The sequence below is a fragment of the Lepisma saccharinum genome, chromosome 22 (assembly GCF_977018435.1).
Source record: "Lepisma saccharinum chromosome 22, izLepSacc3.1, whole genome shotgun sequence".
Taxonomy (NCBI): domain Eukaryota; kingdom Metazoa; phylum Arthropoda; class Insecta; order Zygentoma; family Lepismatidae; genus Lepisma; species Lepisma saccharinum.
This window is the reverse complement of record NC_139250.1, coordinates 43,488,769-43,560,857: the sequence shown is the minus strand read 5'-3', so window position 1 is coordinate 43,560,857 and position 72,089 is coordinate 43,488,769. Positions and strand designations below refer to the sequence as shown.

The window sequence follows — 72,089 nt, the reverse complement described above, 5'->3', positions numbered from 1 at the left end:
TATCCCCTCTCCATTCTCTTGAACAGATGTTTTTCGGAAGGCATCTTTCCTCACGCTTGGAAACAAGCTAACATCACACCGATTCACAAAAGTGGTAACAAAAATTTTGTTTCATCTTACAGACCAATCTCCTTACTCTCTCCTCTGTCCATCATCTGTGAAAAAGTAATCAAAGACAGACTGTACAAATTTGTTTCTCCGTACTTAAGCTCTAAGCAACATGGTTTTCTTCCTGGTAGCTCCTGTCTTACAAACCTGTCTGTTTTACTCTCACATGCTATGGAATGCATTTCAAATAATTCACAATTAGATGTAATATACTTTGATCTGGCCAAAGCCTTTGATACTGTTAGTCATCGTCTTCTGATTCACAAATTATGCAATAGATTCAACATTCATGGCAAATTTCTCACCCTTCTCACAGACTACCTTAGCGATCGCCAACAACGTGTTGGTCTTCCTGGAACTGTTTCTAACTTTCTTCCTGTCCTCTCTGGAGTTCCACAGGGTAGTGTTCTAGGACCTCTCTTGTTCATATTATTCGTCGATGACCTTGCCGACCATCTCACAGCTCCCTCTAGCAATTACCTTCTTTTCGCAGATGACTGTAAAATTTTCAGGGAAATCTCCACTTCCGACGATACTCATCTTCTTCAGAATGACATAGCAACATTTACTTCCTGGTGCCTGACATGGGGCCTTACATTACATCCTGACAAGTGTACTACTCTCACTATCTCTCTCGAGAAGAATCTGTTAAAGTCATCTTACTCCATCTCTGGCAATAACATCAAAGCAGTATCCTCTCACAAGGACCTAGGCATTGTTTTCGACCAAAAGCTCACATTTGAGGAACATATTTTATGCACCACAAAAAAGGCCATGCGTCTTTTAGGTTTACTCTACCGTTTCACTGAAATTAGTGACATCTCAGCCCTCACTTTGTACTTCAAATCATTCATCTCCCTAATAATAGAATACTGCTCTCCCGTCTGGTCCATGGCATGTCCCACTTACCTCTCCAGATTCGATTCAGTCTTTAACTTCTTCCTAGCTATAGTACGTCACAGGGTTCCCTCATTACGCAATTTTTCATATCCGCATCTCTTGTCTTTTCTAAACTTACAAACTGCTTATCAGCGACGTTTGCAGAATGATTTCAGTTACTTATACAAAATTGTGAATGGCAAAATCCGCTGCAACACACTCCTTGAGGAATTCCACTTTAGAGTACATATGCGCACAACTCGCAATACAAGGTTATTTTATACTAAAAAACCTAGACTAAAAATTCAAAAAAGATCTCTCTTTTATAGACTTGCAGCACAATACAATGATCTCCCCTCAAGTATTGATACATTTTCCTCCGAGTTTGCCTTTCGGTCTTCTATCAGAAGAAATACTTGTAATTAATATCACATAGTGTCATCTCTTACTTATTTTTTTGTTCATTTGCTATTCACTTTTATGTTGTTTTGTTACTTTTAATTATTTCTTATTTATTTTTATTTTTTTAATTTTTTTTATTTTTATGCTTATTATAATTATTGCTTTCTCATTGTTGACAATTTCAGTGTAAAATGGCCACCTGTGCTGTATCTGAAATTTTCTCAAATAAATAAATAAATAAATAAAATATCCTGAGTATCAATGTTTACAGATTTCTCTATGTTGTCAATCGATTTATTTCTTCCATCTGTACCCAAGGCCAAATCCAGATCATTGAGCATACCCTGGGTGGATATACAGCTACTCTGACTAAATTCTCCGATTTCATTTCTGATTGTATTCAAAACCTCTTGGGTGCTTATTTCAATACCCCTTTCAAAATTAGCAGTGCCTGCATTTTCCATTGAGGTGGAGAGCGTAGATTGGATGTAGTCACTATAACTACCATAACTATAAACAGTGTGAGAAAAATTTTCTTTGTGCTTATTATGCTTATGTGAAAAATTAACCCCAGTTGATTTATTAGCAATGTCTTCCCCCAATTCATTGGCAACAGCAACAAAAATATCCTGAGTATCAATGTTTACGGATTTGTCTATGTTCTCAATCGATTTATTTCTTCAATCTGTACCCAAGGCCAAATCCAGATCATTGAGCATACCCTGGGTGGATATACAGCTACTCTGACTAAATTCTCCGATTTCATTTCTGATTGTATTCAAAACCTCTTGGGTGCTTATTTCAATACCCCTTTCAAAATTAGCAGTGCCTGCATTTTCCATTGAGGTGGAGGGCGTAGATTGGATGTAGTCACTATAACTACCATAACTATGAACAGTGTGAGAAAAATTTTCTTTGTGCTTATTATGCTTATGTGAAAAATTAACCCCAGTTGATTTATTAGCAATGTCTTCCCCCAATTCATTGGCAACAGCAACAAAAATATCCTGAGTATCAATGTTTACGGATTTGTCTATGTTGTCAATCGATTTATTTCTTCCATCTGTACCCAAGGCCAAATCCAGATCAATGAGCATACCCTGGGTGGATATACAGCTACTCTGACTAAATTCTCCGATTTCATTTCTGATTGTATTCAAAACCTCTTGGGTGCTTATTTCAATACCCCTTCCAAAATTAGCAGTGCCTGCATTTTCCATTGAGGTGGAGGGCGTAGATTGGATGTAGTCACTATAACTACCATAACTATAAACAGTGTGAGAAAAATTTTCTTTGTGCTTATTATGCTTATGTGAAAAATTAACCCCAGTTGATTTATTAGCAATGTCTTCCCCCAATTCATTGGCAACAGCAACAAAAATATCCTGAGTATCAATGTTTACGGATTTGTCTATGTTGTCAATCGATTTATTTCTTCCATCTGTACCCAAGGCCAAATCCAGATCATTGAGCATACCCTGGGTGGATATACAGCTACTCTGACTAAATTCTCCGATTTCATTTCTGATTTTATTCAACACCTTTTGGGTGCTTATTTCAATAACCCTCTCAAAATTAGTAGTACTTTCACTTTCCATTTTTTCGAACATATCTGAAAGTTATAAAGTTCAAAATTACCTAACAACATATGTTTTTATTTTCTATAAATACACAATAACTGCAGAGTCACCCCTTTATAGCTTATCTGTGAATAATATGTATTTATATAAAAAATAAACCTCAAACTATATGGTTTACAGCTCAACAAGAATGCGTTGAAAACACATTTTAAACACACGTTAAACTGTAGAACCAACCCCAGTTTGCCTATCTGTGTATAATATGGCTTTTTTAAACAATCATTTATTTATTTATTATTTTTTTTGCACACAGGCAGATTGGGGCTGGAGACAATTTTACAAACGCGGTTTTATATAGATAAATAGATAATATCGACTCCGCTTCAAACTGTAGTTCCAGTCCCAATTAGCCTATCTGTGTATATTATGGCTTTTTAAACAAATACAGAAATCCAGTTCTGATTACCCCATCTGTGCAGAAAGCAGCCTTCTAAACAATTTCTCTCTCTGCATACAGCGGCTGATTGGAACTGGTGACAATTTAAAAAAAATTATATAGATACATATGGCTCTGCTTCAAACTGTGGGTCCAGTCCCGATTACTTTTTTGTGCATAAGACGGTCTACTAAACAATTCGTCTTTTTGCGCGCAGTAGCTGATTGGGGCTGGCCTTCTAAACAATTTCTCTGTTTACGCACAGCGGCTGATTGGGACTGGTGACACAGTTTTAAAAACAAATGTAAATAGATACATATAACTCCGCTTCAAACTATATGTAGAGTCCCGATTACCCCATCTATGCATAAAGCGGGCTTCCAAACAATTTCTATTTTTGCGCACAACGGCTGATTGGGATTGGTAACAGTTTTACAAGAGTGATTTTATATAGATACATATGGTACCGCTTCAAACTGTAGGTCCAGTCCCGATTACCCTCATCAATGCATAAAGCGGCATTCTAAACAATTTCTCTGTTTACGCACAGCGGCTGATTGGGACTGGTGACACAGTTTTAAAAACAAATGTAAATAGATACATATAACTCCGCTTCAAACTATATGTAGAGTCCCGATTACCCCATCTATGCATAAAGCGGGCTTCCAAACAATTTCTATTTTTGCGCACAACGACTGATTGGGATTGGTAGCAGTTTTACAAGAGTGATTTTATATAGATACATATGGTACCGCTTCAAACTGTAGGTCCAGTCCCGATTACCCTCATCTATGCATAAAGCGGCATTCTAAACAATTTCTCTGTTTGCGCACTGCCGCTGATTGGGACTGGTGACACAGTTTCTAAAAACTAATTTAAATACATACATATAGCTCCGCTTCAAACTGTAGATCTAGTCCCAATTACCCCATCTATGCATAAAGCGGCCTTCTAAACAATTTCTCTGTTTGCGCTCTGCGGCTGATTGGAACTAGTGACACAGTTTCTAAAAACTAATATAAATAGATACATATGATACCGCTTCAAACTGTAGCTCCAGTCCCAATTATCCGATCTATGCATAAAGCGGCCTTCTAAACAATTTCTCTGTTTGCGCACTGCGGCTGATTGGGACTGGTGACACAGTTTTAAAAACTAATTTAAATACATACATATGGCTCCGCTTCAAACTGTAGATCCAGTCTCGATTACCCCATTTGTGCATAAAGCGGCCTTCTAAGCAATTTTTTTTTTGCGCACAGCGGCTGATTGGGACTGGTGACACAGTTTTTAAAAACAAATTTATATAGATACATATAACCCCGCTTTGACTTGAACCCTAGAATTTTTTATTGCAGTGTTAATTTTATTCCATTTCAATTTGTTTTACATTTTATTGTTGGTGATTTCTACTGTTGGTTGAGCTACATTGGTCAAACTACACACCAGACACACACGCGCTAGAGATTAAAATTAGTAAGCATTAGAGAAGTAGAGTAAGCAGTTTGAAATAACAGTTAACTAGAAAAACACTCATATCTGCACTTACCTCCAGTTGCATTGTTGGATTGCAGCAGAAATAAAAAGGTATAGCAGCGAAACAATCGGCTTAACTTTTTCTCACTACAGCGCACAGCAAACTGAGTTTTTGAAACTATTTTTGAACTTAAAAATACTGAATAATAATTTTCTGCTGGATGCGGGCAAAAGTTGGACTTTACTACCTGTGACTCGCGGGGATTCTTAAATGCGCCTTTTCTAACAAATGAACTAGAACTCTATGGGAAAAATGCTTATATCAGAGCATTTTCATCCAGTGGGCCGAAAAGTTATGCATTTGAGGTAGTAAATCCAGACAATACTAATGTTACTACTGTTTGCAAGGTGAAAGGCATATGTCTAAACCATAAAAACAGCAGCACAATCAATTTCGAATCACTCACCAATGCTATTCTCAACAACACCTCCTCTTTAACTTTACTCAACTCGAACAAAATCGTACTCACAAAAAGACATTCCGTTGTTAGTAAGCCGGAAATAAGGGTTTTTCGGGTGGTATATACCAAAGAAAAAGATGTGCATCAAGTTTCGAGACTTTACCATATGGATTCAAACAACAGAAAACAGAATGAGTTAATTTTGTAATGCACTGGAATATATTTTTATTAGATTAACTTAATGCTATCCTTAGTAATAGTATATCTGTGATTTGGTCAACATACAAACTGGATACCAAAAGAAATCTCATATTATATGCAAATGTTACAGCTTTTCATTACCAAATCTGTTACTTAGTAAAAAATAAAGTGAAAACCATTCATTTGAAACCATTTGCTGTCATTGAAATATAATTATGCAGCCGCTATAATTCTTTGCTTATTATCAGTGCAAATCTGATATTATGTTGTGCACTTTAATGATGGAGTGAGTGACTAGTTGACAAGTTGGTTCTTCGGTGCAAGGTTGTATGGTACAAGCGGCCTTGTGCCCCTCTCCAACTTAAAAAAAAGAGGCTCCCACAGATGGTAGCCACGTTGATGCCGTTGTGGGGCTTTCTACAAAAAGCTACCTGTACCAAGCCCAAAAACTTATTTTGAGATGGCGAGTAAAAACTTTCCATGCCTGTTGACCTTTAGTTTCCTCAACACACATACCCAGTTGGAATCGACCCCTCGACCCCTTGGTTTCAAAACACATCTCTTTGTGCATAATGGCTAATCGAGACTGGTAATGCATCTTTTAAAAAATTCGATACTATTATTTATTTTTGGTTTTAAAACATAGCATACATTAGTGGTAAAGTCTTTGCATTGTACTCAAGAGGTTCCAGATTCGATATTCGTTGAAACAGCTTTATGCATTACGGTTAATCGGGACTGCGTTAAAAACGCCAACATTAGCCCCTAGTAAGAATCGAACCCTCGACCCCCTTGGTTGCAAAACTCCAAAATCACCCATTTTCTATTTGTGTATCAAAAATAATCGGGAATAGTAACTCACTTTTTAAACAAATCAATGTTATTCTGCAATTTGCCAGCATTGGAACCCAAAACCTTTTTAATACTAAACAACAATATCAGCTATTTTGTTTTGTTTTTGAATATCTGTTCGTGCTAATCGGGACTGATAACACACTTCTTTTTTATTTAAACAGAAAATCATTATTAGGCACTTTGACAACAATTTCTATGTATATCTCCATCATGTCCAAATGCCACAAAGGGGAGGAGATGTTCGCCAAAATGCAATAAATGGGAAAGAATTCTGTAAACTAAAAAAAATATATAACTATTAAATTAAAAATTTGCCAACATTTGGACTCGAACCTGGAACCTTTCGAATACTAAACACCAGTCACAGCCATTTTGTTTTGATTTTTAATATCTGTTCCTGCATAAATACTAATGGGGACTCAACACACTTCTTTTTTTTTATTTTAAAAACAACATCATTATCAGCCAATTTGACATTGTGAATCGAACCCGGGGACCTTTTCATTACAGCATAAACATCCTATTTCCAATTAGTTCATTTTCTCTTTGTGCACAAAAAGCTAATCGGAACTTTTAAACAAATACAATTGAATATCCAATTTTCACCAACATTGGGAATCGAACCCTCAACCACTTGGTTAAAACATCTTGCGGAATAAAAAACACCCCCGCGCCGCGCCGCTCCGCTCCGCCCGGCGCCGCCCCGCGCCGCGCCCCGTCGCCGCCGCTAAACACAAAACGCGGCCGCCATATCGATATTATTCAATTACTATTTATGCACAGATGGACTAATCGGGACCTATAATGGCGGGACAAAACAATTGGCCTCATTTAACTACCTAGAAAATCGAACCCGCGACCTCTTCATTACCAGGCGACAACATTAACCACTAACCCAAGGCCGCCATATTGATTTTATTCAAACACTATTTATGCACAGATGGACTAATCGGGGACCTATAATGGCAGGACTAAACAATTGGCCTCATTTAACTACCTAGAGAATCGAACCCGCGTCCTCTTCATTGCCAGGTGACAACATTAACCACTAACCCAACTCGATTTTCGAACTCAACCATTTTGTTGCTTTTATTTACACACGAGACCATTCAATATTGACATCGTCGCCTTGTAATCAAAGGGTCCCAGGTTCGATACTCGGTGGAGGCACATAGTGGTCCGAATCACCACTTTTCAACTGTAGCTCCAATCCTGATTAGTTTTGCCGTCCATAAAACGGACTTAAAAAAACTAACTCAATCTATCAATCAATCAATATTGACTCTACCAGGAATCGAACCCTCGACGCCTCTTGTTTTACAGAGCAATAACCTTAGCCGCTAAGCTTTCGGGGTACAGCACCTTCGGCGCCATCTTTAAAACATTTCTTCATGTCTTTGCATCATACGCAATGGTTGCGCGCGCATTTCCTCCACAGAAACACACACACACACACACACACACACACACACACAAACATACGCACGTGTTAGATTAGCATACATCAAGAAACAACGTGACAAATCCATTGACCCCCTCCCCCACCGCTTCCGATGTCTTCAACGTGATCAGAGACGTTCTGCTGACTCAACAATAAAACCGCTCGTACCCCGCTACAACAGGATGTAACATAACACCAGTCGCATCGAATTTTTGCTGACGCGTAGGAACGAAGTGCTGTCATTCTACTTATATTATATATATATATATATATATATATACCTAGGTATTAACATATTATTTAAATACATTACGTAATCTATTCATCCGCCCCTTAACAAACCAACAGCAAAAATTATATAGATTGTCTGTGAAATGTGAGCGCTCGTTTTCCTCCAAACCAAACTGCTATAGCAGCAACTGTCTGAATTACTTATTCGTTCTTACTTTCTTTCTGGTAATTTACAATGTATTGGAGAAAAGAAACTGCGAGCGAAGCGAGCAAGAAAATTTTTCGATCCAAATTTTTGAAAGTTGAAAACAGTATTGATTTAATAGGGCCATGGGATGGCATGGCATTCTCTTTTACAATTTTTCTCAATCAGATTGTTCGGCGCCCAGGGCCAACTCCCGCTACTTCCTAGCTACGGCTCGGAAGTTGACAAGACTGCAAGAAAAGCAGGTACCCCGAGCGAAGCGAGAAAGAAAATTTTACGAAATGTATTTTTATTTGTATAAAATTTAAAGTGGAGGGGACAATTGTCCCTCTGTAACCCCCTGCAAGTGATCCTGACCGTCTGGAAGAAATAATGCAAGATGGACGTGAAAACTAATTCCGTCTTGAGTATCCTTTTGTCCTGCTACTAGTAGATTCTGCTAGTCTTGCTTTCTTTTACTTCAATGATCTCCGTCCAAGGTTGGAAAAAGGCATAAGCAATGCCCCCCTGTCCCATTGTGGTCGCGCCATTTCCTTTTAGAGTATAATATTGTTTAATAACAGCGACAATGTTGCTCTCCACTAAATTTCTAGGTGAAAGTATAATAATATAGGGGCATGGAACGTCTGGAAGGGGGGCAAGGATGACCACACCTTGAAAACGAAGGTCAACCTAAAAGTATATATTTCACAAGTATAATTAGATTTCAGTCATAGTAATTTACATTAATTATTATGTAATGGGGACGCAGGAATGCGATAATTTCAAATTCAAGTGGTGTTTTTTGAGGGGACAGCACTAGTGTCGGGGTAATATATGTCCCATGAAAAAAATACCTTTCTTGTCCCTTTGTGGAAAAATCTGCGAACGTCCGTGATTAGGGGGCAATCCCCCCCCTCCCGTGCGCACGCCTCTGACCAACATATATGGAATAGTTTATAACATCGAGTAGCAGGATATCTCTCCTGTATGGTGCTGTAAACTAGGGAAATAATGACGATGTTTTGTAGTAGTGCATAGCTATTCACCCTGTTGCGACACATGTGCAGAACAGGCGGAAGACATTCTTTTGTGTTTTCTGCAGTTGGTGGATTATCCTAAGTGAGATGATTTTGATGTTCTTTCTTTTCTTAACGTAATAAAAACGTGTCTTACAACCTAAGGCGTCATGCTTTGTGCTCCGCCTGAGGATGAATTGTATGATGAAACTGATGAACGGACACTCACAAAGAGCATCCATGCCGGAATTCGAACTCCCGGATGTGCTAACCACTTCATCACGGAGGCCAGTGCTAATGCAAATGAATATCATTCCAAGTTAGCCATTTGGAATCATTGGGAAAGTCTGTAGTTAGTAAAATGTGTACTTTTAGCATTTTTGATACAAATAAAACTATTTACAGCCAATGCATATTACTCATATTGAACCGGAACGACGAATTTGTGAATTTACTACAGGACTTTTCAAACATCCGCAGATAAGGCTAATACAGTTTCTTGTTCATATCTATCATAGTTATCCTGAAATACACGTATGTCAGTTTTCACGCAGCTTACTAGTTTCCAGATATGCTTGATTCTGTTAACTGTACACTCCTCTTATTCATAGTTGCGAACTATCTCTCCGGATCAGAGCATGCATGTGAAAAAGAACTGAATCACTCCGCCACGGGGGGCAGCTTTTCTGATTGTAGTTTCTCATTCGAGTATTTGCAATGAACATAATTGTCAGCGATGTTTTCTCAATCCTTTCATCGTTACATCGTTATTGAAAACATCCGAGAGGCAAAATACGACATTAAGGAATTGAAAGACTACAGAAACTACCTAACTCTTAAATGTTAAGAATTAGAAAGATTATAAGTGAACCTCCCCGCCTCGGTTAGCGGTAATAATGATGCTTTGTAATCGAGGGGTCACCAGTTCGATCCACGATTAGGCACATTTAATTAAGTGGCTCGAATTCCACTATAGGCTGTAGGTTTTGTCCCGATTAGCCTTTGTGCAACTAAACATTGCAATTCAGTGCAAAAGTCAGCAAGCTTGTGCAGTTTTATTCCTTGAAAGCCTAGGTCTACATGTTGATAAATTATTATTTATGACGTTGGAAAATAATTTATGCCATGGAGAAGAATCAGATGTGAAACACATATAAAACTATTGGTAGTTATTTTCACTACTAATCACTTCTGCCCAGTGCGAGAGCTGTAACTGTATCCATTGATTTATGTCAATGATATTGATAGTCAATGCTTTTGTCTCCTAGTGTAGGTGAATTTGCACTGAAAATATGTTTGTTCTCTCAGTGTTACCTTCACAATACAATTGGTAACATCCTCCAACTTATAAAAATTAATTTTTAACACTCGTTCCAAAAATAGTGACATAATTTACATAGGATAATAATTGTTATCATTTAACTTCGTAGGCATCGTATTATCATCGTTTGACCCTCCAACAACCAAACAGCAATCCCACAGCCACTGAACACATCCACCTACCAGATAGGCAGCAGAGTATCTGTAAATTTTTTTTGGCAAGTTTGGAGACTTGTGATTTAACAATTACTTAGTACGTATTAAATAATCAATGTCAGTTGTTGATCCATGCAGATCTGCAGCTGCCACCTCCAACCACGATTTTACGTACAACACGTTGTAATAATCTTGCGATCTTATAAAAGCAGGAAATGTACTTGAACATTGCAATGGCCTTGCCCTAAGGGAAGTTTTATAATGGAAAATATTACGTAAGATAGCTTCTACTTCTTTAATTTTCGATCGAAAGGCGTCTACCGTACTATAAAAATCTGGGGGCTACAGGGAGCTTAGATATGTTGATGGGGTTTCATTCCCCCTAACCTCCTTGTAGCTCCGTCCCTGGCTGTATGTATTTCGTCCAATGAGTACAAGCTAGCAAAACTGTGAATTTCAATAAGTTTGTAGATAATTCTGCAGCTGTTCATAAAAACAGACGTATTTTATTAGTTTCATGCTGTGGTTCATTTTCCCATTTCAGCAAAAAAGTATTCACACTCCTTGCATACGGTGAGTAAATGGGGGGGGAAGGGAGAAGTTGCCCTTTAATAGCCTCACTTAGAAATTTAGTGCAGAGGAATCTAATAACAGTTCTTAAACAACATTATGCTTTTATAGAAATAAAAGTAAATACTATTTTCAAACCTACGAAAGTTCCAAGTAACTACGTAAGGAAAGGGTAGTGTATTACTTCCTATGTAATTGGACTCTCCACTAGCAAATTTCTTATTAACACCTCCACATATTTCATTCTTTAGTTGTATTATCTGTATGTGTCTGCAGAATAAATTGCCCATATATTGCACATGAATAAATTATGTGTAGTTCTTTCGAATTTGCGGTACTAAACCACGTTTATACGTACAATAGTCTTTGAACGACAGAGATGTAAAATAAAGCGCCAGCAGAGAACAATGGTGTCACTGAAGTTGAAATTCATCTAATAAAGTGATTTTAGGTGCGTCGGGACACACACGACCCTGTTTTGTTCCCATCAATGTAATAAAAACAGTGAGATGGAATGAAGGCTTTATTTCGTCAGCTGAACTCTTATCAAGGCCCTTGCTCCCCATAATCGGAGGATCTGAGCACGCCTAAAATTCCTTATACAGAAATAGTGTTATTTGTCGTATATCCAGAAAGTTGATTGATTTGCTTTATTTTACTTCGCTTTTTGTGCCACTTTTGGCCAATTTGCGAAGAAGGGAATAAGTGATGATATGATGAAATTGATGAATGGACACTCACAAACATCCGCGGCCAAGCCGGAATTCGAACCCGGGACCCATGGCGTCGTAGCGCGATGTGCTAACCACTCCCCCACGGTGGCCGGCCCGAGAAAGTTGAAAGTGAATGAAATCTTTATGGTGTGTTTTGTATGGTCATTATCAATAGTAAGTCTGTCATATTATTCCACTAAATAATGTCATTGGAAAAGAAAAAAACAACATAATTAATGTATTTTATTTTACATAAGACCTATGCCTAAAAGTATTTTTGTATATGATGACACAGAACTATCTTATGTTGTGTCTTCTTTGGGTCTGACTGTAATATATACAGGGTGGTTCAATAAGTCACTTAACACCCTCAGTACAAGGCCACTGCGGCGTGGAATTTGAAATTGGCGATGACCAATCGTTATCTGGCCAAGGGGGAACCACATTTTACGCAACCCACACGATCGGCGGCCATCTTGATGTCCGCCATCTTGAATTCAACTTCAGAATTTTAAATGGGAAGGGGGTCGTGCGACATATCAAAATGGGCTAGAATTTCACGGGAAATGCAATGGTGAAAGTTTTTTCGACGTATCTTTAACCAGTAAAAAGTTATGACTGAATGCTTGTACCAATTTGCTCCTTTTCGAGGTGTTAGAAAAATGCCATAAAATTTGTTTAGCGCTTCGGTAATGCATCGAGATCAAAGTGACGTCTATGGAGAGACGTTCGCATGCCATTGCACATTATTTTAATCGGATACATCCATGAAGAGCTGTGCATTATGAATGGTTGTCGCGAACAATTTACAGTGTGACGCTTCCATTGAATTAAAAGTCCTTCACATGACAAGGCTAATGTTTATGTTCATAAGGAAGTTCATAAACAGAATATTCAATCCTTTTTATCTGATAACCCATTTTCGACAGATCAAAGCTGAATGGTTAGTGTTGGTAAGTTAATGGTGTGGCGTTCTGTGTGGAACACGATTGGTTAGTCAATTTCCCATCAACGGAACCTTAAATGCTTAGGACTATTTGGATTTGTTAAATAAACAGTTTTTTTTCATCCTTGCTTATGGAAGAAGGTACTTTTTACAGAGTTTTTTCAATAGGGAAGAACACCAGAACACTTATGGGAACGTTATGAACCAGTTTTTGTCCAAAGTTAGTTATCGGATGATAAGGGTCACATATTCTGTTTATAAACTTCCTTATGAACATAAACATTAGCCTTGTCACTGTGAAGGACTTTTAATTCAATGGAAGCGTCACACTGTAAATTGTTCGCGACAACCATTCATAATGCACAGCTCTTCATGGATGTATCCGATTAAAATAATGTGCAATGGCATGCGAACGTCTCTCCATAGACGTCACTTTGATCTCGATGCATTACCGAAGCGCTAAACAAATTTTATGGCATTTTTCTAACACCTCGAAAAGGAGCAAATTGGTACAAGCATTCAGTCATAACTTTTTACTGGTTAAAGATACGTCGAAAAAACCTTCACCATTGCATTTCCCGTGAAATTCTAGCCCATTTTGATATGTCGCACGACCCCCTTCCCATTTAAAATTCTGAAGTTGAATTCAAGATGGCGGACATCAAGAAGGCCGCCGATCGTAAGGGTGGCGTCAATGTGGTTCCCCCTTGGCCAGATAACGATTGGTCATCGCTATTTCCATGTTGCGCGCTGCAGTGGCCTTGTACTGGGGGTGTTAATTGACTTATTGAACCACCCTGTATATATATATATATATATATATATATATATATATAAAATTGGTGATAAAATAACGCAGTAAAGTATTAAGTAAATATATTTTATCCCCCTACTTACAAATCATGAAAGGAGCCAAATTCGAAATTAAGTTGAACGGACGTTCAAAATGTTTAAAAATAGCACTATTTCCATAACAGATCATCAAGTATTTTTTTTACCATTAACCCTCAGAAATATCTCAAACTGACAATGAACGTTCATTGAACTTATTTATGATCGACAGCTAAAAAGTCATTCATTTGCGTGACTGGTTGATAATCCACCACCAGATAGAATTTACACAATATTTACCTAAAAACTTTGGGTACAGTCACCTTCCCCCTAAAAAAAATCCCTTGGTAATGGACTATCGTGTTCTCACAAAAAAAAGTTATAATTTGGCACAATTTCTCTTTTGTAGGCAAATCTTTTGTAAAGGTGTACTTCAGTCTGTGCAACCAGCCCTTCCCATTTGTGAACAATATACTGGGGAAATCCCGCGTCCTTCACTGTTGTCATGGATCGCATAGTGAAGAACTGTTTACAAGCATCGCCCAAACCATTTATTCTCCCCCAAAACCTTTCCCTGCCTTCTTTTTTCTTTTCCTAGCTCTCAGCATGCGGTTTTCTTGGAAGACTGGCCGATTGTGAAAGAAAAAAGAGACGGCGGAGGAGTGTGGAGAGGGGGGGACGGGGTTGAGCGAGAGCGGTACAGAGGGGGAAACGGCTAGCGCGACCAGCTTGGAAAAGTCGAAGTTAAAATTTACATACATTGCTCTGTACGTCGACAAACTACAGACATTCTAAAGAAAATTATGTAAGATCAGTTTCATTTCTTTGCTGTAGAAGAACAGTTGAAGCTTTCTTGCGCTTTAAAATGTTGATTTAAGTTATTACATACAATTGGCGAGCAAGTGAATTTTACGAAATTGAGATCAGGAAAACTACGTAATAAATAATATATTTAAGAAAAGGCTGAGCGACATAACTAACTTCATATTTGATCTTTAACTCAGTAAAATTTAAATGCCACACACTTGACTTTTCGAGCACAGGAGGTCGACGCAAGAACCTATTTTTTAGGTATCATCACCAGCGGTGATACGGGCTCTTAATGCGTTTGGGGTAACGAGATGAGGCGGCTTTTTTTCGCAGTAAAAAATTCAAAATAATTATATCATACCATTTCAGTATGGGATATTGTTATACACATGGGCGTATATATAGTTCACGGGGGGGGGGAGGGATGGATCAACTTTTGGTATGGTTAGGGTTGCTTTATTTCATAAGTGAAAATCCGTCACTCCTGGCCGGAAGCTTGTTGGCAGGGTTGGCATGTTTAAAACACTTTGTTTTAAACGTTTAAAACACACGACTTTGTTTTTTTTACAAATGTTTTAAACGTTTAAAACAATGTGTTTTAAACATTTTTTTTATAAGTGTTTAAAACACATTTTGGTGGTAGATATTTTACAGTCTGTGATATTTTTTTGTTTGGCAACCCTGTTTTTCATTTAATCTGTGTCAATTAATCCGTTCTTTACAGGTCTCACTTATCGCACAACACTTGAGCAACCTTATGTTCTGACGTCACGGGAGAAAGCTATGTTGTTAGGTTAGGCAGGCTAGCTATGTATGCACAAGGTAGCAAAATTGTTGTGCGACAAGAAAGACCCGTGCTTTACTGTAGAAATCGAAACCTCTCAGTTCCTTGTTTCGTATCGTCCTGTAAGTTTGAGACTGGTGGAAGCTTGAAATGGAAACTAATTATCTAAATACACAATGCGTGATTTTGATCATGACGTGATTTTTTTTCTTTTGCGATACGATTCATTGGTCTGTATAACTGAATGAAGCGCAGATGCTTACTTTTGGTAACATAATTTTGTACTTTGAAAGATAAATTCATCTGGAGAATCTATTATGACACTGCAGGTTGTTTTCTGCTATATAAACTGTTCAGGCAGCAGGAAATATTTCACCGTGATTTTTTCAGGACGAGGATAGTAATTCTATAATATTTAGTTTCTTATCATTTATGTGAATATAAATCCTAACCTACTTCAGTAGTGGCGGAAAATGGGGGGCTATTACCCACAACTTTTGTGCCTGCAGACACGGGCGCCGACTTGTCAAAATTATTGAGGGGAGGGGGCTCTGATCACTGAAATAAATTTATGAATGACTCACTCTCTCCCTTTTTTAAGTCTTGGCCTCAGTGTTCGGAATCTCATAAAAGCTAGGGGTGTGCGGGATCCCGAAAAGTCAGGATTGGGATCGGGAAAAAAATTTCCCGTTCCGATCCGGACTTCGGGAAATGATTTCCCGAATTTTCGGGATCCCGTGCAGTCGGGAAATACCGAATGCTCATTTGAAAATGTGGTTATTTCTCGACGTTTTCTGCATTGTCAATTTCTGGAACTTACCGTAAATTGTTAGTTTTTAATCCAGAAATCACTTAAAGTGGAAATGACGTGTATAATTCGAGATTTTCAGAGATTCGGGAAATTTTGAACATCTCCCGACTCAGTAGGGAAATTAAAATTTTTTCCTGTCCCGATCCCGTCCCTCACACCCTTAATAAAAGCCCATGAATTCCTCAAAAATATCATTTTTTTATTCACAATTCGAATGCAAAATATTAATTGTTCACGGATGGATATGTCACAAGTTTCGTTAACCGTCAACCATAATAGCAAAATATTCCCGACTTTTATTATCTGCTACCACGGAGCGCAAAACAGATCTCCCTAATATATCAATGATCTCGTTCTGAATGTCATGGGAGAGCCATTTGTAGCCCGAACGTCCCATCCACTACCCTAGTTCTCATGCACATTGTCTTTTGAAACTTTTTTAGTAAAAATTTTAACAATACTCATAATTACATACGTAGTATATACTAGTAATAAGTCATGTGTTTTGCTGTCTCTGGTCATAGCCTCCCCAAAGTTGATGGTTTAGCGGTTTCAGCCCCCAAAGCGGATGGTCTAGAAAATTTTAAATGAGTATTAAAAGTTAAGTTCATGTGGCACAATTCAGAGTAAACTTTACAAGAGAAGCAAAATAATACATTAGATCCTCTTAAGCAAAATAATACATTAGATCCTCTTAAGCAAAATTATTTGGGAGGATCTGCCTCCACATTGTTAATATTGGGGGGCTCGAGCCCCCCAAGCCCCATGGAGTCTGCGCCTATGCCTGCAGTGGAGGTGTGCGGGATCCCGAAAAGTCGGGACCGGGATCGGGAAAGAAAATTTCCGTCTCGATCCCGACTTCCGGAAAAGACTTCCCGACTTTTTGGGATCCCAAGCAGTCTGGAAATTCCGAATGGTAATTTTAAAACGTCGTCAATTCTAGACGTTCTCTACATTGTGGTTTTGTACCAGAAGTGCAAAAATAAGCACTTAAGATGGAAATTACGGGTAGAATTCGAGATTTCAAGAACTTTGGGAAATTTCGAACACATCCCGTCCCGAAAATTTTCCGACTTTTTCGGGAAATTGAGAATTTTCCCCGTCCCGAATGTCGGGATTTAAAGAATTTCCCATCCCGACCCAAAAAATTCTGTCCCGCACACCCCTACCCTGCAGTATGGTAAACCTTATCTCCAAAGGTAAATAAACTGTCCTTGTCGCCATTGTACTCATAAAAATGAGTATTTTTTCTCTTTAACGACTTTAAGTATAATTTACTGGGAAAAGGTTGAATTTGTTTTGTTTAAAACATGTTTAAAACATGTTTTTTAACTCATGTTTAAAACTATGTTTAAAACAAAAAAAAACATGTTTTAAACAAAAAAAACAGTTTGTTTTGTTCTTTTTTAAAAAAAACACAAATTTTGCCAACCCTGCTTGTTGGGGAGCATGGGGGGAGGGGATGTTGGACCCGACAAAGTTGTGTGTTTGTAGTCACGAAGTATTCATACTTTTCTGTTCATCTTGTGTCACTACGTTTTTAAGAACCAAATTTCTTTAATATGATTCGAGGGGGAAAAATAACTGATTTGATAGTCTCAATGCAGTTTCTTATCGCAGAAATTCCGAAACTATCAGGAAATTGCAGATATTGGTCTGCAGTCCCATCTGGTGTGTGGAATTACGAAATTTCCTTCCCATCTGTATCCCGTCCCATACGTCTCTAATTTAAGATAATGATATAAGTCCGAAGGATTTTTTTATGAACAAGCGGATAGAACAAGGAAACTGGTAATTTTAGTGAACGAAAAAAGAGGGAGGTTGGACCCGTTGAATCCCCCTTAAATACGCCCATGGTTTTACGCATTATTTCCTTGTAATAATTATACATAAACTAAGTATAGATATGTACTGTGCAACTAATGTAATCTTCTCAGTGTATTTTCTCTTATCTGCACAAAAATATTTGATCATAATTTGCGCAACAGAAATGGAACAGAAACTGAAATTGCTTTATGGAAAAGAAAGTTACATAGGCTTTATAAATAAAGTGAAGAATGTGAAAATTCCTATTTTGCACTACATAGGTTACGGTAAATATCGATAAATATAAGTTTAAAAAATATTTTTGAGTGGCTGGTCAGCAACCAATTTTATAAGCAATATTTTTCGCATGGCCTGAGAACACACACGCAGCTGAACCCTTTCATTCATGTTGCACGTGAGCAGCACGGATATTTCATAGAAGAATGATCATTTCAAAGCATAGCTTTCCTTACTCCTATCGCTCCTTCTTCCATTATTTAAATCGGTACAGATTTGTAAAACTGCTGCACGTATTCGCTCACCGTGGGCTACCCATCCGGAACTGGACGCTCGAAGCAGACGGTAAACGAGCTCTCCCTAAGGAGTGACGTATTAACATGGCGGCGGCGTGTTTTCAGCGCAACGCTAGCCTCGCAACTTTGGAAGTTTGGTTTCTGCCTTAAACTGGACGCAGAGAAACACGAGAACTTGCAGGGGTCATTTTTCCAGGGTGTAGTTTTTAAAATTGTTGTAAAAAAAATTGAGTGAAAATGTCCATTACGTGGCAGGAGCAAATTTGAAGCTTATTCTTACTGCTGTGACGTGCGTGGCAGCAGACTCGGGCAAAAAATTATGTTACCAAAAGTAAGCATCTGCGCTTCATTCAGTTATGCAAACCAATGAATCGTATCGAAAGAGAAAAAAAAATCACGTCATGATCTAAATCACGCATTGTGTATTCAGATATTAGTTTCCAGCTTCCACCAGTCTCAAACTTAGAGGAAGGTAGGAAACAAAGAACTGAGAAGTTTCGATTTCTACAGTAAAGCACAACAGTTTTGCCACCTTGTGCATACATAGCTAGCCTGCCTAACCTAACAACGTAGGCATTTAGCCTAAAATTAAAAAGCTTTCTCCCATGACGTCAGTACATAACGTTGCTCAAGTGTTGTGTGATAAGTGAGTAACGTAGAGCACGAATTAATTTACACAGATTTACAGATTTAATGAAAAGCAGGGGCGCCGATTTGTCAAAATTATTGGGGGACTCTGATCACTGAAATAAGTGAATGAGTGACTCCCTCCCTCCCTTTTTAAAAATAAAAATTACGTCTTTGTATAGCAGTTCTTAAGCAGCTATTATATTCCTCATGCAAATGAAATGTAACATGAAAAACGTGTGTCTGCTCATTTGTTTTTTAGATAACAATTAACATTTTTATTTAAAAGTAGGCTATGTATTTACACTAAGAGGCCAACATTACAGTTTTATGCCGGCCTCGGTGGCCGAGCGTGTTGGGTGGTCAGCTCAACTCGCTTTGATCCGGAGGCATGGGCGTTCGGAAGGGGGGCCGTGACCCCCCTGGAAAATGAAAATTAACCAAAAATTATGTATTTCACACATATAATTTCATTTTAGCCACAATAATATGTGTTAATTATTGCATGAACATCATAAATTCAAATCTAAGCAATGTTTTTTTTAGGAAACAACACTATTTTTGGAGAAAATGTGCCTTGTTTGCCCCCCTGCAAAAAAATACCTTCCTTGCCCCTCCCTGGAAAAAATCCTGCGGACGTCCGTGTCCGGAGGTCTCGGGTTCGAGTCCCGGCGAAGGCATGGGTGTGTTTTAATGTCCGCAACAGACTTGTAAAGAAATGACATGTGACGGGTGCAAAGAACCTTAGTGTTGACGTACCCATAAAAATAGCGAATATTTACAATATTTAACAGTTTTATATAATTATTTATAAAATACTAACACAAATCGCAGGCAAAATAGTTTTACTTTTTTGTTCTTGATACAATATTTTACTTTTTAAATTTAATTTTGCAATAATAAATAAACACATAGCACGCCGTGTCTTAGCAATAATGCCTTTGATCATAGCCGTTCCCGCTTTCGCAATACAGACTTTTCATAAGCTTTCCTTGCGTACTTTACTGATAGCCAGTGTTGAATAAACTCAAAGACTTTAGAAATATTTTCCCCTTATTCTTTGGACTAGAGGAAGACATTTCGAGGATAACTAAATATCAATATTGCCTGAAAGTCGTGTTTTCGACCTCAACTTGTTCAGAATTCACTAAACAACATACTGGTATAATTGTCATATCACCTCGTTATTTTGAAACTCTTTTTAGTAAAAATGTTAACAATACTCATAATTATATACTTAGTATATAATAATAAGTCATGTGTTTTTCTGTCTCCGTTCATAGCCCCCCAAAGTTGATGGTTTAGCGGTCTCAGCCCCCCAAATTTGATGTTCTAGAACATTTCAAATGTGTATTTAAAGTTAAGTTCATGTTGCCCAATTCAGAGCAAACTTTACAAGAGAAGCAAAATAATACATTAGATCCTATTAAGCAAAATTATTTGGGGGGCTCTGTTATCGAGCCCCCCAAAGCCCAATGGAGTCGGCGCCTATGATGAAAAGACAGGGTTGCCAAACAAATAAAATATCACAGACTATACAATATCAACTACCAAAATGTGTTTTAAACACTTCTAAAAAACATGTTTAAAACACATTGTTTTAAACGTTTAAAACATTTGTAAAAAAACAAAGCCGTGTGTTTTAAACGTTTAAAACGAAGTGTTTGAACACTTTTGTTTTGAACATGCCAACGCTGGGTATCAACAGATACAAAAGAATGGATGGGCAGGAAGTGACCCGAAGATAGCGTATCAGTTTCACGAGATAGACGCATGTCTCCCTCACTTTATCACTTATCATCAGACGCCATATCACGGGGCATATGCGCAAAACATAGGGTTTGGAGACACGAACACGAAGGCAGGGAGAATGTAGCAGTGGCTAGAAACCTCACAGGTCACAGGATAGTTGGTGTAAGCCAATACTAATTAAATGAAAACAAAACAACAACAACTTGTCACGTGGGAAAACCATACATGACAAATACATTATGGGAATATGAGATTCGCGTACGAGCGCTCGTGGTGATAGGTTCACTAGCAAAAAGCGGTACATATCCGAAGGAGCAGCAAATCGCGAGTGATAGGATCAATTTCGTCAACTTTATTGTCAAACGTTAATTGCTTATAAGTGTGTAGTGCATCGATTCAGTGTATTTTTTTTACTTTGGTGTTCAAACTCGACAGCGCCCCATTAGATCACCGTGGCTTCCGGCGGGCAGCCGGTTTCCACCCAGGATGCCGAAATGTTGGCCTCGAGGGAGAAGACGGCAGCGGAAGGATTAGTCAACCTGGCCACACCGGAGTTTACAATAACCCAACACGATGATGACGTTACCATGGCTGACTCGGTACAACGCTCAGGTAAAAGGACACTGGACGAGGTGAGTGAAGCCGATCGCAATCAAGAGAAAATGTTTCGCCCCACTCAACTGGACCACCGACCCCAAACTCTTTGGTATTCGACCGACACCACCGGCCCATTTGTGGTCCTCTTAGAAGGACAGAACCAAAATATCGGTAAACTTTCTAGTGGCAGCCTAGGTAATAAATTCCGGAAGGCGAACATTCCAGTGTGCCTAGTGGAACAATGTGGCAAAAACAGGGTACGGGCCACTTTCAAAACAGCAGAACAAGCAAACGCTTTCGTTCGGAACGGGACCTTTTTGGACTCCTTGGGGGTCCGAGCCAAAATACCACATAGCATGATCCAACGGGAAGGGCTAGTGTATGGGATAGAATTTGACGTAACAGAACAGGACATCCTCGATGGCACCGATTCTCCCTTTCGGGTTACTTGCGCTAAACGACTAAAGAAAAAAATCTGGCGAGAGGATGGCACTTTCCAACTCGTGGACACAAAGTTGATATGCCTCACCTTCCACGGCAAACACTTGCCCGAAAAAGTGCTGATAAATAAGGAAATCTTCACAGTCAAACCGCGAGTTCGATCGGTTTTACAATGCTCTGGCTGTTTCCGATATAATCACTCCCAGGTTCAATGCCGGTCTAAACTACAATGTGCTAAATGTGGCCAAGAACGACACGGGGGAGGATGCTCCAACCCCCCTCACTGTAGCAATTGCAAAGGCCCCCATGGGGCACGTGACCGTCAATGCGATTTCTGGCAAAGAGAACAAACCATTCAAACTCGTATGGCGGAAGAAAATATTTCCTATTATGAAGCAAAAGCCAAACTCCTTGGAACCTTCCACCCACCCTTAACTCGGGAAGACATTTTGAACCCCTTGCTAAACAAGCGTGACTTTCCCAAATTGTCACCCACAACCACCTCGACCCCCTCGAACGGAACACGCCAACTCGGCGCTTGGGATAACCCCTTCCATACATTACAGAAGCACCTTGTTTCTGACCCTTCCACCCCAAGTGGTCGACAGACCGCCACGCCGCAGGCAGTGGAGACAGTTCGTTCAAAAAACAAAATTTCTCCCCGCCGCTGGACTGGCAAGCATAATAATCCCTTGCCCCATTCCTCTTCGAAGGAACAACATGCAGATCTACAAGTCAAGGCATCCAGCAACAACGTTGAAAAAACAAGAACCATTTCTAGCTCATCGACATCGGAAGATGAATTTACCCCCTCTCCCCCCATCGGGCGTAACGCTCATCCGGCCCGGAGGGCTCCCCCGGACCCGGTACCATCGTCGCCTTCGGAACCATTGCAAGTTCACCATTCCGAACAACAAACGATCTACAAATCACTCTTGGACCTCATAACGACCTTATGGGCATCAGTGCTCCAAATATCAAATATACGCGAACAAAAGATTCTCATCCAGCAAATACAAGCACTCACGACCCAACTGTTATCCATCATAGAAGGCTGATTACCTATCCTTCGCCACCCAGGTGCTCCTAACAACTATAGCCTTACAACAAACTGTTACCTTCAACCCTTTTTCGACTTTCTTTTTCCTTTTTTTTGTTTTATTATCCTCTCGATAAAATGAATATATTACACCGGACGCTCGCCTATTCCGGCATAGATCGCCTCTATGAGTCTTTCTCTCTTGTTTATTTTTCTTTTTTCCCTCCCCCTCCATGTCATTTCCTGTTCTTATTCAATGGAACGTCCGCAGCTTTTCGGCCAGAAAATGCGAATTACAGAAACTTGTGGCGGATTATAAACCACATCTCCTTAGTTTACAAGAGGTGAAAAGAACTCGCTATGAGAACTACAGATTACCACATTTCATCTCTTATGGTCCCCCTTTCCCCGCAACACAACGAGGTGTTGCGATTTACGTACACGAAAATCTCCCACATTCCCCCCTCCCTCTCCCCTCCTCTCATCCTTTAATTCACCAGTATAACGTCGAAATTGTTGCTGTCCGCATTCATTTTCATCAACACCTATTCACACTCCTCTCCCTTTATATTCCTCCCCACCACTTTTCGCAGAACATCCCTTTATCCACCCTCACTGACCTTCTCGCCTTACTCCCAGGACCCTATCTCATAACCGGTGATTTGAATAGCCATCACCAGCTGTGGGGCAATGTCCTGACCGATAGATTAGGTTACACCATAGAAAATTGGATCCTTGAGAACGACTTCATTATAATGAATGACGGTACCCCCACCCACTATCCACACAATGGTTCCCGTCCGACTGCTATCGATTTAACATTAGTGTCTCCAAACCTTTTTTCTCATATTAACTGGACCAACGATATTGACTTACGAGGGAGTGATCACACGCCGATATTTATTTGTTTACCCAATACCTTTTCGAAAACAGGCGTGACTGACATTCCTGTCCGACGATGGACACGTGAGTCTATTAATTGGAAAACCTTTCGCTCTTATTTTCTCAAATTATACTATACGGATGATATACCCTCCCACCGGACAATGACATATACCAAATTCCTCCATATGATTACGTTAGCACTTGACCGGAGCGGTACGCGCCAAAAATTCTTTTCCAACGATCGATTTCCTAAGATTCATTGGTGGAACAATCAGTGTGCCGCCATCAAAAAAAAAAAAAAAAAAAATAGCACTCACAAAACTCTATGCTAAACACCCCACGCCCGAAACATGGCTGGAGCTCCACAAACTTCAGACGCTCGCAAAAAATACATATACCAAAGCCAAACGACTGGCATGGAAACTTTTCTGTCAGTCCCTTGATGTGACTCTCCCCATAGGAGTCATTTGGCGCAAATTTAACTCTTTACGACACCCCCATGTTCCTCGCCCCCGACCGATTAATAATGCCTGGGAAGTCGAATTTATGGACCTCCTAACACCTCCTACGGTCACCCTACCTCCCCCATCTCTAGCCCAGACAAACATTTCATTCACAGCAGATTTCCCCGCTGTTACAATATCGGAACTTCAACATATCCTAGAGAATACCCCCTCTACTGCCCCAGGATATGATGGCATCACTTACGACACCCTCAAACACCTCCCAGAACAAGGACTTAATATCCTCACGGCAATCTTCAACTCTGTTTATCGTAGGGGTAAAATCCCGCGAGGTTGGACTCAACATGTTGTCATTCCAATATTAAAACCGACTAAACCAGCTACCCATGCCACGTCCTACCGCCCCATTGTTCTTATACCAGTAATGGCTAAATTATTCGAAAAAACTTTACAACACCGAATAACGTGGAATTTAGAGAAACGAAATTTTTTTCCTCCCTCTCAAATGGGATTCCGTACCGGGCTTGGAAGCCAAGACGCTATATGTACCCTCACAGTGGCACTTCAGAATAGCCAACTCTTGCGACAATACTGCTTTAGCTTATTCATAGATGTTGCTCACGCCTACGATTCGGTCCAAATTCCCATATTATATCAAATTCTAGCTAATCTTCACATTCATCCGGTGGTAGCTCACTTAATATGGCATTTATATCACGAACGAATATTGGTTTTTTGGTTCCCCCATAACGTTACGGAACCACGACTAATCCGGAGTGGTGTCCCCCAAGGCTCCCCCCTCAGCCCAATTCTTTTCAATATATATACACAATACTTGCATCAAACACCAAATTCTACTCATCATATCCTTCAATATGCTGACGATTTTTGTTTTTATAATAGCACATCAGATGCCACTCGAGGCATCTTAGACCTACGCAAATTTATCATTCAAATACGTGATCAATTAGCGCTCCGCGGCTTATCATTTTCCCCGGAGAAATCACAGATTATTATTTTCAATCCGTATATGCTTACTCGCTATCCCAATACATTAACTCATTTACATCACATTCCGGTGGTCCAAACCTGTAAATACTTAGGTATTCATTTCGACCGTAAATTAACTTGGCAACCACATCTTCAATATTTGATCACAAGAGGGAAAAAATTGATTAACATTCTGAAAGGGCTTGCCACTACCAAATGGGGGGGCCACCCCTCCATTATGCTATTATTTTATAAGAATTACTTTCGCTCACTTTTTGACTATTCGGCGCCCGTATTGGGAGGGATGCCTGATCGCTGGCTCCAAAAAATGGATATCTTACAACGTCAGGCACTCCGTCTTTGTCTCGGATTAATGGCATCTAGTCCCAATGTAAGCGTTAATGGAGAGAGTACTGAACCGCCTCTCTCATTCCGATATCAATACTCTACCACGAAATACATATTGAAAACATGGGAACGACACCCTCATCCCTTCAATACCGAGTTCGCTATTCAACGCCAACTGGAAGCAAATTTAACTCTCGATCGCTCTCGCCCTCGGCTTTTCTTTTTATCTTGTTATAATATTGATCGCGACGCCTACCATCTCAGCTTTACATTTACATCCCCTTTGATATACACTTTACCAATACTCACCGCCCCTCTCCCTAATATTAACTTTACTGATTTCGGTCGACACGAATATTACAAAGAACTCTGGCCCGACCATACTTTTATCTACACAGACGGGTCCAAAAATGCCGACCGCGTTGGATGTGCCTTTTATGTCCCTCAATACAATGTTGTATGACAATTTTCCTTATCGCCAGATGCGTCTATTTACTCGGCAGAGTGCTATGCCATTTACCAGGCCTTGATCCATGCTCGTGAAGCACAATACACGCAAACTTTAATTCTCACAGATGCCCTCAGCGTATTATTCACGATCGCTCGTTGTGGTAAGGATGCTTACCGGTTGCAACTCTTTCCCATTTTAATTTTACAAGAGTATTTTCACCTCCAAAACAAAGCCCAACGCGTACAGTTTACCTATGTCAAAGCACATAGCAATCTTAATCCCCATCAAGACCTTGTGGATCATTATGCCAAAACAGCTGTGGACGTTCCTCTCCCCTCTCCTATCCGACTTGCCTATACGGATCTTCTCCCACGGGTAAAAAAAAAATTCACTCTCAGTGGGAAAATTGGGTTCATGACGCAGTGGCAAAAACCACTACTTACAAACAGGCCCGTAGCCAGGAATTCTTAGTAGGGGGGGCAAAGTCAATCACAGAGGGGGCAAATTTTTAATATATTGTGTCGCATTGGCAGATATAGCAGGGTGCACTTGCCCCCCCCCCCCAAGCTATAAGTAACAGGAAAGGGATGATATCTTGAAACTCCAACGAACAAAAAAGTTCGAGTAACATCAAATAGCAGTATTTCGAGAATGACCTTTCCGGGCTGCCAAAGAATACAAAGATAAAGTCTAGTCGGGACTGTATCTACTTGATATTTACAGGTCGATAATGTTAATAGACGATTAATATGTACCAACAGCTTTGAGTTTCTCTGTAGAGCTGATTAAGGGAGCTTTTTACAAATCGTCCTTCATAATGTTTCCCTCTAGTTTCCAGTATGCAAGATTTTTACGCACAAAGGAAGCTAATGAGAATCCAACTACAAATTTTGTCGCTTTTTAACCAAAATAATAAATGTGAAACACTATCACATTTTCATCATGTTTGATACTAACTAAGCTGTCCTACATCTTTCACCAGCCAACCTCTATGGTGGGATGGTTACACAACGCACTACGAAGCCAAGGGTCCCAGTTTCGAGCCTGGGCATGAGTGTTGTTTGTGAGGAGAGGCGCAACCACTGGCGTACGCTACAGCCCCCTCATAAATTTTGAAAAATTGACATTTTCAAGTAAAAGCACCATAAACTCTGGAAAAAACAGAGTGGTAAATTCAAGCCCTATAAAATTATCCCCAGTTGACATTTGTGAGAGTGGAAAGTTCTAAATATACGATATATCTTATTGTGTATGCCGCCCACTAGAAAGCAGTCAGGGATGCCAAATTTTGAAAAACATTGGGTTCTTATAAGTTTCAAAAATCTCAAATTCTCCCTTCCACGTATTATGATATTAATACGCACCATACTCGCTATTTTAAAAATATTATTTATTGATTTTAATACGAAAATACATAACAATAACAAATATAATAATAATAACACGACAAATTCTTAGGTGAAATATGTTCCCACGGACCCCTATAAGTTTGCGTCACTGAAAGCATCCACCTATACAATTCCAGCCCCTCCAGGAAAAAAATCCTGCGTACGCCAGTGGACGCAACCAAGAATGTTTTGTCTGGAGGGGGGCCAGTACCAAGACAAACATGCAAATAATAATAATTTTAATATAGTGGTGGTAGTAGTAGTAAAAATAGTTGCATCAAAGATGTTATTAAAAATCGAGCAAGAAGGGGTTAGAAGTCGGTGCTAAAGCATTTGTGATGGAACAAATGATTTGAAAATGTTTTTCCAACACGTTCACTTTCACATTAGCTAATACTGGAAAACAAGCACACAACTGTCTTCTTGAAAGACACAAAATGCATGATGAACATAATCCTATTTGTACATATGACATGTATTACTTTCATGTAAGACATATATTTTATTCATGCAACATGGTACGACGTAAAATAAGAAAATTCATAAGTATGCAACATGTTAAAGCTAAATTGTGTATGCATTCAAAGTTTCTTTAATATATACAGTATATTATTTATGAGAATACATTAAATACATTACATAATTAATTTATCCACCTCATAACAAGTCAACAGTAAAAATAATGCAAATTTTGTCTCTTTTTCCTCAAAAGAATTATTCGTGCATTTGAAACAAAACTATTTATCAGCAAGAGTCTGAAGTAGCTACATATTTGATCTTACTTCTCTCTCGGGTAAATTAAGAATGCATTATAGAAAACAATCATATTGGGATCGATGAGAGCAAGAACATTTTAGATCCAAATTTTTCAAACTGAAAACATATTGACTCATTAGGGTGCAAATAATTTCACAGGGCACCATGGCACTTTCTTTAACACATTTTTTATTTCATTTAGACCGTTTTGGCCCCATAGCTATGGCTCTGAACTTGGACTATAACAATAGCAGACATTGCGAGCGAAGCGAGCAAGAAAATTTTATGAAAATTTGAAACCAATGGGGGCAATTGACCCTCTGTGTCCCCCCCTGCAAGTTCCCTTGCCGGTCTGGAAGAAAAAACTAATTCCATCTTGAATATCCATTTGTCCTACTATTCTTACATTCTGCTAGTCTTGTTTTTTTACTTAAATGTTTGCCCCCCCTAGAATGGACTTCCGTTCAAGGTTGGGGGACAATGCCCCCTGCCCCCTGTGGTTGCGGCACTGTTTGTGAGTGCCTCTTCATCAATTTCACGTCATCACTCATTGTCGCGATTAGCTAGAAGTGGCAGAAAAGCAACGCTAAGTAACAAAAAATTAATATCCATTCCCTCTCTCTACTGCATGAATCACTATTTACCAAATAGTAGACTTGGGAAACAAAAAATTATGTAGTTCAAACTTCATAGCGACACATCCAAGAAAAACATTCAAACACATTAGGCACCTTTAATATAAGACTTCTCAAAATGTCATAACTGTTCTAGATACTGAAAATTACGAAATAATTTCCCGAAGTCTGAATCAGGCAGGGATTCCCCGCCCCCTCCCCCAATCCTAGTATGACATTATTAGGAATCCCACATACTTAATTATATCACAAATTCAATAAGTGTCTTTGTTAAGTTGCTACAGTAATACAGGATATAATTGTAAAGATTAGTGAGAATACCAGGTTGGATTGTGTTCTGTATATTTCACAGGGGGGCAGTTGCCCCCCCTGCCCCCCTCTAGCTACGGGCCTGCTTACAAATGGTTCTATGATAAACTCCCTATTCGACCCTGGTTTCATCATTTAAAAATGCCTCGTGAAGTGATCACCTGTATCCTACGCCTTAGAACGGGACACGTGACCACAAACGAGCATCTGGCACGAATTCATCAAACTCCTTCTCCCAATTGTACCTGCGGAGAACATAAACAAACCCCCACCCACTTATTTTTCCAATGCCCGCTATGGAACACACAACGACAGGCACTCCTCCACAGACTCCTTCGACAAAAGGTTGCTTTCCCCTTCTCCTTGCCCACTCTACTTTCATCTCCTTCCCCCTCTATAATGTGGATTCTCTATGGATTTGCCCGACAGTGCGACCTTCGCTTTTGATTCCATCCCTCATCATTACTGTATTATAGTGACAGTGAAGTGAAGTGTAAACCAATATTGTGCTGTTTATATTAGTGCGCGAACTTCTAGCCCTCTCAGACCGTTGCTCAAGACTGCTACCATCCAAGCGGTGAGGGGCATGAAGAAGAAGAAGAAGAAGATGGGAATATGAAATATGGGTGAATTTCAAAAAGAATATTGTAATACATGTTTATCCACGAAACCGGTAGTTAATATTGCTGAAAATAGTGGAAAATATGATCTTTTGTCAAAGTTACAGACGTGTCTTCCAACGGTGGTAAGTAGGCCGATTCAAATATTTCTTGTTTTAGTAATATTCAACTCTCAACTCTTGTAGGAGAAAACACGTCAGAGCACGCAAATGAAAGTACACTTTTATTTGAAAAATAAATTGTTGTGTTGAACAATAAAAAAGTGACACCACGGACAAAGAAACGGCCCAAGTTCCGATTGTTGGAGCAATTGAAGGTGACGGGAGTGTTCTCCGATTTATTTACTAGAGAATGTACTAACCGAATAAGTTTTCCGGATGAAGTATCAGAGGTTCTGATGTCCCGGTCACTGTTTGAAATGTGGATATTACGTGTGTATCGTGTAATATATTGCTTTTCATAGTGGCGATATATCTAACGTAACCTAACCTAGCGTTAAATTTTTAAGGGTACTACTTTACTATACCTGAGACACCTGGGAATAATTTCTTTCGCACTTTTTTACATTGCTAACGTACTATTCTGCATTCCGGAACACTTATTTAGGTAACATTATCGTATGGGTGAAACGGATTCCTTCAAATTTACAGGAGAAAGTACTTACGGAAATCATTTTCTTGAGAGTTTTGGAAGTTCCTGAATGTAGATTTGGTCCATTTTAATGTGAATGCGTTTTGTTTTCTGCGAAAATCTCTGTCCGACACGCTGTTTCTGCTCCCGCCATTTGCTTTTTGCATGAGAGTGCAATGTTCCGTGTGTTAAGGCGATGCAACCCCGTAGCCAGTGTTTCAGCCTCGCCGTGTTTTCACTAGAACCACCTGTCGAGTTCGGAACAAGCCATTTTTCCTGAATGGGTGTCACTTATCGCACAACATTGTAGCAACATTGTGTTCCGACGTCACAGGAGAGAGCTGTTTTCATGGGCGTCCGGAAGGGGGGGCAAGGGGGGCCGTGGCCCCCCCTGGAAAATGAAAGTCAACCAAAAAATATGTATTTCACACACATAATTTCATTTTAGCCACAATAATTTGTGTTAATTATTGCATGAACACCATAAATTCATATTTAAGCAATGTTTTTTAGGGAACAACACTATTTTTGGGGAAAATTTGCCTTCGTTTGCCCCCCCCTGGAAAAAATACCTTCCTTGCCCCTCCCTGGAAAAAATCCTGCGGACGTCCATGGCTGTTTTTACAATTTTTCTTTGTATTTATGCTAATGGAACCTAACCTAACAGGCCTAACCTAACCACGTAGGCATTCCTCGTCTGACGTCAATATTCAAGGTTGCAAGATTGTTGTGCGTAAAGGAAGAGAATTAACGAATTACGAAAGAAAGATGTTCCGACCAGAATGGGTGTCACTTATCGCACAACACTGTAGCAACATTGTGTTCTGACGTCACAGGAAAGATCTTTTTCATGTTAGGCAATACAAGCTAACGCGTCTCTTAGCGAAAATAATAATTTTTCTTTGTATCTATGCTAATGGAACCTAACCGAACAGGCCTAACCTAACCACGTAGGCATTCCTCGTCTGACGTCAATATTCAAGGTTGCAAGATTGTTGTGCGTAAAGGAAGAGCATTAACCAATTTCGAAAGAAAGATGGTTCCGACCCGAATGTGTGGCACTTATCGCACAACACTCTAGCAACATTGTGTTCTGACGTCACAGGAGAGACCTTTTTCATGTTAGGCAATACAAAGGTAACGCGTCTCTTAGCGAAAAGATTATTTTTTCTTTGTATTTATGCTAATGGAACCTAACCTAACAGGCCTAACCTAACCACGTAGGCATTCCTCGTCTGATGTCAATATTCAAGGTTGCAAGAGTGTTGTGCGTAAAGGAAGAGCATTAACGAATTGCGAAAGAAAGATGGTTCCGAATTGCGAAAGAAAGATGGTTCCGAATTGCTGTGTATGGACAATGAACGTGATAAATCGGAAGGTTATTTTACAAGTTCTACACGTAAATGCGACGTATTAGCATAATTTCAAATAGGGGCACGAAAGTAGATATTTTCCGGTGAACGAGGTTGCACCACTGCATAAATCGACAAAACACTCTCAGAACGCCCCCTAAACCAGTATGCTATCACGGCCATAATGTGTTACAGATTCGAAACAACAAGTAACAGTAAGTACTCGTAAATAGAGAAAATAAACATTATCTTAGTTAGAAATGCATTATTTCGCCTTAAGAAATGTTCCGCAACACGTTAGCAATGTAAAGAAGTCCGAAATATATGATTCGTAGGTGTTTCACCCATACGATAATAGTACCCTTATTTAGGTGAAATAATTTAATTTGTTAGGAAAGTAATGTATATTTCTTACATTTACGAGTACTTACTGTTCTTGTTTATTTCCACACACATCGCGATAGCTTACCATTGATCGTTCCTTGAGCCAGAAAAACCATTGACGTTAGCCCAAAAATTCACGATAGCCCCACAAACCATCACGGGGACGAGGTATGCCTACTAGGTTAGGTTAGGCCTGTTAGGTTTGGTTCCATTAGCACTACTTTCGTTCAATTAAGCATATACGGACAATACGAGAGCGTATTCTGCTCTCATGCAGGAAGCAAATGGCGGCAGCAGCAATAGCGCGTCGGAAATAGATTTTGGTACAAAACCACATGCAATCGCATTAAAATGAATCAAAATTACATTCCCGAACATCAACAACGCTACAGAAAATGATTTGCGTAAGTACTTTCTCCTGTAAAATTGAAGAAATCTGTCTCAGGTATAGTAAAGTGTTACCCAGGCCTAACCTAACCTCGTGTGAATGGTTCTTGGGCTACCCGTGGATGTTTTTTTGGTAACACTTTACTATACTGGAGACGGATTTCGGTAAATGTCTGTTATATCGGAGACACTTTTCTTCAAATTTACAGGAGGAACTACTTATGGAAATGAGTTTCTGTTGCATTTATCAAACTTCGTGGAGGTATTTTGTCACTATTGAATGTTGCACAACATAAAATAAGCACTTTTGATGTAATAAACTAGCCTTTTGTGCGAAGCGACAACATTATGCCGTTGTTTCCATTATGAACCTGCAGATGGCGTGAGTGTCGAAAGTCACGCGGTCTCACGAGAGGAAGAAGTGTTTTCCAAACGTGCCTTCTTTTACCAGAATTTTTTTATTTTTATTTTTTTTAACTATGCTTACCTAACCTAATCCAACCTAACCTAACCTTGCCGGAAATGGTTTGTGGGGCTTACGTGAATGGTTTTTGGGGCTATCGTGAATTGCAACACTGCATGCCCACTCCAAATCGACAAAAAACAAGCACGACACGTGATGATCCACAGTTGTGCGTGAAATATTCTGTGTTCCGCTACGGAAGAAAGGACCCAAAGAATTTCTTGTAATGTGAAAAATCGAAGTTATTTTCGTGTAAAAAGCATAATTGCAATAGGTTCCGCAATACACAATGGTAAGTACGAACCATTTGAAACTGAAAATATGCGTTAGAAATGTGTCTCCGATATAACAGACATTTACCTGGATTTCTTTAAATTTACAGGAGAAAGTACTTACGCAAATCATTTTCTGTAGCGTTGTTGATGTTCGGGAATGTACTTTTGATCCATTCTAATGAGAATGCATGTGGTTTTCTATGAAAATCTATTTCCGACGTGCTATTGCTGCTGCCGTCATTTGCTTTTTGCACGAGAGCACAATACGTGCTATTGCTGCTGCTACAAGATGATGTGTCGAGGATGCATCGTGAAGTTGTTGCCGGATGTGGAAGATGCCATGGAATTTTTAATTCCGATGTTATCTGTATATGCTAAATTGAACGAAAGGAGTGCTAATGGAACCTAACCTAAGAGGCCTAACCTAACCTAGTAGGCATACCTCGTCACCGTTATGGTTCGTGGGGCTATCGTATGTAAGAAATAGACATTATTTTCGGTAACACTTCACTATACCGGAGACGGATTTCTTCAAATTTACAGGAGAAAGTACTTACGCAAATAATTTTCTGTAGCGTTGTTGATGTTTGGGAATGTAGTTTTGGTCCATTTTAATGCGAATGCATGTGGTTTTCTATGAAAATCTATTTCCGACGCGTTATTGCTGCTGCCGCCATTTGCTTTCTGCACGAAAGCACAATATGCTCTCGTATTGTCCGTATATGCTAAACTGAACGAAAGGAGTGCTAATGGAACCTAACCTAACAGGCCTAAACTAACCTAGTAGGCATACCTCGACCCCGTGATGGTTCATGGGGCTATCGTGAATTTTTGGGCTAATGTCAATGGTTTTTGGGGCTACCCGTGGATGGTGTGTGGGAAATAAGGAACAACAGTAAGTACTCGTTAATGTAAGAAATATACATTATTTTCGTTAGAAATGCATTATTTCACCTAAAAAATGTTCCGCAATGCAGAATAGTACGTTAGCAATGTAAAAAATTGCAAAATAAATCATTGATAGGTGTCTCCGGTATAGTAAAGTAGTACCTAAAATTGAACATCATAAATAATTTTCTTGTACAGCAACGGCATGGTTGGAAACAATGGTAGGAGATATTGCATTTTCATTCGTAAAACTACGCATATGCACCTATATATATAAAAAAAATTCAGTCTGCTTTTTTTCCAAATTTCCAGACGTGACCTCTGGTTTTTTACAACAGATTTGTGATTATGAGGCTAAAATTAGGTAGTATACCGAAAATTAACAAAATTGGAGAGTTTCTCTGTATTATCAATTTGCTCCGTTTGTTCACTTCCGTATAGTGCTATCTGATTCTTCTCTTGTAATCCGTCATTATTTTATTATTGTCTTGCTTATGGACTGCTGCTGCCGTCTAAGCCACGTGTGTGGTGTAAAGGTATTTCGTAGTTAGGTGAGGTAGGTTTAAGGCTCTTAGTATTCAAATTACGTCTCTCAGGGTGGCGACAGCCATGGAAAACTAGGAAATGTCAGGGAATTTTGTCTTGATTGACTTTTTTCTAAAAATATATCGTTGTAAGTTTGGGCCTCAACTTTTAGGCCCCTTTTATGCACATCACAACCACGGTGCCAGAAACCAGTGATGGCAAGAGCGGGGGGGGGGGGGGAGATATTTGCAGAAGGGCAGAAAAATGTGTTAAGCCTCTAAATATTACGTGGAAAATGCATTGAATTATATTTTTTTCTTGTCCGTAGGGGAGTAGTAAGGGGACAGAACTGTCAACAAATGAGGAGATGGGAGCAGGCGGCACCATCCAATAGTTGTCGGATGTTGTAGTAAGGCATTTTGTTTGACAAACTGAAGGAACATGGATACAAATAGGCTCCATTGATACATACGATTTTTGTCGAATATCGCCACCCAACAAAGTATCTCACTACAACATGCGACAGAAATTGTATGCATTGCACTCTTATGAAATTTATTTTTGTTGGATGTCTTCAGGCTGCAACATCCAACAAACATCACATGCATAAACAAGAGCTTAAGACTTCAAATATGCTGCTGAAATTTGATTATTCTTCTGGCTCACTTCACCTTATTTAATGTAGCAGTGCTTACGAAAGTTTTCTTTCATCATCCTGACGTATTACTGGTTTCTCACAAGTTAACACCTTTACAATGACATTGCACTATTCTTAGATATCAAGATGAATCCAACAAAACGGGATATACATATATAATGAATACTATCACGAAAAAGTGAAACATAAATCTGCATTGGTGAACATTATAAAAATTTGGCAAGTGCATACTCCCAACCTAAAATGTACTGCAACACTAGTATTTCAATGAAATTAATGCCACTCTCTGTCCTGTCTGTTTAAACTCATGAGAGATGGTTATTAATCTCTCACTGAGTGAAGTTATGTCCAATATTAAGAAATAAAATACTAATAATAAATACGTAAATATTTTAATACCATATTTACTCAAATCATAGAAGCATATCACTTTCTTCAAGAATTGACTTTTCTCTGCCAGCCCTGCTAAATTTTCACTTTTCATCTACTAATTTGTACGAGGGGTGCCCAGAAAGTGATTTCCAATTAGTAGGGACCTTGATTTTTCACAAATGCGAAAACCGTGAGAAATGTTAATTGCTGCGAAGTTGTGTTTATGAATGTGCAGTGATGTCTGGACACATTTTTCGCCCATTCGAAATATCGAAATAACGCGAATTGGCATCAAATGCAAATTGTTGAAATTATTACAGATTTTTTTTTAAATATGTCCTGAAACAACAAAAAATTATTCCGTGAAATCCAACATTCTTGTCTTTTCTAGGCTTAAAGAAACAAAATGTGCCATTTTCGTGGTGGCTCAGTCGGTAATGCATCTGACTACCATGCTAAAGGTCCCGGGTTCGATCCTCAACCGGTTCAAATCTGGGAACTTCTCTAATGTTGGAAGCGGGCCCGGCACCCACCCAGCGTCGAATGACATGGCTACCTGGGAAACCTTGGGGTGTAAAGGCAGTCAGGGGCATGATACTGATCACACCACCCCCACTCATGACCAGATTAAGAAAGTGTGAGGCGTTACCCCCACACCCCCTATACGCCTTCATGGCGTGGTGCTAAGCACAGGGGAGCACTTTACCTTTATTTGTGTACATAGAATGTGCAAGTTTCCAACATTTCATTCAAGGGTAAACTATAATGCTTGTTATACATGGAATAATTCCGACAGCCACATTAAATCATGTATTTCCCACTTTTTTTTTTCAACTTCTATCAAAACAATTTGTATTATAGAGCAAAGTGGCAGGCTTCTAACAGGAGATCGGGTGCGTATCTACAGTCACAAGGGAACCCCATCTTCAGTATTTGTCGCGCGAGATGTGTTTTTAATTTCCAACCTAAGTGTGCACCATTGGCATTTGTCGAGCTAGAAATAATGGAGGTCCGTTGTTAGGGTGTCTGACTACCATGCGAGTCCCTTGCTGTAGAGAACCTGGATGTTTTCCACCTGTTCAAACTGCTCCGGTGAACACCCAGCATCGTATCAAGGGGGTACCTGGAGGAAACTTTGGGGTGGGGGTAAAGGTAGCCAGGAGTGTGGTGCTGGGCACATCACCCCCACCTTCGTCCGTGATCAAGAAAGTGTGGAGCCCTAACTCCACACCCCTAGATGCCTTCATGGCTTGGTGCTAAGCACAGGGGAGCTGATGCACCAAAACATTTTAATTCAAATTCAGGGCAAGGAATTAGTCTACCTGAACATTTGAATCTCAAGGGTTTGAAGGCTGTAAAGAAATCTGAAATTTTATTCTTTAAAGTGACACAAGATAAAATAGTGTAAATGCATGTCTCTCATGTTTAAAACTGAACTGTTCAAATAAAATAGTGCATACTGAATGTGTGAATATACTACAGAAATATCACCTACACACACATTCTTAGGGAGATTTCAGATCGAAGAGACAAGCGCCAAGAGACATTTCTTTCTCTGCTCAGTTTGAATGATGTCTCCATCAGATCATAATATTTTTTTGCACTAACTTCATATTTTATTCATCATTGTCGTCTTAACTTTTTTCACTTTTTTTCATACACATTTCAAAATACTATGCCAGAGATCATATTTTATATTTGTAACTTAATTTCTTAATTTTTTTCCATAGCATTTAGAAGGAGGGCCAAGACAATTTTTTATGTGTGCAGCCTGCATTTTTCATGTAGAAGATTTCAATTTATTTAGAGAAGTTTGTATCGAAAACTTTTCACTATTGTCAGGATTTCCTGAAAGAAGGGTAAGTACTCATATAATGATCCACATGTTGCATAAATTGTAAAATGTTGCTGGAATTATATTAGAAAACAATTGCACTTTTAAATTTTTAACTTCGTTTCTGTGTGAAAGACTGCAGCTCAATTCACAGCAAATATTTCTATTTAGTTTTATTGAACAAATATGTTATTACAATATGTTTTTAAATTATCCCAGATTCAATTGGTACATATTACACAGCTTGGCAAGGAAGGTACTAAAATGAATGTGCAAGTAATTTTGATGTTTAAAGAAATTAAAGACTATTTTCGCTTTTTGAAGTTTTAGAGAGTGAGAAACAATGTCCTTAAGGGGAAGAGTGACAATTTCGCACCAGTTGTGCATTTATTTCAATATCTTCAGAATGGAAACTGCTACTAAAGAAAAACCTTGACTATAAAAGAGAGTATGAATTTCTCTCCATGTTGCAAGTGGTAGCAGTTTCTTAATGTGATTATTAAGCTACACACGATGTTTTAAAAATATGATCAAAAAGTATTTACAGAATCCCACATATTCCTTATGGGAAATCAAATTCAACTTCAAGTGACAGCTAATGAAATGTGAGTTTTGACTTTTCTTACGACTTAGACGTTCAACGTGTCCTTTTCCCGTCAATGTACTTTTCTACATCATTGGATGTTTGATATTCCCAAGAGAATGAATAAAATAATACTCCCATAAGCGTAATGCATTTCTCCTTGCTTCCTACGCCCATCCTGGCAGTGTTGCCAAACCTGATGTGCATAAAAGAGCTAAATGTCACCTCAAATGGAGCTAAAATAGACTTCCAAGGAGCTAGATTAATGAAGGTTGGATAATGTGCCTCCTAGGGTAATTTTAGGTTTCAGAGGGAGGGGGGGGGGGCTGCTATTACCGTTAACTTTCAAGTGATGACAATTTACTCTTAGTTTTTACCGTCTATATCCGGCGGCATCACCCATTTCAATAATACACTGATGGTCGTATGAAATCAAAAATATAACAATACATGTCATGTGCAAAATTTCTACTTATGGCAATAGTTGGTCTATGTGGGCCAGAGCCAGCGATGGTATCATAGTGGGGCAGGGGCGGGACCTCAGGGAAATTGTCCCTCGTTTCCTTAAAAGTTGCGTGACTTTGATGGTATACACACATCTACACATTTTTGACATGAATTCTGTACTTTATCTGTAAGAATAAACTTAATATCCATGCAAACATTTCAATATGCATTACGTGAAGGTTTGACAAAGCAGATGAGATGTATTACGTAGAATTTTCAGTGAAAAATGCAGGTTCAACCAGGATTTGAACCTGGGTCCCTGGCATACCGTGCCATTACTCTAGCACTGAGCTACTGAACTGGCCTGGCTTCCACTTATTTTTTGCTGTTGCTGTTTTACCTGTGTATCTCTGCAAGTGCTACCACAGTGGAATCGACATTGCCATGTTCCTTCTAGCATAGATACAATTCCACTCAGGTAAAACAGCAACAGCGAACAATCAGGGGAAGCCAGGTTCGCTCAGTGGTAGAACAATGGTATTGTATGCCAGAGACCTGGGTTTTTGATTTCTGGTCGAGCCTGCGCTTTTCACTAAAATTTCTACGTATTTCAATGTGGAGCTGCTTGTTCAGATTTTTGCATGGAAGTATGCAAAATATTAATGCCATGGAATAAAGTATATGCTTTTACTTGTATATGAAATTCACTTGATTGTGTAATTTAAAATTTATTCTTTTCATTATTCACAATATTACAATTTAGTACCTAATATATTTTCTACAATTGTTGTATATATTTTGACTGCCTATTTGCAGACTACGTGGAGGATAACATAGTTATATTTGTGCAAAAGAAGGTCTAATCCAACAAATTCAATTTTAACTTTTTCTTTACTTGATACCCTTTGCATACTATACTTTAAAGTGCATGAAATTACAGTTACCAAATACATAACTTTCTGTTAGGCCTGCTTTAGACGAAAGCATTTTCCTAAGCATTTTTCTTAACATTCATACCATGACCAAAATGCTACAGTGTAAAGTGAAATATTTTATGGCATTTCAGATGCCATGGCATATTTCATGGCATTTCTCAAGGATAGGATCCGTCATATTTCCGTAGCATTTTTCGTAGTGTAACCAATCACAGGCGACCTGTATAGACTAGTGCTGATGTAATGGCGGCTGCGTGAGATGTAAAAAAAGTATCACTTCACATTTTTAAAAGCCGATAACTTTTCAACCAAGAGGAGTAACGTTTCCTATAAAACGGTATTTGGTACAAAACAATGGCGCTGCTTAAATACATACTTTACAACGTTCACAGTACACGCATGGAAGAATATTTTAGTTGTTTCAATTGTAAACACTGTGCACTCACCATAGATGGTGTAACACTACGTGCCTTTCATGCTGTATATATTATACATCGCAATAGCAAAAGCTAACTGAAATGTTATATGAAATGCTTCCGTGTAAAGTACTAGATAAGATTTTTGGAAGTATTTATTTACCTAGCATTTATTCTAGTAAAAATGTTAATAGAAATGCTTCCGTCTAAAGTGGGCATAACATTCACTTTTCAGCCCCTACCAGATGCCCGTAGTGAGAATTATTTTAAAATAGGTAGTGCCTCAGAGATAGTCTATGGTGTATATACACAATGAATATTGCAATGATGTACACCACCTACAAACTTTCATAGCATGTACCAGACATAATGATTACAATTTCTGAGTAATATTTGCATGTTCAGGTCTCGCTTAGAAGCTACGAGCCTCCCAAAGAAACATATTTTTTTATTGAATTTTCATGGTTGCCATTGACATTTATTATTTGTCGAAAGAACAACATTTTTATTAAGATACAGAGAGACATAGTTACTAATGTTGGCAGGAGTTGTTCTCTGCATAGTGAATACATTGCTTCAAAGCTAATGAAGTTTTCATTTAAAAGTAAGAACATGAAAATGATAATAATGATAAGTGTAATTGTTAGGAAAAAGAATAAACATAATAACTTCATCCACTCTATTTAAAATACTACCAGTCTGTCCCAGAAGTCCTGCACCATACAAGGGCGAAAATGAAACACAGAATATCAGAAACAAAGACAGACTTTATTCAGCAAAGTACAGGCCTCCATGTTCAATTACCTTCATCCATCTCTGCGACAACAGTTCAATCTGATGGCGATACCAGGTGGCAGGTTTAGAATTGAAAAACTCACGACAAGCAGAATTTACCTCATCATATGAATTGAAGTGCCAACCACACAGGAAATGGGAGAGAGAGCGAAAGAAACCGTAATCCGATGGTGCAACTTCCAGACTATAGGCAGGATGAGGTATCAACTCAAATCCGTCAAGCTCAGCTAGTGTGTTGGTCACCCTTCGAGACCGGTGACTGGGAGCATTGTCATTTTGCAGCAGTAACCTCTTCCTCCATGTTAATGCCAGGTATTTCCCATTCAGAATGGAATACACTCGCGTAATTGTTCAGAATACAGTTTACCTGTTACAGCATGACCTTCTGGAACAAACTCATAATTTACAATCTCGTCAATATTCCACCACACACTCAGCATGAGCTTTCTCCCAAATCTGTCCTGTTTCACATTGGCGATGGCATCCTGTCTTCTTTTCAACCACTGTTTACGTGTATCAGGGTTTTCAGAAACACCCATTTCTCGTCTCCTGTCACAATTCTCCTCAAAAAATAAAGATCACGTGGGTTTTGTAGCAATATCTGGCAAATATCAACTCTGCACTGGGCCTGCACGTCTGTCAGCTCTTGTGGACTTTGTCAGGGTCAGTTTATTGGTGTAATCCATGTCATGCAAGCGATGGTTTACTGTCGATTTGGATGCCCCAACCACTCCTGCTAGCACACGTGTGCTGGATTGTGGTGCAGCATGCACAGCATCCTGCAGAGACTCGTTAATGTCCATCGGAGATCACCCCAACAAATTTCCTGCGCTGCCGCTTTTGCTGTTAGTAGTTTTTTCCATAAAAAAGTAGCACTGCAGGAAGTGCAATTTGGTCCTCACTCATCGTGCCCACTTTAACTTCACGGGAACACTCGCTACACATGCAGTGCGTGCCTTCACTTTATCCCACGAACCTCTCCTCTATGCCTGCCAACAGCCTTTCACCGATGGCGCCACCTACCCTCTCAAACTTCACCTCTTGGAGTTCCTTGTGCTGATGGTGCAGGACTTCTGGGACAGCCTGGTATTTCAGTAGATTAATCAACCAAGCGGAATTAAATTAACTTTTTTAAAGTTCAAAAACTTGGGCTATGCAATGTAGTTACATAGCCTTTGTTGCGATTATCCGCTTAAACACACTTTTGCACTTGTTTCATGTTCAACAGAAGATCACTGTCAGTTTCTTCTTTCATAAACTTATGCACGTTGAGAGTAATTTCTCTACTCTGACTGTGGATCACTTTCCTTCCTCCAATCTTTACAATTTTTGCTTCAGCTTCCAATGAATAAAAACAACACAGTTCAATAAGCACTTTTCTCAAGGAAACAGGATCTGCCCATGAGAGAAGAAGGGGAGGGGAGTAAGGATGCCTCTTTCGCCGAGAAGGCTTAATCAATGGGGGTTTCACAGACACAAAAAAATCTGTTTGCAGACCAATAATTCTGCCAATAAACATCTCTGCCAATAAGCTCTAAAGTGAGATTATGGATATAGGTAATTGTTAAACCAGTTGGCAAATCTCTGGAACACTTGCATCGCCACATCGAGTGACAGGCTTCTGCGCAGCTGAAGGCCAAAACTCAGACTAAACAGAATGCGCTGTAATCATGAATTTTGTGCTAAAACTGAGGCCTCAACAGGAGAAACATTTGTAAGAAAGTTGCTTTGCTCTAATGCCCTCTGAACACTGACAGTTAGGCAATGTGTGCAGCAATCGTGTGCATATGTGGACATAACTTCTGCTGATGTTAGTGATGATGAAAACAAAATAAATTCAATTTTTCACCACCAGGTGGAAATGTGGTGCTGCTAATTAAAAATCCCCTACTCAGAGCCTTCTGAAGCCTGTCCAAAGCAATGGATTGCAGTGAATCGTGGCCGAGGCTACGGAACCATGAGGAAGCGATTGAATGAAAAAAAAAGTTCAGAATCTCACCACCAGGTGGCAATGTGGAACTGAAGTAACAACAAGCAGAAATTGGACATGTAAAAAATTATTTTTAGTTTTTTTCAGCACAGCAGTTTTCGGTATGCATGCCATCAATGTGAATGACACTTTGGAATGGTAAGACAGTGTGTTCAATCACTGCACAATTGTTTCCTGGAATGGTGTTCATTGCGCACCAGATTTATATTGCCATATTGCCACCTGGTGGTAAGGATTTGAACTATATTTCATCAGCATTTCAATTGCCCATGGTCTCCTTAGCCTCTGTACCAGGTTTTGCAGATGCTTGAAACTGACTCCAAAGCATTCTGAATAGGGAGCTGTAATTGTGGCCACGTGATAGCTAAATAAAATATTAGTGAAAAAGTGTACTAAAGCCTGAGATAGGTTTGGGAACTAGGCAGTGGCGTGGTATGAATTTTTCAAAGTGTTATCGGCCATCAGACGTTATCATCTCCACCCTACACCTCCTCTCCCCAAAATACATGCCTTTGATGTAGATTTTTGTTCTTTTTGTGGGAATCCGCTCAATGATTTAGCCACAATCACTCCTAGAAAGAACTACCACTCATGAGAGAGTTACCGCGAAAATCCAGTGAAAAGTGGTTGAGCCTTGTGAACCATCTCTGTTTCTTTGCAAAGAGGTGGAAAGCGGAAGACGAACCACACATTTCTCGGGCCAGTTCGACGTTTCTGCGGTGAGCAATGACAGAATTCCCCACCTCCAACAGTGGAAGGGAAGTCCGGATGTACGTCCTACTGTTGCCAACTTAGTTTCTTGCAGCAAGGTTTGTCCAAATCACGAATCACATCAAGTACTTATCTTTTGGTCTATTATGTAAACGGTCTCAGTTGTAGTTAAATCCAGCTTTGGCTTTGCAGGCTAGCTCTTGTTGCTTCAGAGGAATAGTATCCCGTTTTAGTTGGGATTTAGCTCTTTTCTGGAAGTACAATGTGACAACACTTGCTGATCCGGTAGACTGTGCCGGTAACTGGGCCCCTAAACAGACATATGAATAACCCCCTAGCACTTGCCTCTAAGCCTTTCCCCGCTGTTCCCTTGCATTGGTGCCTTTCCTCTTGTTACCTCTTTAGGGTAGCGGAACGAACAGCGTGCCTCTTTGCTTTTGTCGGCTGTAGAAAAAAATGTTCTCTGCAATATACACTCAACTGCAATGCTGTCAGTTAACGTATTTAACAATGTCATTTTTTTATTGAGAAAAACTTTTAATTTCTTTACATTTTGTTTGTTACCTGTGGTAGCACCGGTTACATGCCTCTGGAACTAGGTTTTGTCACAGCACTGATGTACAAAGTCTTGTGTCCCAGATTTTGATGCAGTGGAGTCCTGTTTAAACTATGATAGTTACATTTTTCTCCCCAAATAATGTAATGACAATTGTTGATTTACATTTATTTTTTGCATTGCATGTCTCTAGCTTGTATTCATATGATTTTGTCTAATTTAACTTCAACGAAAGGAACTTTATTAAATTGTTTGATTTGCATCTCAGACTTGATTGAACATATTGGGTTTAACCTGTAGAAACTAGATCCTATAATGTAGCAACCTTTTGAGAAAACAAGGCTAGCCATACGACTTTTTGATTTTAATAATTAACACATTCACTCCCCTACCACTACATTAGTATCTGACTTTTGATGGTCCTGGATGATTCATAGTAATGGTAGGATCTGATGCAAGAACCTGGTTTTACTGTTACTTTCTTTGGAGGCCACATATGCTCTTCTGCGAGATGCGCAACGCATTAGAAAGTAGCAAGTAGGAGGCTGAATTGTTTTGAACCAAAATCAAAATATTCTAACGTATATTTTTGTGTTAAGTAATTTATTATCAAATTAAGCATTGTATTTGTACATGTAATAATTGGATTTTGTAAATTGTGCATATTAGTTGTGCAGCTACTGCAGTGTTAGTGATTACACTATCTATATTTAGCAGTACAAAGATGAAATAACCGAAAACTCCGAAGAAGTGACAAGTGAAAGTTGGGAAAGTATAACTTCAAATCAAACTAGTGATCATATGTCAATAGATGAAAATAATCAAGATATAATTCACAGCCACGGAAATCATTCGCCAACTATTGCTGAACATACTTCAGATGAATCATGTGACTTTAATGATTATTCAAGGTGAGAGTTCATTTCATTATAACATTATGTGCTAATTTTTCTCGTGTGTACATATTTCTTGCATTGTACAAGGTAATCAAAAAAGTTCTTGCTGTTTTTATTCATCAGAAACAAAAAGTTATGCAAAGAATGTCACATACTGTTAGTCCTCAAAGTAATCCCCATCAGCATCCATCACCTTTTTTCAACATGTCTCCAGCTGTGCAGTGCCCTGGCGATAAATCTCGGGATCTCGGACGGAAAGAAGTCCATGAGTGCTTGCCTCATTTGCGAAGGATTTCCCACGAAGGTGGTTGTCCAGGGAATGGAAGAGGTGATAATCTTGTTGACTCAAGGTCTGGAAAGTACCGTGGATGGCACAGTATCTCCCAGCCAAGTCACCGTATGGTATCCTTGGCCACCCGCGCACCACATGCGGCTTGGCATTGTCGTGAAGAAGTACACACTTGCGATTAACCAATGCTGGCTCCTTATGCTTCAGTGCCTGTTGCGCACGTTGCAACTGCTGCGAGTAGAGGTCCCCAGTGATGGTTTGGCTCGTTAGTAGCAGCTCATAGTGCACCACTTGGTGACTAGTCCTCCATACAGAGCATGATCTTGCATGAGTGTGAAGGTGGTCTTGTGGCATGAGGCACAAAGTCCCATGTAGACAACCAATGTCCGGCACACTTGGGAGTGTCATATAGGACCCACTTTTCGTAACTCGTGAGCACTCGACCGAATATGGTGTGTTGCTGTGCTAAGAAAGCAACGAGAAACAGGCTGTCACTCGTTGTTGCTTCTTGCCTTCTGACAGTGTATGAGGTAACCTCTTGCTTAACTTGAATGTATTTCCTATGTGATGCAGGTGCAGTCTGGCTGTTTTGTCGGAAACCTGGAAGTGGTTGGCAAGCTCACCACATCTTAGGCAGCTGTCCTCCTGTGTGGCTGCCTTCAGGGCCTCATCATCAAGGACCTGTGGTCGTCCACTGCTGGGTTCATCACAAAGTGACAGATCTCCCAACTTCTGGAACCAATTCCTATTGGTTCGTTCATTCACATCAGTATCCCCAAAGGCTTGACATATTCGGCAACTTGCTTCTGCTCCGGACAAGCCCACCTTAAAGTCATATAGCAGACAACCCCAAACGAGCTGCTTCAACACTTACATTTCTCTTCGCCCCTGCTCAAGCTATGGCTGCTATGAGTGCGCAATGTGTCTGTATTGGGCAAGACCAAGTCCCCACTCCCACCCTGACCACTTTTCCGGCATGTGGCACACACATTTTCCTGTCATTAATAACTTCTTCCCATGTGATGTTAAAAACGGCAAGAAGTTTTTTGGTTACCTTGTAGAATTATTTCTCTTGTAGTTTTTGTTTCTTACAAGAACATAAACACAATTTTCAATGTAACGTTTCAAGAGGAAAAACGCTCCCTTAATCAGACATTTATTCTTGTTTTGTTAATGTGTTCTCCCGAAACATTACATTGAAAATTGTAAGGGAATAGATATTAGATGCTACATTTCATATTTTGAAATGAGCAGTCAAGAATTGTGGTATGATATTGAAGATGTTCTGTCCCCTCTTTAATTTTGCCGATTTTGGGTCATTTTATGTCATATACATATTTTAAATTGTGTGCGTAGTAATTGCATTTATTTCTCTTTCGTGAATTGTCTAGAAAGAATGAATCAATTCTACTGTCAAATATATGAAAGGATAAATACAGTCTTTTCATTATGAGGACACAAAAATAAGCAATTCACGCTTGTGTGGAGCGGAGAAATCAATATACAGATATTATGTATCAGTTGGAAGATGGAATTTTTGCATTGTTCCGATTGTTAGGTGACCTCTGTTGCCAGAGGTTGCAGGTTCAAAATGTGCTCTGAAATTGATGATTTGTTATGCTTGTGCATTCCTATAGTTCATAAATTTGTAATTTGTCATCATCACTATTAACCTAAGAAGTAGAAAATCAATGTAAAATAGAATAAATACAAAGAAAGCTACTGACAAAAGACACCTCACCCAAGCTTGATTGTGTACACTGTATGTGCTCTCATTTGTGTTTCCGTCAAGAACGAAATATGCATGCCTCTATGCACAAGCAAAATGTTTGCAAAATTTCACTTCTGCCAGCATTAATCTAAATAACTTTGGTCTTTCTTGATTATTGCCTTGATGACCTTGATATTGTTGCCTTGTAATCAAGTAGTGCTGAGTTCAATCCCCAATGAAAGGCCCAAAATTCTCTCCCCTCTTGTCTAATTCTCGAGCTACTTAATGTGACAACTTGGATTAATTTCTTAATAAAGGCCTCCCCGATGGTGCAGTGGTAGCATCGTCACCTTGTAATCAAGGGGTCCCGAGTTTGATACCCCGTGGAGGCACATAGTGGTTCGGATTCCACTTTAAACTGTAGGTCCAGTCCCGATTAGCCTTACTGTGCATAAAGTGGACTTAAATAACACAATCAACCATAAATTTCTTAATAAAGGTTAAAACAAGTGAAATTCAACATATGCCCGACCCTGTGGCCGAGTGGTTAGCACATTGCGCTGCGATGCCAAGGGTCCCGGGTTCGAATCCCGGTCGGGCTTGGTTGTTTGTGAATGTCCATTCATCAATTTCATCATTTCATCACTCATCCCCATCTTCGCAAATTAGCCAAGAGGCACAAAACGTGAAGTAAAATATACTAAATCAAATCAAATCAAAATTCAACATATGCCCTAGGGACATTGTGGTTTAATTAACTCATTCTCAGTATCATGTCATTTTTATTAAATAAAATAGCACTAGTCCTCACCCTCCATATGCCACTACTTACAACATTCTCATTGCGGATTGAGTCTAAAGTCTGTTAACTCCCCCTATAAGAAAATGTAAAGGTGTTATGCTGGGTACAATTGGTCATGATAGAAACAGGTTAGGCCGAGGGGGAACCATAGTTGTGTGTGTCACGCCGAGGTTCTCCATTGTTGGCCACCATATTGAATTCAACTAAAGAAAAAAAAATGTGAAGGGGGTGATATGAAACATCAAACCAGGCTAAAATTTCATGTGAAATGAAGTTATGAATGAATGCTTGTACCAATTTACTCCTTTTCGAGGTGTCAGAGAAAAAACAACAACATGAAAATGCTTCTAATGGGATCATACTGACGTCTATCGTGAGAAGTTCACGTGACATGATTTAAATCAGATACATCCACAAAGAGTTGAGCATTAAGAATAGTTGTCTCGAACAATTACAGTGTGATGCTTCCATTATAATGAAAAGTCCTTCACAGTGACGAAGCTAATGTTTATGTTCATAGGGAAGTTAATAAACAATATGCGACACTAGTCATCTGGACAGAAACTGTCTCAGAACGTCCCCATAGTGCTATGGCACTCCATCCTGTTGGAAAAAAACTCTGGAAAAGTACCTTATTCCATAAGCAAGGATGAAAAAAAAAACGTTCATGAAACAAATTGTAGTAGCCCTGAGCATTTAATGTTCTGATGATGAAAAAGGTCAATAAATTGCATTCCACACACCACACCATTAAGTTACCAGCACCAACCATTCGACTGGGATCTATCAAGTGTGTGTTGTCAGATGACAAGTATCGCATATTCTGTTTATTAACTTCCCCATGTACATAAACATTAGCTTCGTCACTGTGAAGGATTTTTCATTCTAATGGAAGCATCATACTGCAATTGTTTGAGACAACCATTCATAATGCTCAACTTTTCCATGATGTATCTGATTAAAATCATGTGTAATGGCACTCAAACTCCTCACCCTAGATGTCAATATGATATTCATAGTTTACTGACATGTTAGAGGCATTTTATTGTTTTTTTCTGACACCTTGAAAAGGAGGAAATAGGTATACATATTCATTAATAACTTGTTAGTGGTTAAAGGTGTATTGATAAAATCTTCACCACTGCATTTCTCGTGAAATTCTAGCTTGGTTTGGTATGTCATATCACCCCTCCCAATTTTTTGAACTGAATTCAATATGGTGGACCGTGGCGTGACACACACAACTATGGTTCCCCCAGGGCCTAACCTGTTTCTATCATGACCAATTGTACCCAGCGTAACTACTTTTCATTTTACAGGGTGTTTTAAGGGACTTTTGACTCACCCTGTATATCCAAAGTCATGTGCTGTATTAAAGAATATCACAAAGAAATGCACAATCTCTGTACTTGAACTAGAAACTCAATTAAGTCTAATATTTTATTTCCAAGCAAGACGCTTTATGTATAACACAGATTGTGGAAGAAAATAAAGAGCATAAAATAGGAAAAGCAAAGGTAAAATCAAGAAAGCAGTACTAATTAACCTATGACCATCCTGACATCAAAGGTATAGTCCTTGTGATCTTACCAATTTCAAACAATTGAAATATTATATTTAGAACCAAATGTGTGTGAGAGACACCAATAAAAATGGGAAAATCACATATTATTTATTCATAATCTTACTATTTGACTGTTGAAAATTACATTGTGTGTGTGCATTATTGTATGTATGTTAACCCTTTATCAAATGACGGGATGGGATTAAGTCCCAGATAACACATTTGGTTTCTGTCTCGGCCGGATTTGTGTGTTCCTGTTATGTGTACTGTTTGACCAGCGATCCGAGAGCTCCAGTTGGCAAAGTGCCAAGAAAAAGGGGAAGTTGGCGATAGGAAGGCAGGCGCGAGAACGCCGCTCGCGGTTGCACGTTGAACAGTGTTACCAATTTGCGAGGATGCTTATCCACCAGAACATAAGTAACGAAAACCGAGGGACATGCACAACAATTTCCTTTGTCAATTTTAGGTTCACTGTTGGTATTGAAGAGTTGAATCTCGATTAGTGTTATTGTGCTGTGCTATTTTTTATATATAATATAAAGACCTTGTGAGTAAAATTGTCGCAGTGAATGAATAGATGTCTAAACACTGCAGGCAAAAGTGACAACATCGCTTTACGGAGAAACAGGTGGTGGCCATGGACGTCCGCAGGATTTTTTCCAGGGAGGGGCAAGGAAGGTTTTTTTCCAGGGGGCAAACAAGGCACATTTTCTCCAAAAATAGTGCTGTTCCCTAAAAACACATTGCTTAAATTTGAATTTATGGTGATCATGCAATAATTAACACATATTATTGTGGTTAAAATGAAATTATACGTGCGAAATACATAATTTTTGGATGACTTTCATTTTTCAGGGGGGGCGTCCCCCCTTGCCCCCCCCCCCCCCCCCCCCGCTTCCGGACGCCCATAGTGGTGGCTCGAAACCAGATACGGGTCCAGTCGGCTTCCTCTGGGGTTGGGTCAAAGATGCCGAACTGGCGCTACGTTCAAGACTTCAGCTTTTGCAAAGACGCCTCTCCACGGCCAGAGCACTTCCAATATCTTGTGTCAATATTCTCCGGTTGGCAACATTGCTCTCTTTCCCCACGTGACACTCGCGCTGCTCGCGTTTCAGAGAAGCGGTTCCGCAAACTCCCCCAATTTACGACTGGACTCTTCTACTTCGGGCATGCGCAGAAAACTCGAGAGCTCTCGGATCGCTGGTCAAACAGTAGTGTTTACTGCTCACAACAAACAGCAGGTTCTGCTGGAAGTATATGCAATGGAGCAGTAAGTAATTTCTTAAAACCTAAGTGTCAGTAACACAGCCATATTGACCTCATAAAAGTGCAGTGGTCTTAGATTTATGAAAATTCGATATTAGAATAACTGCAAGTACCCCAGAATTTTTTATAACATATTCTTAGCTTACATAAATATGATTATAAAATAATTTTGGCCAAATATGATGTGAAAGTTGTTTTATGAGCAAAACGTCACTTCGGACTGTGCAGTCCCGACACTTTTTATAGCAGTCAGCCCTCATTTTGCCATTTTTCCTAATTTTGACATTTTTTACGAATACTGGGCCAAATGGGGGATATGACCCCCCCCCCCCTTGCACACCCCAATGTTCTAGACAGCTCTTTTTGGTGTTGTAGAGCTATGGCACAAATATCGATATTGATGAGGATATTGATGGGTGACTGGCAAAAAATATCTGATGTAGACACACCATTTGGGCATAATAGCAATGAATATAAGGTATTGGCGTGCCCAAGGGAGTGTTGGCAGGGGTAATAACACCCCTCCCCTGCCCTTTCGCCTAGTGTTTTTTAAAAAGACAGTCAAAGGGGGGAAAAGACAGAAAATAAGGGCTGGCTAATAAAAAAAGTATATATAACTTACTCCCTTGCCAAAATCCAGGACAACCTTGCCAAAATCCAGGACACTGTTGGGAGGTCAAGAGTGATGACTTTTTTATTTACTCTTCCTTGCTCGTTTGTCATTTAATTTATATATTTGTCTTGTGAGGAGTGTATTATAAAATGTGTAACAGGTAGGGTGTAGATATTTTGCATGTAAGTGTTGAAGGTAGTATATATTTCATAACTAAGCACCATATGATATACATCATTTCTCTGTTTATACACAAAACGCTAGTGGCATGTCGGGACTTTCAGATCCCATTAATTTTAATTAGTATTATTACAATGTCAGAAAAATTGTCAATCTTGCCAAAGGAAGTCTTACTCATACAAATAAATGTTTCAAACTGCCATTTTGTTCTGTAACAAAAATTCAGGTTATAAAGGGTTAAATAAAAAATTGGTTAAATATTGTGTAAAAATTGATAACATCAGAATAAGTAAATTTCCTTCATCACATCACTAGATTAGCATGATATTAGACAAGGAAGAAGTTCTGGCTTTAAATTTTGAATATGTATAAGTTGATTTTTGATATTTGTGATAGATTAACGTGGGTAGAATATAGACATGAAAATAATATAATATGACAATACATAGAAATTACTATTGTTCTGTGTTCAATGTTGGTTGTTCCTGACTGGGAAGTATAATGCAGGGATATTTATGTTTTTCAATATATTTCCTCCAAATGGCTTATTGTTTGTAGTCATACTGATAAGAACAGTAGTTTGCGTAGTGATCAGCGCAATGTGTGCACTACAACGTCAGGAGTCCCATGTTCGAATCCTGGCCTGGGCATGGGTGTTCTTTGTGAGTGCCCCTATATCATGTCATCACTCATCCTCATCTTTGTGATTAGCCAAAAGTCGCATAAGAGCAATGTTAAAGCAAATCAATGAATCAAGTACAGTAGTTTGAGATTATACACTAAGTGAATTAATATATAACACATTCATTTAATATATTTTTTTTTATCAAGTTTCTTTTGCATCCAGATTATTAATGTAAAGCCGGCTTTAGACGAAAGCATTTCCTTTAACATTTTTGCTAGCATAAATGCTATGTAAATGCTTTCAGAAATCTTATAACAGATAGTACTTTTATACGGAAGTGTCTCGTTTAACTTTTCAGCTAGCTTTTGTAATTACAATGTATAATGTATACAGCATGAAAGGCACGTCGAGTTACACCATCTATGCTGAGTGCACAGTGTTTACGTTTGAAACAACTAAAATTTCCTTCCATATGTGTACAGTAAATGTTGTAAAGTATGTATTTAAACAGCGCCATTGTTTTGTATCTAATAAAGTTTTATGCGAAACTTTATTCCTCTCGGTTGAATAGTTATCGGCTTTTAAAAATGTGAAGTGATACATTGTTTACATCTCACGCGGCCACCATTACACTTCCACTCATGACCTAGAGGTCGCTTCTGATTGGTTGTGCTACAAAAAAATGCTACGGAAATAGAATGGGTTCTGTCCTTGAGAAATACCGTCAAATATGCCATGGCATCTGAAATGCCATAAGATTTTTCGCTTTACATGGTAGCATTTTGGTCATGGCACAAATGTTAAGAAAAATGCTAAGGAAAATTATTTCGTCTAAAGCAGGCCTAACACTTTTACATAATTTTCAGCACTAATATATTTTCAATGTTTGTCTTTTTAGTGCAAATGAATTATGTAATGATGGTAATCAAGATCCTGTTGAGAAGAGTGCGTGTGTAGTAGGAAAAGCAAACTCATTACAAGGTAGCATAAATACTAATTCAAATAAGTCTGTTGAAAATGATAAAACAAAAGGAAAAGCTGCCACTTGTAAGAAGAACAGAGCTGTTCAAAAACGTATGAGAGGCAGAAAACATTCGAAATACAAATATCTTAAAGAGATGGTTGTGCCCTACAGTAAGAAGAATACAGCAAAGGAAAGGAAAAATAATTTAAAAAAATTGAAAGTTAGGAAAAGACTAAATGAAGGCAAAGAGTGCCACTCATACAGGGAACCTCAGAGGGAGGATAACCACCAGGATAATTCATGTGCCACTAAGAGTACATCTAATTCATATTCCATATTTCAGTGTGACTACTGTTGCAAAATATTCACTCAAAAATCCACTCTACGTACTCACATGAATTTATTTCATGTCGCTAATCAGCTCTATACTTGTGACATCTGTGCTAGAAGTTTCAATGCAAAACATAATCTGGAAGATCACATGAAGATTCACACTGGTGAGAAACAGCAGTACCTTTGTAAGGTCTGTGGTAAAGATTTAAAATCAAAGCATTATTTGCAGCAGCATATGAATCTTCACAGTAGAGGTAAACAACTATGCGATATTTGTGGTTTGAGTTTCGTATTAGTTTCTAATTTAAACAATCATAAGAAATCTCAGCATAAGGTGCTCGTTGAAGAGTTTGTGTGCGACATTTGCAAAAGCAGGTTTGTGAATAAGAGCTTGCTTTTTGCCCATATACAACGTGTTCATATCAAATCCCGTGATTTTGGTTGTTCCTCATGTGACAGGAAATTCTTTGATAAGAAAGATTTGCAAGTTCATATGGAACGCCACAGGATGCAAAAAACTCACATTTGTGTCACTTGCAAGAAAGGCTTCATCACATCTACTGATCTTAGAAATCATGTTAAGTTACACACAAAAAAGAAGCATTTTCAGTGTTCCATATGCAGTAAGTTTTATTCTAATAAATACGATATGCGTCTTCATGAAATGCAGCACAAAAGTGTGGTGAGATACGTTTGTGAGGTTTGTGGCAATAGTTATGGTAGCTCTGCTACCCTCTACACACACAAAAAGATTCACTCTGGTGAAAAACATTTCATATGCAATTACTGTGGTGATGGATTCTTTCGAAAGCACGTGTTGGAGAGACACATAAGAACACATACAGGAGAAAAGCCCTATTCTTGTAGCATGTGTGAACGAAAGTTTGCATGCAATAAAAGTTTAATGTGCCACGAAAGAATTCACACTGGAGCAAAGCCCTACAATTGCAACATCTGTGGCCAAAACTTCAGGCAGTCCAGCATCCTCGGCTGTCACAGAAGGCGTATACATAATTGCAAGTAAGAACTGTTTGTATATAATGCTGCTAACCTCTTGGCTTTAAACTTGCAATGTCTAGGGTTTTTATTTTTATGAAAAGTTTAAAAGTTTTACTAAAAAAGTTATTCATTTTTCTGTTTTACATGAGTGTCGAAAGCTGCCTTAAACCTTTTGTGTTGATTAACACATGTAATAGAGACATCGTTTATGTTATCTTCTACTTGGGTGCTTAAATTGACAAATTTTCTTTCCAGTTCATTGGTAAAATAATAATAATAATAAAATATCAACATAGGTGCAACAGCCTGTGAGCGCCAGTGAGTACCTACCAACTGCCGGCCTCACTCACACCTGCTGAGGTGGGAGATCACCCAACCAGTTACAGAGTAACGTGTGATCAGAACGATGAACCCCCCCTTGTTGTAGGTTTACATGACCAGGTTATGCTACTAATTTGTAGCTACCCAGCTTCCTCATGATGCTGTCCCATACACAGGCCGAAATCTGAGGATAAAAGTTCTTACACTTTCCCCATGACACTCGAACCTGCATGCATCCCATGGTGGAGCCGAAAGCCTGATGCCTTAGACCGCATAGCCACAGTGTAGGACTCACTTAATTTTCTTTTCAGTCAAATTGTCAGACATTTTTTTCTCTACTTGCACTTTTAGTAATTCATAGTCATGCCTTAAGAGATTGATTGAGTTGGTGTTTTACGTCCACTTTATGCACAGTAAGGCTAATCGGGACTGGATATGCACAGTAAGGCTAATCGAGACTGGATATGCTCGGTAAGGCTAATCTGGACTGGACCTACAGTTTAAAGTGGGATCCGAACCACTATGTGCCTCCACCGGGAATTGAACCCAGGATCCCTTGATTACATTGTGACAACACTACCACTGCGCCATCGGGAAGGCCCTGCCTGAAGAGATATTGGTTTTTACACTAGCTTCAAAACTACGTACTTGCTCTCAACGTCTATCTTCAGATTGTTTTAAAACTAATTCATTTGTAGCCATGATTCAGTTTTCTTGCAGGTAACTACAAATTTTAGTTGTATGCTCAGTGTTAATATTCCAAATTTTGTTGCTAGAAGAATACAGTATTGTCACTTGTCATATATAATTCACAATAAATAAAAATCATGCCATTCTCTCAATTTTTTTCACACTTGTATAGAACAAATTCAATAAGTTCAATTCTTTCCTTCCCTTAGTACAGGTGAAAAATAATTAACGTCTTCCATTTAATTTTCTATTCCCTGCCAATGAATGACAAAAGGTGGGTCCTCATATTCATGCCAATCAAAACACGCTATTCTTGTAGTGATCAAAACCAATAAAAATCAGGTTATGAATGCCCAATTCAAGATGAGCATGCTGACATCACTCCACTAATGCACAACATCAAAAGCCTCTATTTCTTAAAAGTTGTTTTCACAATAAATTTTCACCTCAATGCATACATAAATATACAATGGTTATACTATCCATCCATGCATGTGAACTATCAGTATCTCGGAAACCACCAGAGCAATAAAGGCAAACTTTGGTGTACTGATATACCTAAAAAATAGTGGCTGCAGAAAATAAAATAATTCTCCCGGTCCATCAGAAAGTAGCAAATGTGAGGATATTTCATTGGCTTGAAAAATAATAGAATAATTTGTCATCAAATATTTTAATAATTGTAATATCAAAGCTACAAATGTAAGTTTGGAGACATTAAACTTTGCAGTAGGGTCTTGATTTCCCCATTCATTTGTTTTGGTTGGTGATTGGACAAGAGCAATACATATTGATTGGTCTGAAACTACTGGAGATACAAAGTTATAATTTAAAGGAGAGGATCTGCTAGTACTCTCTTATGGAAACCAAGTAATTTATATATACTGTATTGACTTTCCATGTGAGTCATTCCATACGAAATCAACACAGCCCACAACCCGACCATCTTAGATTTTCATGAAATTTGGGGAATTGATACTATCCATGGAACTTAGTGACTGTAAAAATTTTGAGTCCCATGCATCTTGTAATTGTTAAATTATTCTTGGTCAAAGTTCGCACAGCTATACTAAATGTGCTGTAACTGCGCCCGTATTTGACCTAGGAACCTCAAATAAAGTGTATTGTACAGGGAATTGAACAAGCTTTCCTATGATATATTGCAAGCCTACATCTGGGTAAAAATAAAATTTTGTCACGTGACCTTGTCCTTTGACCTCGAATATCTCAAAACATGTCATCTCCAAAATTCGTAAAAAAATATATATTTGGTCCCTCGTGCCATACTCTAAAACATATCAAAAAGTCATTCTGGGACTGCAATGGGATCAGAAGATACAAAATAATATGTGTAGCTATGTGACTGATCAAAGCCACATTTTGTTTTTTTTGTCAACCTGAGCCATGAATTGATGTAATTTTGTTGCTAATTATATCAGAAGAGGTGAGAATAATATCATTCTAAAGCAAAGAATAGCACTTGTTAAGTGACATACTATACAATGATGGTCGTAACTAAGGTCACTCAATGTGATCTTTAATAATGAGATACATTCTATGTCCACATATGCCATTGCTCTTACGGTCAATTCCAATAAATTATAAATTTTGACTACTCAAATAGCACATATTCCTATTTCGACTAATTACAGTAAGCTAGCCATGCCAACAAGCCAATCAGAGGCATTCTTATTTTGACCAATCGCAGCGAGCTAACAATGTCACCAAGCCAATCGAAGATATTCTTATTTTCACCAATTACAAGAAATAATTGGAATACGGTGAATAGGCTTCCTTATCAACTTATCACACATTACCTATTAGTGAATAAGTAGTCAAGAGTCCCAGAAATAGTATTTTTAAGTTACACAGGACACATAAGTTAATCTGCTAGTGAGGAAACAAACCCAGAAGATTTATTTTGAGAAGCTGCTATACTGTTGTAATCCTTTTCGGGAAGATGGACACAAAAGATACAAGAAATATCTACTTAATGTGCAAGTGTGGATGGTTCATATGCGACAAATGTCAAAAAAACTCTCACAGATGGAAGGGCCATTGTCATCTTTAAGTACATTCAAGGATGCAGGAAGCACAGAACTGCAGGACCCTTCTAGTCCACTGTCATCAGAGACATATGAGACTTATGTAACCCCAAGTGTTGCTTTAGATTCATTAAATGCGAGTCTTACATTTCTCGGTGAGTCGCCAGTAAAAAGGAAGAAATTGCAAGAAAAAAAATATCCAAAGGAAAAGTTAAGAGAGTTACTCAGGTACTGACAAATACATATGTATCCAGTGTGGAAAGATGTGAAAGAAATGTGGAATCCGAAATCGTGAATCAATTGAAGGAGAAATTCAATAGTAGTGTTACGAACAGTGAAAAGATTGAAATATTGACAGTTCTGCCAAATTGCTGGAGCATTCGACAGGTTGAAAACGAATTCAGAGTTTCAAACTATTTAGTAAGGAATGCGAAACAGTTAGTAAAAGAATGTGGTATATTAGCAACCCCTAATCCTAGACCTGGACGAGTCCTAAGTGAAAATATTGTGCTCGAGATGTCAGCATTCTATAACAGTGATGGCATAAGCCGATGCTTGCCTGGAAAGAAAGATTTTGTGTCCATGAAGGAAAATGGAACCAGGGAAGCAGAAGCGTTTGGTTTTAGGAAATCTGAAAGAAGTGTATCGAGCATTTAAAGATGAGAATCCAGAACTGAAAATAGGACTGTCCAAATTTTGTCAATTATGACCCAAGAACTGTGTTCTGGCTGGTGCAAGTGGTACCCATAGTGTATGTATTTGCACTATACACCAAAACGTGAAGCTAATGTTGCAGGATTTGAGAATAAGAAGAGTTGACATGGGATGCACACTGGCCACTGAACACATATAAACACTGTACTGTGCAAATAATATGTAATCCTGCACAGCCAAAATGCTACCTGTCATCGTGTGAGAGCTGCCCTGGTACATCTCATTTAATAGAATATATAGCTCAATTGTTTGAAGTAAACTGAATTGATGAAAGAACATACCACATGTGAACATCTACAGACAGGACAACTCTCCAGTCAGTTAGTTATCTCTCATGCACAAGACTTTTTGGAAATTCTTGAAGAAAAATTGCAACAGCTCCTGTCGCATTCTTTCATTGCAACCCAGCAGTCTCGCTTCCTAAGGGATTTGAAGGAGAAGGTTTGTGACAATGAATACATTATTTTGTGTGATTTCGCAGAGAATTATGAATTTGTTCTTCAGGATGAAGTACAGGGGTTCCATTGGAACAATGCACAAGCAACTATTCATCCTTTTGTTGCTTATTACAGAAATTGTGAAACCCATGCATTAGATCACATTTTGTTTGTTATAATATCAGAATGCCTTCCGCATGATACTGTCAGTGTGCATCTTTTCCAGCGCCATTTGATAAAGTTTCTGATATCTCACTTCAATAGAACACCTAAGCATATTTATTACTTTTCTGATGGTTCTGCAGCCCACTATAAGAACCGGAAGGATTTTGTTAACATATTTTACCATTATACTGATTTCAGTGTCTCGGCAGAGTGGCATTTCTTTGCCACATCACACGACAAAGGACCATGTGATGGTATCGCTGGTACTGTCAAGAGACTTGCTGTTTCATACAACTCACAGATCATGACACCAAGACAGTTATTTGAATGGTGTTCACAAAATATTATGTTGTGTTATTTTCATTTCACCACTAATATGGAATACGGTGAACAGGCTTCCTTCCTTCAACAACGATTTGAAAAGATTTGTACATTTGCAGGTACACAAAAGATGCAATGTGTTGTGCCAGATAGCCACACTACTATTCATGTAAAAGTTTTCTCACGTTCTGTTGACATAAAAGAAGAATCACTGACGAGAAAGCGACATGAATCAGAGCCCACTGATATTACTGGGTTCGTTACGTGCATGTACGATGGTCACTGGTGGCTAGGATGTGATTTGAATGTGCACGAAGATACACATCGGGTTACACTCAGCATTCTCCATCCTCATGGGCCTTCTACTTCGTTTACATATCCTGAGAAACCTGACATATTCACTGTGGAGAAGATAGGCATTCTTACAAAGGTTGATGTCAGAACACCAACAAGATGAACTTACGTTATGTCGCCACAAGAAATACAAAGGGTCGAATATCTTGTACGCCAGTATTGATGTTGGTGTAAGGGCTGTGCATTCTGTTATTTTTTCAGTTTGAACTTGAAGTTATTGTTCGTGCCTCCTGCAGTTTGAAGGTTTATTGTAACTGAAATATGTTTCTTGTTGAACTTCGATATTCTGGGGATTCATACCAACTGTATTTTTGGCATATTTTGTATTGTATTTTTATATTATTTATGGTCAAACGTCCAGTTATGTTACTATAATAGTTATAGTCACAGGTGTGTTGTTTAATTTACTTCTCATGCTAGTTGGTTGTTTATTGTAATCTCTAATCACTTTCAACTCAATTAGTTAATTTAATGCCTTAGTAAATGCCTCAATAAATAAGCTGCCTTATGCACCAAACATCTTCATTTTTTCTATTTGTTACCTTCAAATCCTTGCATACTAGTGTAATTGGCCCTGAATACCACAGTGCTTCTGGCAAACGGTGTCTTACTTCTTATTTTCCTTGGTTTGCAGGATATGTGTGTCTTTCCACACATTCGGACCACATTCTACAATGTAATTCAGCATTTGTCAGTCACATAGCTACACATATTATTTTATATCTTCTGATCCCATTGTAGTCCCAAAATGACTTTTTGATATGTTTTAGAGTATGGCACGAGGGACCAAATATATTATTTATCACGAATTTTGGAGATGACATGTTTTGAGATATTCAAGTTCAAAGGTCAAGGTCATGTGACAAAATTATATTTTTATCCAAAGGTAGGCTTGTTATATATCACTGGAAAACTTGTTCAATTCCCTGTTCAATAAGCTTTATTTGAGTTTCTTAGGTGAAATAGGGGCGGAGTTAAAGCACATTTTGTATAGCTAAGCAGGGTCAAAAAGGGCAATTTATGCGAACTTTGACCTGGAATAATTTAACAATTACAAAATGCATGAGACTCAAAATTTTCATTGTTACTAAGTTCCATGCATAGTTTCAACATCCCAAATTTCATGAAAATCGGAGATGGTCAGTTTGGAAATTGCACATATCTGTGTTGATTTGGCATGGACTGACTCATATATCATAATCAACTAAGGATACAAATATACAAGAGAAAATCAAATACAAAACTTTGAGGTAAAAACCCCTCGATTACTTATAAAATACTATATAAAAATATTTTTGTGGACTGAAGGAAGTACCAAGTTGTTTTATGATCAAATAGTGTTGATGTACAATGTACATATATCTCCTTTGATGTTTTGCAAAGTACAATTATTCATTAGTGGATTACAAGACCTCTATTTTGATTTTAACCTCTAAAAACTTGTGATAAGAGTTTGTTATATTAATTATTTTAGGTATTACATGTTGGTGTTTTCTATTTCAGCATAAGTAATTATTAGTACTTCTATAAAATTTTGAATTTATTATATAAGATATACTCTTATGTGATCAGAAGTATCTGGACACCCATCTGAAAATGAAATACAAGTTTGGGCCACCTTCCATCGGGATCACTGGAAGTCAATGCGGTGTTGGTTCACCTTTAGCCTTGATGACAGCCTTCACTCGCACGGGCATACTTTCAATCAGGTGGCAGAAGGTTTCCTGGGGAATGGCAGCCCATTACTCGCGGAGCACGGAAATGAGAAGAGGCATCGATGTCGGTTGATGTGGTCTAGCATGAAGTTGGCGTTCCAAGACATCCCAGAGATGGTCTATGGTATCCAAATAAGGGCTTTGCGCAGGCCAGACCATTAGTGGGACGTTGTTGTCGTCAAACCACTCCATTACAAGCCCAGCAGTATGGATGGGTGCTCAGTCGTGTTGAAAGACACAGTGGTCATCCCCAAACTGGTCTTTGATGGTAGGCAGCATGAAAGTGATAAAAATGTCAACATAAACTTGTTCTGTGAAATTGCCACGTAAAGCACGTAAAGGAAGCCAAGCGCCCTTCCCCCCACCCACGAGAAAACGTGACCACACTGTAACCCTGCCACCCTCGAATTTCACACGCGGCACTATACAGGCTGGTAGATGTTGTTCACAGGGCATTCGCTACACCCACACCCTACCATCGAATCGTCACATTGTGTACCATGATTCATCACTCCACACAACGGTTTTCCAATGTTCTATGGTCCAGTTTCAACGTGCATTGCACCAGGCGAGGTGGTGTTTCGCATTTGCCTGTGTGATGTTTGGCTTATGGGCAGCTGCTCAGCCATGGAAACCAAGTTGCCGCACCTCGTACCAAACAGTCATGGTCCTTGGAGTAGATCCTGATGCAGTTCGGAATTCCTGTGTGATGGTGTTGATGGATGATTGAAGATTATGCTGTACAACCTCACTCGATGGTCTCTGGAGGTCATCATGGAAGGTCGGCCTACATGCTTTTGGGTTGTACACGTCCCTTCACGTTTCCACTTCACTATAACATTGGAAACAGTGAACCTAGGGATGTTTAGTAGGGTGGAAATCTCATACACAGACTTCTTACAGAAGTGGCACCCAACCACCTGACCACGTTGAAAGTCCATGAGTTCCTCAGACCTCTCCGATACTGCTGTGTTGCACTGTCTGCAGACTACTAAGAATGCTGACCATGTATTCCACATGGTAGATGGTAGTACTGTGTCGTCCTCTATGATCAACACATGTTTTGCAGTGTGTCTGGATACTTTTCATCACATAGAGTATTTACATGTATATTACTGTTTTGTTAGTAATAAAGATATTTATATTTGTTATGTCTTTCTTTGAGTTTGTGAAGCGATGCTTGCACTTTCAATTATGTCGTCTTTGGTTCGAACACATGTTAATGATTTGTAATGTTGAAATACAAAAATATATATATATTTATTTTTTTAATTCCATTGGTCTTAATGATTTCTTTTGGTATTTGTTTCAAAATCTTCGTGACTCCTTGGAAAGTGTTGCAGAGATATAATGGGAAAATTCATCAAGAATAGCATCCACAACAATGCAACAACTAGCTTTAAAATTAGAAAATTAATATTTGAAAAGCCTAATCCTAACAACCTAATCCCTTTAACCAAAATTAAATCTGGTACGAAAGCTATTTTGGAAATTGATGCTGTAAGTAGTAATTGAGGCACAGTACTTCCATGAGTCAGCAGAAATCTGACTCGTCTGGTGGTATTGAACTTTCCTTGACTTCAACTATACATCCCTCAATGAGCCCTATGCCAAGATGGAAGATAAAGAAGTAAAAGTAAAGTGTTCCCCTGTGCATAGCACCATGCCATGAATATGGAAGATAGAGTTTCTAATTGACCACTGATATTTTTCTCACTGTGTACAAACAGATATGCACGCACATTAAAAGTGATTGGTGAAACTGATACGGACATGAAGAAATATAATTTTAAAATGGCACATACAGGTGACCATCCAAAATGTCTACTGGCTAATGTTGTAGCCTTGTAATCAAGGTGTTGAAGTGTTCAATTCCTGTTAGAGGCTGTATTAATTTGTAGCAGGGATTTAAAATATACATTTTGGGCTGATTAGCCTGTGTGAGAATAATGTGTAAACCAAACAAATGAAGAAGTTGGCGGCTATCAAAAAGTGAGTTGGACAGCCAAAAGCCTCTCTGATAGCACAGTGGTTAATATTGTTGCCTTCTAATCAAGGGGTCCCCAGTTCGATTCTCATCAGAGAAAAAATTGCATAGTGGGTTGTTTTCGTATTGAAACAAAAGACAACTCATTTGTTTACACATCATTCTCATCTAAATATCTCCCTTCGTGAATTTCTGAAGATGCATCACATGGCAGAAATGGATAACCCATGCAAAATAGGTAATATTTTAACAGATGGAAAAGCGGACACTGTCCTCTTGTCATCGAGATGTCCCAGGATCCATGCCCAATGTATGCAAACTCCACAAAATCCATTTTTAAGTTCCAATACCAGTCACTTTGGCTCACGATTGGTCAGTATTTTTCGAATTTTTCTCTCCTTTCAAAAAACTGCTTTGATATTGCAAAATCCCAAAAATTACATCTGTTTAGAATTCCTTCTAGAGCATTCATGTGAATGTTTGTGTGATTTGCTTTTGCTATTGCCTAGATATTTTCAATAGTTTCGTGATTATGTAAGTATATTAAACTATTGTTAATATCTAGACAATAGTAAAAGCAAACCAAACTAACATTTACGTGAATGCTAGGGAAGGAAAGCTCTCGGTTACAAAGAAATTAACATTTAGTTTGTGGTATGGAGCATTCAACGGAAGTTATTAACCAAAAGCTACTGTTTGTAAGGCTACGTCCGAATCCGCAGCAGATGTCGCCTAGAACATCGTTCCATCCGGGGAATCAGCCTACCTCCCTTGTTCATATTGGTGGCATACTTGAATTTGGAGGGGAGGTGAAAGGCACGACAAATGCACGCTTCAACTTGCTGTGGCCCTGCACTTAGCACTTGGCAGCCATATTCCAACTGGCACTTTGCAGAGACGTTTACTGAATAAACGATGTAAAACTCGGTGATACTTGGACATTGTATCGATAACACTGAATGTAGAAAAATTGTAAATAAAGAAATCACATGTTACATTTTTGATATGAGTAGTAAATAGGTGGAAATCATTGTAATGTGTGGTTGGCATCTGCTTTCTGCTTCCGTACTATGTGCCTGCACCCTAGAGTGCAGTGGGTGACATACGGCGGGAAAAGTGACAGATATACTGCAAGAAGACATGTAGATTCGGATGACTTCGACAACACACGAAAGCAACGGGAGCGCTTGCCAATCCAGACATGGCTTTAATCAACTTACAATGAATTACAAATCATTTCACCTAACAATATTTAGATGGCATTTTCTTCTCTGCTCTGCAGGGCTGGAAAAATTTCTACATCTGTTGTTTTACATACACATGCTTGAGTGTGTAAAGGAGATTGCAAGGCCCCCTAAAAGTTGGCTCTTCCCCCCCACACTACAAAACATATATTAAACTTATTATTATTCTGAACTACTTTAATTTTTACAATTCTCAACAATCGTTATTGTTATCAGTGGGAATCAGTATGAATATCAGCATTGTTGTTGTTGAATTGTTGTTTTTAAGCCCACTTTATGTACAGAAAGACTAATTGGAACTGGACCTATAGTTTAAAATTGAATCTGAACCAATATGCCATGTGGCTTCACCAGGTATCGAACCCGGGACCCCTTGGTTACAAGGCGACGATGGATATCAGTATTGGATCAGCCTTAAACAATATTAAGTAATAAAAGTGATGCCCTTCTTAATGTGGCGGTGATTAGGGGAGGCGCGAGGGGTGCAGTTGCCCCCTCACACACACACTTTTGCACTCACACTATGCTAAACCTTATCTGCAAAGGGAAATATACTGTCTTTGGTCCCACAGGGTTGGAATTAAAGAAATGGCTACTAGATCAGCCCATTTCTGTGGGCTAAGAGATGAAAACCTAGAGTGCCTTAACATTAACTTTTTCAGAAAATTAAACTCTTAAAAAGAAAACTTAGTAGATCAGAAAAATCTATTTTCTTCCTAGCTATCAAAATGGATTCTTGACACACTACTCATGACAAGCAGATGTGTGCGGTAAAGGAAGGCAGAGCAAGTGCCGCTTGCGTTGTTTTTTTAATACAATTTTGATATCTTAAGTTCATGTTTTTCAATGAATTTATACACCTTAGAATGGAATTTATTTATTATATATTTACATAATTTAATTTAAATAATGTTAATTGAATATGTAAATTAATTAGTATATTATTATTATTATTACATGAATAGGCAAAAAGACTATGAGAATACGAGGGTCACTATTTATATTTTGAGCCTTGGCAACACTGATTGAAGTTAGGCGCGATTTGACGTTTGCACGGAATCGTCTGGCATTATTGACCATAACTTACTTCAAATGTTTTGTCAATAGCTTCATTTGTGTTGTTTATGTTGCCTTGGAGATTGCGCGACAACAATAAAATGGAATTAACTCGTGAACATTTTCGTGCTATGATTTTTTACGATTTTCGACGTGGATTATCAAGACAAGAGTGCATCGATCAACTTACTTCCACATTTGGCGATGAAGGCCCATCCTTTGCCACTGTGAAACACTGGTATAACAAATTTAATCGTGGCCGCCATTCGCTCACCGACGAGATTCGCGAAGGTCGTCCAAAATCAGTTGTTGTTCAAGAACACATTGATGCTGTGCAAAACCTAATACTGCAAGATCGTCATGTGACATACTGTGAGATTGAGGCAACCATAGGCATTAATTCCACCAGCATATATAAAATATTACATGATCATTTAGCTGTGAGAAAGGTATGTTCTCGTTGGATCCCACACAATTTGACAAAAACTCAAAAAGACGCTCGCGTCAATTGGTGCAAACAAATGCTCAATAAATACAATCGTGGTGCTTCAAAAGACGTATATAAGATTGTAACAGGTGATGAATCATGGATATATGCATATGAGACGGAACGTAAACAGCAGTCGACTGTATGGGTGTTTCAAGATGAACCCAATCCAACAAAAGTTGTTCCGCGCAAGCGCATCGAAACAAATGGTCGCCTGTTTCTTCGGGAAAACTGGTCATGTGGCAACTGTGCCTTTAGAGGAACGTAGAACGGTCAACTCTGAATGGTACACAACAATTTGTTTGCCAGAGGTCTTCGGTCAAATACGGAAAACAAACAAACGCCGTCGGATCATTCTTCATCAAGACAATGCCAGCTGTCACACATCTCGTCTAACAACCGACTTTATGAACAGTCAAAAAATCGAATTGATGGGTCATCCGCCGTACAGTCCTGATTTGGCACCCAATGACTTCTTCTTGTTTCCGAACGTCAAGAATAAATTGCGTGGACAACGATTTTCGTCGGCGGAAGACTCCGTTGATGCGTTCAAAAACCATATTATGGAGGTGTCTCAAGAAGATTGGAAAAACTGCTTTGACAAATGGTTCGAACGAATGTAAAAGTGTATTGACCATAAAGGAGAATACTTCGAAAAACAATAAAGCAGTTTTCAATGCCAAATTCCTGTTTTTTCATTGTTAGGGTCAAAATATAAATAGTGACCCTCGTATACGATAAGAGCGTAGTTAAGATAGGAAAAAAATTATACAAAAACAACTGTCTTGGCAAGGAATGTAATGTCATATAGATAAAGAATAGAATATTTATTGACTAACAAAATAGGAGTAATATTCAATTGACGAAGAGTAAAGTTCCTGATTAATATTTTATGCATATTATCATAAGTACAGTACAATAGTGAAACAAGAAACTCTCCCACCGGTGTGCTGGGTCGGATGAGTCATCACATTACGTATTTTTTAACTAATTAGAAAACACAATATCAAAAGTATTCGCCTCTAGCTATCTCCGACTGGAGGCTGTAGTTGAGCGTGGACTGCAGGGCCTGCAGGTCTCTTCGCAGCTTCTTGACCCTGACGTTGAGCATGAGAAGCTCGTCGCCGTAATCGTCGCGCTTGGTGTGACCGAAAGTATCGTTAGGCATTGTTGCCACTGGTTATTTATTATAGGGTAGGTGATTCGCATTTCTATGAAGAGAGGGATGAGTTTGTCGTAGTCGTCCAAGAGCTCCACGTACAGGCGATCGCCAGCAGAAACATCGTACGTTGTAGTCGCATCCATCCTATCGTGCTTGATGCGATAGATATTCTTGCCGGAAGAAACCTTGGCCTCCCCTTTATTCTCGGGATTCATGTCGAACTTAAGTTTGCCGGAGATGGGGAACCGGTAATAGTTCAAGTTGTTGTTGAATACATAGAAGGTTTTGCCCACGTCGTCGTCGTACTGGGTCAGGATGCTATTCAAGTGTATAATTAACAGACCGTTAAGTTTAGATAGCATGGAAGGCAGGAGTTCGTCGAAGCTCGAAGACGACGACGTGGGCTGGACGGGCACTTCCATAGCTTGCTTCCTAAAGCCAAACAGGTTCATAGGCATTGTTATTTTATAGAAACATTTTTTCCAGTCGTAAGTTCAAAATTTTGGCCCCCTCTTCCCACAAATCGCATTACATACATAGATACATACTTGTGGTGGCGTTACAAGAGCCCCCCTGCCTGAAAAGAGGTTTGGTTAGCATGTAATAGATCAGTATGCTAGAAAATACAGAGGGGGAGGGGGTAGAATCTATTTTATTTGGCAGTCGAATAGTTCTCATCGAATCCTATCCAACAAACCTAAAATCATCATCCTAGCTCAATTAGGAGCCAAGAAAATCAATGTCTTGTAAAACGTCTTAAGATATTTGTCTCAAGAAAATTTTCTTGACAGGCTGGAATTGACAAACCGGAAGTCGACTTTCTTAAAGATTAAGATATTTGTCTTAAGACGTCTTCCAAGACGCTGATAGTCAGTGTTGCCAACTCCTATTGGTAGGTTAGCTTCGCCTGTAAAAGATCACATGGTGAAATTTTCTTGGGGAGGGTTGGCAACACTGAACCTCACTTAAGGTTTGTGAACCGGTCATCCGCCTCTACTCTTGATGTTGGTGAACCCCCATCGTAAAAGGCTATGGCGAGAGCCCAGTAGGTTGGCAACCTTGAGCGCGCCACTTTCGCGTTTGCCTTACGATATTTTCCGTTAAGGCTGTAAAAAAAGCACCACTTAGCGCCACTTTCTGTTGCAGAACTGTCTTTTTACCACTACTGGGATGGAGACACAATACAGTAAAAAACGAGGAAGGGAGATATAAATGCGTATTTCGCAATGGTAATGATAGGCCAGAACATTTATTCTTATGTCAAGACACGCGCGTTCTGCAGGAGGAGAAACTACACAACATAAGTTTGGAGAGAGTGTTCGAATCAATTGTAGTTCAAAGGAGCATGGAACTGTTGGAAAAAGTGGGGGTGTATTTACAAACATTTAAGGGGAAAAGAAGTGATTTAAAGAGACTGGATAAGGAAAAGGAATAAGTGTTAATTTACCAGAACTGCTATGTTAACATCTATACGGATTGTAACGGATAGTGTAGTCTGTAGGGAATCATAGTTATGTAATAAGAATAGATGTAGTGCGTACAGCCTATGGCTCGCACGCCAGATGAGCAATAAATACTTATACAATGTTTTTCCTACTTCCTAAAAACATTCACTTCTGTACAACCTTTGATGTAAAAATTAAATAATAATAATAATAAACCCTATCTGTCGGTCCGTTTATCATTCCAACTTGTAGAGCTGAGACTATGATTACAAAATAAATCTCGGACTCAGATACTCCTCGATGTTTTGGCCCCTCCTTCCACCTTCTCTACCTGCCCTTTTACTTGAGGTTATTCAGAATTGTTTTAGTATCTGGAGTGCTATCGTAACATAAAATTATTAATCTGGAATACATGTTTAAAAAATGGGTAGTAACGCTGTGTTTCGAAAGAGTATTGAAAATAAGTTTAGATATTCAATTCATTCATTACTCTCTCTAGAATAGACAGAATGCTTAATAAAAAGTTAAAAGATGAGATACCTAGAGAAAATGATTACTGACCGCGAGGGCTATTGGATGGGGAAATATTACAATTAGTAAGGGAGGTTACATGTCAAAAATCACATCACTTCTTTCCATGAGAAGACTACAAAAAATGCTTTAGGTCCGTTCCTTAGATTGCACGATTTTATGTAGAATATTCCTTGTTCCATGTGCGGGAATAATCGTGTTGTGAAGATAACAACTATTGTATGTATGTCTCACTTAATTGTTCAGTGCGGTATTTAAGAAATTTCCAGTGGGGGGAAATTCTACTGACTGTCTAGGGACAGCATGAGATAATGACTTTATGCCATATAACATTTCCCCCATGGATAAAATTTATCAAGCAGAGGGGGGATACAAGTACCCAGAGGGGGGAATCCCCCAACACCCTAAAAATACCACCCTGCGCGTTATAGCAGTAGTTTTTCCTTTAAAGGCGTTAAATATATTTAAGCTGTTTTAAGGATAAACAAATAATAAATTTCGTTACTATGGAAAAGCAAACAATGCCCGCAATTTTCGTAATTTTCGTAAAGGTTTACAATATTTTTAATAAATTTTCCATTCAAAGAATTTATCGAGAATACTTCTCTCACACAATATTTTTAAACAGATAGATATCTGAATCGGTATTTTAGCAAAGTACTTCTATCTGGAGTAGACTATTACAGCTTAAAATTACTAAGCTTGAATACATTGAAAAATGGAAGTAATACTGGATTTCGGAAGAGTATAAACTAAATAAGATAGCCTTTTTTTATGTAATAGACGCTGATTTGGGTTTCCAAAGAATATCCTTTACTCCGAGTAAATAAATATTAGCAACTGATTAATTATTTTGTTTGTATTTTTTTCGAGACTTTCGAGCCGAGACGAGACTTTTCACGAGCCGTCTCGTCCCGTCCCGTGTCTCGTCTCGAAAACGAGACGAGACAGGTGGTGAGTCTCGTCTCGTCTCAAATTTTGAAACGGTTGTCCCGTCTTGTCTCGTTTTCGGGACGGGACACGAGACGACTCGTGACAACACTAAGCCGATTCATAGGTGGAACGACCTTGGCGATTGGCAACAATAACAACAGGCTCAAGAAGTCCCGCAACAGACAGAACTCGATGCGCTCGGATCCTATGGTGACATACGATACACTTTGGTTGAACACAAACAGATGTATTGGTAAGAAATGCAGTGATTTTATGGGCCGTCCCTTTCTGGGAAGTCGATGACCTTTTGAAAACCTGCACAGCAGGGGCCTAAGCAAGGTCACCCCCTCCCACAAAATCTTCTCTTCATCTGTCTCTGGTTGTCGTCCGCGCCAAAACGCTCAAAGGTAGCTAGGGTTTTCTGGGTTGATTACTTTATGGTTCAGGATGGACATAGGCTTTACAAAGAGACAAAACTCTACTGTTTGTCCCTTTTCTGGCAGGAGATGAATGACAAAGATGTCGCAGTTCCTTCAGGTTCCCACACTCAACCCTTGTGCTCTTAACGTGCAATGAAGGGAAAGGCTATAATAAGCCCTTGTAATGTACCGACTTTAAATCCTTCCTTGGTAACTTTCGACTCGTTTTCAAGAAACACCTGCTTCTTTTTGCTCTACTGTGTTGATTGGTGGACAATTGATGACAGTCAGCTAGTTCAGTTTGATCCGAGAAGTCGTTTCATAATTAGCTTCTGTAAACGCGAGATTCCGGTAGGATCACGGACTGCTTGTGATCTCGTTTTCATACATTGCGAGTGAAATTTCTATTGATTTGGTTCATTTAACTTTGCTATTCTGCCACATTTGGCGAATTTCGAAGATGGGAATTAGTGATGATATGATGAAATTGATGAATGGACACTCACAAACACCCATGCCTAGTCCGGGATTCGAACCCGGGACACCTGGCATCGTAGCACGATGTGCTAACAACTCCACCACGGGGCCGGCGAAGTAAAATTACGAGTGTGAAGCTGCCAGCTTGTCTTCCTCTGGAAAAAATTGAGGTAGGGTCGACTGATCGATCAAGTATCCAACACATTGGCGTTCTAAATTGGTGTCCGACTACCACACATGAGCCCGGGTTTGACTCCCGCGGTTGTTCTCACATGTGATGAAGAATAAGTGACGTTTCATTTATGGAAGGAAACGAGGTATGTAGTCTAGTAGTGTAGTGAGTTGTAGTGGATGGACGTGCTTGAATAGAGCTCCGCGCTTTCACCCCTCAGCTAGCCTGGCATTCTATTCTCCACCGCTGTACGTTGCCACATCTTCCGCTAGGTCAATAGCTTCACCGTGTGGATCTTCGGGGTTGTTATCATGTCCAAGCCTACACTATCAGTTGTTTCGACCAAAGTGGAAGAAATGGGCTGCAAAACTATGGAAGCATTCCAGCAACGGCTTGATGAGTTGCTAGACAACCATGGATCGGTCCAAGAAGATGCTGACCTCCGCAAGTCACTCCTGAACCTCAGAGAGGAGTTTGTGCAATTTAAGAGATCGACGAGCGACTCCATGACAGAGCTGCGGCGAGACCTAGAGAGCATGAACAAGCAGATACGCACGAACACCATTGAAATAGATGACCTAGCGCAGTACTCTAGGAGGAACTGCATTTTGCTGCATGGGGTCCCCGAAACCACCAACGAAGACGTGGACAGCATCGTGCTCCAGACTTTACAAAATAAGCTTCAGTTGCAGCACATCAAGCTCGAGCACGTTGACCGGTGCCACAGGCTTGGCCCTCCGAAAAGATCGTCTGCGGAAGTTTTGAGATCAGGAAAACGTCCCATCATAGTGAAATTTGTAAGCTACCGCTCCAGGAACGAGGTCTGGAAATCAAAGAAGATGCTAAAGAACTCGTCCCTATTAATTACAGAGTCCCTAACTCCCTACAGACAGAGGGTTTTGCGGGTGGCAAAGGATCGCGTAGGGACACGCAATGCCTGGAGCCAAGACGGGCGCATTTTCGTATCTCACGGAGGTCGTCGCTACCTTATATCTTCCCCCGAGGATCTTGACGTTCTCCCTTGAGATGGGGTGCAACGCGAACTGAGTACAAAGTGTAATGAAGAGCATATGTGACTTTTGTCGTTATGATACGCTGTGTATGAATAATTGTGTG

General features: G+C 39.1%; 1 protein-coding gene across 2 annotated transcripts; it reads left to right on the top strand.

Moving 5' to 3' along the window:
• The first annotated feature begins 21,131 nt into the window (after positions 1 to 21,131).
• On the top strand, positions 21,132 to 56,669 carry LOC146004655 (uncharacterized). Of its 2 annotated transcripts, none has more exons than XM_083143564.1 (5): positions 21,132 to 21,183; positions 29,855 to 29,980; positions 37,520 to 37,648; positions 44,774 to 44,967; positions 52,901 to 56,669. In XM_083143564.1, the coding sequence occupies exons 2-5, from the start codon at positions 29,858 to 29,860 to the stop codon at positions 54,321 to 54,323; spliced, it is 1,869 nt and encodes a 622-aa protein (XP_082999690.1). In that variant the 5' UTR covers positions 21,132 to 21,183; positions 29,855 to 29,857; the 3' UTR covers positions 54,324 to 56,669. The 2 variants fall into 2 exon arrangements, with proteins under 2 accessions (XP_082999690.1, XP_082999689.1); XM_083143563.1 differs by having other exon boundaries at positions 44,771 to 44,967.
• The last annotated feature ends 15,420 nt before the right edge of the window (positions 56,670 to 72,089 follow it).

Coding starts and splice junctions, on each gene's coding strand:
- LOC146004655 (XM_083143563.1), top strand. CDS start 29,858: ATGGGTGAATTTCAAAAAGAATATTGTAATACATGTTTATCCACGAAA. Junction 29,981..37,519: donor AGACGTGTCTTCCAACGGTG/GTAAGTAGGCCG, acceptor TTTTTTCCATAG/CATTTAGAAGGAGGGCCAAG. Junction 37,649..44,770: donor CAGGATTTCCTGAAAGAAGG/GTAAGTACTCAT, acceptor ATCTATATTTAG/CAGTACAAAGATGAAATAAC.